Consider the following 58,708-nt stretch of genomic DNA (forward strand, 5'->3'; position numbering starts at 1 on the left):
TAGCAGTGGTGAGAGTGGACATCCCTGTCTTGTTCCTGATCTTAGGGGAAAGGCTCGCAGTGCTTCCCCATTGAGAATGATATTTGCTGTGGGTTTTTCGTAGATGGCTTTTAAGATGCTGAGGAATGTTCCCTCTATCCCTACACTCTGAAGAGTTTTGATCAGGAATGGATGCTGTATTTTGTCAAATACTTTCTCTGCATCTATTCAGAGGATCATATGGTTCTTGGTTTAACTCTTGCTGATACGATGAATCACATTGATTGTTCTACAAGTGTTGAACCAGCCTTGTGTCCCAGGAATAAATCCTACTTGGTCATGGTGAATAATTTTCTTAATGTACTGTTGTATCCTATTGGCTAGTAACTTGTTGAGAATTTTTGCATCCATGTTCATCAGGGATATTGGTCTATAATTCTCCTTTTTGGTGGGGTCTTTGTCTGGTTTTGGAATTAAGGTGATGCTGGCCTCTTAGAACAAATTTGGAAGTACTCCATCTCTTTCTATCTTTCCAAACAGCTTTAGTAGGATAGGTATTGTTTCTTCTTTAAACGTTTGATAGAATTGCCCAGAGAAGCCATCTGGCCCTGGACTTTTGTGTCTTGGCAGGTTTTTGATGACTGCTTCAATTTCCTCCCTGGTTATTGGCCTGCTCAGGTTTTCTATTTGCACCCCGATGTTTATAACAGCAATGTCCACAATAGCCAAACTGTGGAAGGAGCCTCGGTGTCCATCGAAAGATGAATGGATAAAGGAGATGTGGTTTATGTATACAATGGCATATTACTCAGCCATTAGAAATGACAAATACAAAAAAAAGAAAGAAAGAAAGAAATGACAAATACCCACCATTTGCTTCAACGTGGATGGAACTGGAGGGTATTATGCTGAGTGAAATAAGTCAATCGGAGAAGGACAAACGTTATATGTTCTCATTCATTTGGGGAATATAAATAATAGTGAAAGGGAATAGAAGGGAAGGGAGTAGAAATGGGTAGGAAATATCAGAAAGGGAGACAGAACATGAAGACTCCTAACTCTGGGAAATGAACTAGGGGTAGTGGAAGGGGAGGAAAGTGGGGGGATGGTGAATGGGTGACGTGCACTGAGGGGGGCACTTGACAGGATGAGCACTGGGTGTTATTCTGTATGTTGGCAAATTGAACACCAATAAAAAATAAATTTATTATTAAAAAAAAGAAATAGGAGGGGAGCGAGGAGGGTATGAAGACCACACTAATAATAAAACAACTGGGTGACAACACAGGCTCGGTTGGCTGTAATATGACTAGGTAGCAAGCACGTCTGCATTAATTTCATCTAAAGCCAGGTATCATTATGGAGTTCCAAGCTCTGTCTCTTTGGTTTCTACAAACACAGAGCAGACTAGCTGGGTTGCAGATGATTCTTGCTGCCATTTCCTGGTCTGAAGCCAGGTTCATGGTGTGACTCATTCCCTCATTTATGGGAGGGATTAAGGTGGTGACCAGGAGAATAAAGGGAGGACTCCTAGGTCCTCCCATCCAACGTGAGTTCCTTCGTCCCTGTCAGACGAGCCAGCAAGAGCTGACTTCAACCATGAAGCTGCTGAGAGTCCTCGTGCTGGTTGCCCTCCCCCTTTACTGCCTTGCAGGTGAGTTCTGGGTGGGGAGGACAGGCTTTGGCCTGAAGATCTGTCAGTGCTTTCTGGAAGATCTTCTGTTCCCCAAACTCCAGTGTAGAGATCTCATTTCTCTGGTGTCTTCCTACTTCATGGTTACTAGTGTCTAGCTTCTCTGGACTATGAGGGAATGTGAGAGGGATCGGTGAGGAGGGGGCACACATGTTCGCGGGTAAAGGAAATTCTATGCTAGAATCGAGAACTCAAGACCATTCACCCTAATCTTCCTGAATGTATGTGTCCAATGGAATGTAAGCAGAAGACCACCATCTTAGAGACTCCCTAAACGACTTCATCTCTACATAACTGAGACCACTTTTGCATGTTTTCTTCCAGGTTCTGGATGCTTATTCCTAGAACAAGTGGTTAACAAAACAATCGATTCTGAAGTGAGCATAGATGAATACCAAAACTTCCTTCAACCTTTCACATATGGCCTTGAAACTAACGAAGCCATAGCAGAGCTGAAGCAATGTTTTCTCCAGCAGTCGGATGAAACTCTGAGCAATTTTGCATTGATGATGGTAACTATGGTTTCTCCTGATGTGCTTTCAAACCAGTGGACAGGGACGAGCAGGCTCTAGGCTTGTCACTCATTATTCCATAGCAAGTGTTACACAGGCTTTATTTTATTTCAGTGAAATTAATTGCGGGTGCATGTGAATATTTTGAATCCAGAAAGCCAGCCAAGGTCCCAGTGCTGATTTGCCTCTTCACCGTGTGAATCTTTAGAAAATGATAAATGAAAAAGGCCAAAGAGAGAACACAACACACACACACACACACACACACACACAACATTTTCTATCACAATAAAAGACATCTGATTCTCAAGAAGTCCCTACTTGTAGCAGTGATCAGCAAAAACAATCCCCTTCTTCATAGAAACAAAGAGGAAAATGTTCATAAGAATTTTTGAGTAGGGGATCCCTGGGTGGCTCAGCGGTTTAGCGCCTGCCTTCAGCCCAGGGCGTGATCCTGGAGTCCCGGGATCAAGTCCCACGTCGGGTTACCGGCATGGACCCTGCTTCTCCCTCTGCCTGTGTCTCTGCCTCTCTCTCTCTCTTTATATCATAAATAAGTTTTAAAAAATCTTTTTTAAAAAAGAATTTTTGAGTAGATTCCAGAAGAACACATTTGAAGAAGATTCTGTACATCCTACTAAAAGAATTGAAAGCACTTGCAAGCAATCACAATGTGTTTGTATAAATGACTGGATTCCTTGACCATGAATTAAAGAGCCCATGAATGACAAGTAGAAATTATGGGTATGGACCTGTTGTGAGGGATGGAAAGTGTAAGACATCAGTAGTGGTTTTGTTCTCTCCATCTTATTCCCTACCTTAAATGCCACTGAAAACATTCCAGGGTAGACGATTTAGAAATATTGCTAAAGGAACAGTTGGAAGTGACCTTCACTAACAAGGGGGCTGACACAAGGCACAACATGGATGAACCTTGAGGACTCTATGATGAAAGACAAATGCTGCGTGAGTTCATTCAGAGCCGTTTTCTAGAGTAGCCAATTTCCTAGAAACAGAAGGTATAATCATGCTCTCTAGAGGTTGAGTGGTATGGGAAATGAGGATTGTTCTGTGGGTATAGAGTTTCACCATAGCAAGATAAAAATGTTCTGGAGAATGGCTGCATCACAACGTGAATATACTCAACACTGTTGAACTGTATCCTTAAAATGATGAAAATGGTCAGTTTTATGTTATGTGTACTTACCAAACTAAACATTTTAAAGACTGAAAAAAAAAAAAAACGCTACAGGCAAGGATAATGGAATTTTTTCTTAGAAATCTGGATTGGAGTGATCACTTGGAGGGCATATCTCAAAAATTTTGTAGGTCTCAAAAATAATGGTTTTGGTTTCAACACTGTTTTTAATATTTCTAACATGTAAGGCCACACCAGAGCTCAAAAACTTCACATCTCTTTATCTTTGAGCTGAGACTTAAAAATTCTTTGTGAAAACTGATCATACACACAGCATATTTACGGGATCTGATATTTCGTGGAACAGGAAACGTGGAGGAAAAATTATCTCCAGATCTCTGACGGTGAAAACCCTAGCACCACTCTGGCATCCATAAAGTCTCCTGACCCTTAGAATAAGATCTTAATTCAAACACCGACTTTCTTGGATACCAGATGTATGTGGACAAACCCAGGAAGCCAAGGAGAAGACATGTTTGTCTTTCAAGATTTTCCTTTGTCACAGAGAGCTGAAAATCTGAGCGATGTCTCTGCTTTTATTTTCTAGAACGAAATATATAATAGTTATTGGTGTGCTCTGTTTTAACCTTCCACGTGACCTGGGGCTCTGAGGACTGCAGAGAATGGTTGGACGCCGACTGCTGATTAATACAAACCACAACTTTCTTCTCCTTTTTGTCTTTTGATCTACCAACTGCAAGATAAGTGTTGAAACCTTGAGTACATTTTCATTTCAATAAAGTATCTGCAAATGGAAGTTCGTTTTTCTTATGTTATCTGATCAAACTGGAGGCTTTAGAGGGGCTCTTCTATCACCGGTGCATGTGCCCGTGTGCACGCACACACACACACACACACACGCATAGTTTCTCATTGGAGAACACCTGCGTGAAGGAGTGGGGAGTCTGAAAAGCACTTTGTTCCGCCCCATGTGTAGCCCAACATGGTCCTCTCTCCGTCAATGTGCTCTTCCACCCTCCTGACCCCCATTTCCTCGGACTATCTGGGAAGTCCTCAAGACTTAGGTTCTGGTGTTTGTGAGGCTGGCAGTTCCTGGGCCACCGCAGTCTTTGCCTGTGCTGCGAGCCAAGCTCCTGCGGCGGGGCCCCTCTCCACTCTCTGCCCCGGACCCAAGAGTGCGGGGCCAGGACCAGAGCCAGGGAGAGACGAGACTCATACAAAGCAGTAGTGACTCCTGTCTTGATGTTAAACTTTAATTAATGTGGCATTCATTTTGCTTTTTGAAATATCTTTAAAATCTGATGTGCCCTCATTCCTGAGGTTGGGCAGGGCCCTTTGAAATTGTGTGAGTGCCCGACTCCCGTCCCCGCAAGTGGCAATGTGGCCCAGTCTCTTCACCATGATGCCCTACAAAGGCACGTAGGTTGAGGGAAATATGTGTGTTCTTTAGGAATGAGGCAAAGCCAGCAGTTTTTATACTGAACCATAGCTACCCTTGCTTTTCCCTGTCCCCTCATTCTGGTCACCAGGGATAGTTTAATGCCATCCCTCTGCTCACAAATCACAGAACCTCTCTTCCTTCACAGGCTATCCTGTCACCCCAGAAGCCCCTTGACTTTTCCTCAGGACTGTTTCTCAGTTTCCACCAGGGCTGACCTTCTCCAGGCATAACCCATCCAGAGAATTAGACACATGATACTCAGGATTCCACATGAATGCTATACTCTCCTTGAAAACATAACCAATGGACACCTGGGTGGCTCAACGGCTGAGCGTCTGCTTTGGCTCAGGTCGCGACCCCAGGGTCAGGGGATGGAGTCCTGGATCAGGCTCCCTGCCAGGAGAATGCTTCTCCCTCTGCTGTGTCTCTGCCCCCCTCTCCCTCTCTCTGTGTCTCTCATGAAGAAATAAATAAAATCCTTAAAAAATATATTAACCAAAACTGACTGAAGTAATAATGAATATATACCAACGTACCAGTGTGGGGTATATTCTTCTTTATTCTAATGCAGTTGTAAGATATCATATTTATTGTGCTTTTCATGGAAACTGGCCCAAAATAAATAAGACTCAGAAAAGTCATAATGAGTCTCACCTTTCTTTTTTCTCCCAAACACCTCAGGGCCTGTAGTGCTATTAGACTTGGGCAAAAGGACCCTTGCCCAGAACCCACATTTTAAGAGATCCCCGCTATTACACACACACACAACGTACCAGTGTGGGGTACGTTGTATGTGGGGTACACATACACACCAGTGTGGGGTACGTTGTATGTGGGGTACACATACACATACACACACACACCAAACCATTTATTAAGAACGCATGGACCATACTCAGTTCTGAGTGTTCTGGGTGCACCCTCACTGGCGACTGTGGGGGGAACCATCTTTATCTGCCTCTCACATACGGGGATCTCAATCCACCCTCTCTCCCTCTTGGACCATAACAGGAGAGGAACAGGAAGAGATTCAGCTGTAGGAAATGGAGAGGACACAGAGCCATGCAGAACTTCATATCTGTTGAGATGAGCCCGGTCCATCTGATGAAGGTGTCTACATGTTAAACAGAGCAAATTTCATGCAAGAATTGGTAATAGAGGGTATTGCAGGATGGGAGCAGTAAAAAGGGAAGATGCAGGACATGCAAAGACGGATCATTTGGAAGGACACTACTGTCTCTAGAACTGGAAATAAAAGGAGATTGTATAATAAAGTAAATATAGTGGCACATCAGCAAAAGTGCCTATGAATAAAGGTATAGGGGTGTTCTTCTCCTGCACCTAGGACTGCGTCATTCTGTACCCTTGTAGGAGTGCTTTTTGGTTTTTGTTTCCAACCAAGATTTCAAAATGGTTAATTTAGCGTGTGGTATTGCTGTCAGGATTAGAACTTAGGGATTCATCCCTTCATATAATACCCAGTGCTCATCACAAATGCCCTCCTTAATGCCCACCACCCACTTAGCCCATTCTCTACCCGCCTCCCTCCCCTCCAGCAGCCCTCACTTTGTTCTCTGTAGTTAAGAGTCTCTTATGGCTTGCATCCCTTTCTGTTTTTATCTTATTTCATTTTTCCTTCTCTTCCTCTATGTTCATCTGTTTTGTTTCTTAAATTCCACATATGGTGAAATCATATGGAAATTGTCTTTCTCTGATGGACTTATTTCGCTAAGCATAATACACCTTAGTTCCATCCTTTTCTGTGACTTTGTTTTTAATTATTATTTTTTATTGGAGTTCAATTGGCCAACATAGAGCATAACACCCAGTGCTCATCCTGCCAAATGCCCCCCTCAGTGCCCAGACCCAGTCACCCCAACTCCCTGCCCACCTCCCCCTTCCAATACCCCTGGTTCATTTCCCAGAGTTAGGTGTCTCTCATGTTCTGTCACCCTCACTGATATTTTCACTCATTTTCTCTCCTTTCCCTTTATTCCCTTTCACTAATTTTTATATTCCCCAAATGAATGAGACCATATAATGTTTGTCCTTTTCCGATTGACATATTTCACTCAACATCATACCCTCCAGGTCCCACCACATCGAAGCAATTGGTGGGTATTTGATATTTCTAATGGATGAGTAACATTCCATTGTATACATAAACCACATCTTCTTGATCCATTCATCTTTCGATGGACACCGAGGCTCCTTCCACAGTCTGGCTACTGTGGACATTGCTGCTAGAAACATCGGGGTGCAGGTGTCCCGGCGATTCACTGCTTCTGTCTCTTTGGGGTAAATCCACAACAGCGCAATTGCTGGATCGTAGGGCAGGTCTATTTTTAACTCTTTGAGGAACCTCCACACAGTTTTCCAGAGTGGCTGCACCAGTTCACATTCCCACCAACAATGCAAGAGGGTTCCCCTTTCTCCACATCCTCTCCAACATTTGAGGTTTCCTGTCTTGTTAATTTTCCCCATTCTCATGGGGTGAGGTGGTATCTCATTGTGGGTTTGATTTGTATTTCCCTGATGGCCAGTGATGCGGAGCATTTGCTCATGTGCTTGTTGGCCATGTCTATGTCTTCCTCTGTAGGATTTCTGTTCATGTTTTTGCCCATTTCATGATTGGATTGTTTGTTCCTTTGCTGTTGAGTTTAATAAGTTCTTTATAGATCTTAGATACTAGCCCATTATTTGATACGTCATTTGCCAATATCTTCTCCCATTCTGTAGGTTGTCTTTTAGTTTTGTTGACTGTTTCTTTGGCTGTGCAGAAGCTTCTTATCTTGATGAAGTCCCAATAGTTCATTTGTGCTTTGTTTCACTTGCCTTCATGGATGTATCTTGCAAGAAGTTGCTGTGGCCAAGTTCAAAAAGGGTGTTACCTATGTTCTCCTCCAGGATTTTGATGGAATCCTGTCTCACATTTAGATCTTTCATCATTTTGAGTTTATCTTTGTGTATGGTGAATGAGAGTGGTCTAGTTTCATTCTTCTGCATGTGGATGTCCAATTTTCCCAGCACCATGTATTGAAGAGACTGTCGTTTTTCCAGTGGATAATCATTCCTGCTTTGTCCAATATTAGTTGACCATAGACCTGAGGGCCCATTTCTGGATTCTCTATTCTGTTCCATTGATCTATTTGTCTGTTTTTGTGCCAGTACCACACTGTCTTGATGACCACAGCTTTGTAGTACAACCTGAAATCTGGCATTGTGATGCCCCGGCTCTGGTTTTCTTTATCAATATTCCTCTGTCTATTCAGGGTCTTTTCTGATTCCACACAAATCTTAAGATGATTTGTTCCAACTCTCTGAGGAAAGTCCATGGTATTTTGATAGGGATTGCGTTAAATGTGTAAATTGCCCTGGGTAGCATTGACATTTTCACCATATTAAATCTTCCAATCCATGAGCATGGAAAATGTTTCCATCTCTTTGTGTCTTCCTCAATTACTTTCAGAAGTGTTCTATAGTTTTTAGGGTATAGATCCTTTACCTCTTTGATTAGGTTTATTCCGAGGTATCTTATGCTTTTGAGTGCAAGTGTAAATGGGATTGACTCCTTAATTTCTCTTTCTTCAGTCTCTTCGTTGGTGTATAGAAATGCCACTGACTTCTGGGCATTGATTTTGTATCCTGCCACACTGCCGAATTGCTGTATGAGTTCTAGAAATCTTGGGGTGGAGTCTTTTAGGTTTTCTATGTACAGTATCATGTCGTTGGCGAAGAGGGAGAGTTTGACTTCTTCTTTGCCAATTCGAATGCCTTTAATGTTTTTTTGTTGTCTGATTGCTGAGGCTAGGACTTCCAGTACTATGTTGAATAGCAGTGGTGAGAGTGGACACCCCTGTCTTGTTCCTGATCTTAGGGGAAAGGCTCCCAGTGTTTCCATATTGAGAATGATATTTGCTGTGGGCTTTCCGTAGATGGCTTTTAAGATGCTGAGGAATGTTCCCTCTATCCCTACACTCTGAAGAGTTTTGATCAGCAATGGATGCTGTATTTTGTCAAATGCTTTCTCTGCATCTATTCAGAGGATCATATGGTTCTTGTTTTTTCTCTTGCTGCTATGACCTGTCACTTTGATTGCTTCACGAGTGTTGAACCAGCCTTGCATCCCGGGGATAAATCCCACTTGGTCATGGTGAATAGTCTTCTTAATGTATTGTTGGATCCTATTGGCTAGTATCTTGTTGAGAATTTTTGCATGTGTGTTCATCAGGGATATTGGTCTATAATTCTCCCTTTTGGTCTTGTTTTGGAATTAAGGTAATGCTGACCTCGTAGAAAGAATTTGGAAGTATCCATCCCTTTCTATCCTTTGGAACAGCTTAGGTAGATAGGTATTGTTTCTTCTTTAAACGTTTGATAGAATTCCCCTGGGAAGCCATCTGGCCCTGGACTTTTGTGTCTTGGGAGGTTTTTGATGACTGCTTCATTTTCCTCCCTGGTTATCGGCCTGTTCAGGTTTTCTGTTTCTTCCTGTTCCACTTTTGGTAGTTTGTGGTTTTCCAGAAATGCGTCCTTTTCTTCTAGATTGCCTAATTTATTGGTGTATAGCTGCTCATCATATGTTTTTAAAATCGTTTGTATTGCCTTGGTATTGGTTGTGATCTTTCCTTTTTCATTTGTGATATTATTAATTAGAGCCTTTTCTCTTTTGTTTTTAATAAGGCTGGCTAATGGTTTCTCGATCTTATTAATTCTTTCAAAGAACCAACTCCTCGTTTTGTTGATCTGCTCTACAGTTCTTCTGGTGTCGTGCTCGCTTCGGCAGCACATATGCAGTTCTTCTGGTATCTATTTCATTGAGTTGTGTTCAAATCTTTATTAATTCTCTTCTTCTGCTTGGTGTAGGTTGTATTTGCTGTTCTTTCTCCAGTTCCTTAAGTGCAAGGTTAGCTTCTGTATTTGAGTTTTCCCAATTTTTTGAGAGATGCTTGTATTGCGATATATTTCCCCCTCAGGACTGCTTTTGCTGTATCCCACAGATTTTGTTTTTTTTTTTTAATTTTTATTTATTTATGATAGTCACAGAGACAGAGAGAGAGAGGCAGAGACACAGGCAGGGGGAGAGCAGGCTCCATGCACTGGGAGCCCGACGTGGGATTTGATCCCGGGTCTCCAGGATCGCGCCCTGGGCCAAAGGCAGGCGCCAAACCGCTGCGCCTCCCAGGAAACTCATGTATCCCACAGATTTTGAATGGTTGTATCTTCATTCTCATTAGTTTCCATGAATCTTTTTAATTCTTCTCTAATTTCCTGGCTGGCCCTTTCATCTTTTAGCAGGATGCTCTTTAAACTCCACGTGTTTGAAATCCTTCCAAATTTCTTCTTGTGATTGAGTTCAAGTGTCAAAGCCTTATGGTATGAAAATATGCAGGGGACGATCCCAGTCTTTTGGAATCAGTGAAAACCTGATTTGAGACCCAGTATGTGGTCTATTCTGGAGAAAGTTCCATGTACACTTGAGAAGAATGTGTATTCAGTTGCGTTTGGATGTAAAGTTCTGTAAATATCTGTGAAATCCATCTGGTCCAGCGTATCATTTAAAGCTCTTCTCTCTTTGGAGATGTTGTGCTTAGAATATCTGTCATTTGCAGAAAGCGACGTGTTGAAGTCTCCCAGTATTAGCGTATTATTATCTAAGTATGTCTTAACTTTGGTTATTAATTAATTGATATATTTGGCAGCTCCCACATTCGGGGCATAAATATTCATGATTGTTAGTCCTCTTGCTGGATGGATCCTTTAAGTATGATAAAATGTCCTTCTTCATCTCTTACTACAGTCTTTGGGATAAACTTTAATTTATCTGATATGAGGATGGCTACCCCTACTTTCTTCTGAGGACCATTTGAATGGTACGTGGTTCTCCAACCTTTTATTTTCAGGCTGTAAGTGTCCTTATGTCTAAAATGAGACTCTTGTAGACAGCAAATAGATGGGCCTTGCTTCTTTATCCAGTCTGAAACCCTGCGCCTTTTGATGGGGTCATTAAGCCCATTCACGTTCAGAGTTACTATCGAAAGATATGAATTTAGTGTCATCATGATACCTATTCAGTCCCTGCTTTTGTGGATTATTTCTTGGGCATCCTCTTTCTTTTACAGAGTCCCCCTTAATATTTCTTGCAGAGCTGGTTTGGTGGTCACATATTCTTTCAGTGTCTGCCTATCTTGGAAGCTCTTTATCTCTCCTTCTATTCTGAATGAGAGCCTTGCTGGATCACGTATTCTTGGCTGCATGTTCTTCTCATTTAGGACCCTGAATATATCCTGCCAGCTGCTTCTGTCTTGCCCGGTCTCTGTGGAGAGGTCTGCTGTTAATCTAATGTTTCTCCCCATATAAGTTAGGGATCTCTTGTCTCTTGCTGCTTTAAGGATTTTCTCTTTATCTTTGGGATTTATAAGTTTCACTATTAAATGTCAAGGTGTCAAACCGTTTTTATTGATTTTAGGGGGGACCTCTCTATCTCCTGGGTCTGAAGTCTGAATGCCTGTTTCCCTCCCCAAGTTAGGGAAGTTCTCAGCTATGGTTTGTTCGAATATGTTTTCTTGTCCTCTGTCCCTGTCGGTGCCCTCTGGAACCCCAATTAAATGTAGATTTTTCCTTCTGAGGCTGTCATTTATTTCCCTTAACCTTTCCTCATGGTCTTTTAATTGTTTTTCTCTTTCTTCCTCAGTTTGTTTCCCTGCCATTAACGCGTCTTCTGTGTCACTCACTCGTTCTTCTACTTCATTAACCCTCGTCATTAGGACCTCCAGTTCGGATTGCATCTCATTTAATTGATTCTTAATTTCGGCCTGATTAGATCTGAATTCTGCAGTCATGAAGTCTCTTGAATCCTTTACGCTTTTTTTCCAGAGCCACCAGCAGCTTTATAATTGTGCTTCTGAATTGGCTCTCTGACATCAAATTGTAATCCAAATTCTGTCACTCTGTGGAAGAGAGGACTGTTTCTGATTCTTTCTTTTGTGGTGAGTTCTCTTTTCTAGTCATTTTGCTCTGTGCAGAGTGGCTGAAAACGAGTTGTACTGGAAAAACGGAAGGCAGAAGAAAAGAGGGGTATCATCTGGTTCTACGTACTGTAAATCCCTCGACTTCCCCTGGAGTTGTCCAGCGCTGCTCAGTCAAGAACTTGCTCTTCCCCTGTCCTTCAGCTGGTCTTCTGGGGGAGGGGCCTGCTGTGCTGATTCTCAGGTGTGTGCACCTGGGGGAGCTGCCCTGCGCCCCCCGCCCCCTGCCCGGTGCCGGGCTCAGTGGGAGCTGTTTACCCCGTGAGGCCCCTGTTCCCTGGCGGCCCCGCTCCATCCCAGGCACAGGGTGACACCAGGAGGAACAACCACACTGGCGGCAGCCGGCCTTCCAGCTCTGGAGTCAGCTCCCGCAGTCACTGCCGCCGCAGTCTCCCAGTCTGCACTGGCCTGGATGCTCCGGGGGCGGGGTGCTGATCTGCACGGCTCGGAGGCGCCCGGCGGCAGGAGGGTCCTCGCTGCCCTGTGTCCTCCCTCCTGTGCCTCCGCCTGCCCGGGGGTGAGCATAGGATCCTGGGCTGTGTCTGCTCGAGCCCTGGGATCCGGGGCCTGCGCTGCTGGAATCGCGCTCCCGGCCGCAAGGCTCCCGAAGGCAGCAGGGCGCAGCCCCCTCCGCCCTGAGCCGCCGCCTGAGCTGCTCCCGGGGCCCCGCCGGGCGCGCGCTCCAGCCCTTTACCGCGCTCGGCCCAGTGTGTGGGGCGCTCCCCCGGGGTGCACTTCCTCTGTTAGTGATCCCGGGAGACTGGAGGCTCCCCTGCCCCTCCTGCGGTTCTGCCCAGTTTCCCTGCTAAGCGCCCTTCCCTCCAGGAAGAATCCGGTCTGCATTTTTAGGTTCCTGCTCCTCCGGGACTGGGCTTCCTGTCCCCGGGGGCTTTACCGCGGGCCTTAGCTGGGGTCCTCGGGGCCCCTCCCCACCTTTTTCCCCCCACCTTCTACCTTGTTAGAAGCGCAGACTCCTCTCTGTAGTGTTCCAGCTGTTCTCTCTTTAAATCTCAGGGCGAATTTGTTGGTTTTTAAGGATGATTTGAAAGTTATCTAGGAAAGTTGGTGGGGACAGGTGACAGGGGACCCTAAACCTCTGCCATCTTGCCAGTGAGTCCTTTCCTGTCCACCCTAATTAAAATCATGACTCTCTTTTTCTCCATGGCACTTACCACCTTCTAATAAACCATGTATTTTGCCTCTTCGTTTGATTTATTACTTCTCTTCCCTTGATAAAATATAAACTTCGTGACAGCACAGATTTTTGCCTGTTTTCCTTACTGATGTGTCTCCAGTGCCAAGAACAGTGCTTGACATGAAATTGAAATGAAGGAAAACTTATCCCTCTACTCTTCAAGGTCTTCTGCTGGACTGGTAATTAAATTTACTTAAAATAGATTAACAGGAGAAAAAACATAGTTTTATTATTTATGAGCCATAAATAGAGCCTATCAAAAAAATTGATACCTAAAGGAATAATGAAGGCAGGCAGATTTTTACTTTTTAAACAAAGAGACAATGAATGAGTGAGGAATTGACAGGACAAAAGAAATTTAACTTTGGGAGCTACAATTGGTAGGGAATTCTAAACAAAATTGGGCTGGGGTAGTAAACTAGTAAAAAGTAATAAGGAGTCTTCAGGGCTCTACACTTTATATCTCTGGTGATATAAGGATGTCCACATCCTGGTAGAGGAAAAGTGCCTTACGCAGGAAGATTTATTTCCTCAATCACGGCAGCAGAGGATGATCTGAATGTCCTTATGCACAGATTGCCTCTTAAGTAACTTTTATTGAAACTAATCAATATGCCAAAGTGGTACATTAGGGGCAGCCTGCACTTGGCCCCTACAGAAGGTGCATTCGACAAGATGTTTGTGGATGAATGACCCTGATGAAAAATTCAGCCAGTGGGAGGACCCAGTCAAGCAACAATCAATGAGAGACACGAGTTCCCGGGCAAGTCCAGGTCGGAGATTCTAAGAAAATGACAGCGGAATTGAAGAAAAGACCATTCCAGATGATAGTACAAAGTCAAGAACCACCAGCAAAGAATTGGGAGCTCCAGCATGATCTGACTTGCATTACATCATGTACTTTCTGGGGTCCTGGAGATGACTGTAAAATATGGGGTGGTGTGGCAGCTAGAAGCACTGAGTCTGGAGCATGTAAATGATTCCCTTCAGTGGGGCAGCAAGCCCTCTCTATGAGGGGACCTAACAACCCCACTGAACCTGAGGCTGTAAGCAATATCACTCCTAGAAGAACTTGGGTCCCACTGGGGATGGACATTCCCTGTGGCTTTTGAAAAAGGAGGGAATTATGGAATCTCACTTAAAAGGCAGCATGGGTGGAGATGTGATAGATGTGGGGGTGTCAAAGGGATAAACAGACGCTTATGAGTCCTGGTCATCAGATTGCACATCAATGAGCATACTTAGGGGAACACAGACAAGTGAACGTTTTCCTCAAGTTTAGGGTTAATGGGCAGATGTGGATGCTCAGCTCTCCAGGAATAGGTGTGATTCCTAGAGAGGACCACAAGATGTCACCCTTCCGGCGCTAATGACCCAGGCTCCACATCCCTGTTGTGGGTAACTGTGCCTCCACCTTGATGACCTGGACGACTCCTGTTGATCCTTCACATCTCAATCAATCACCTGATAGCTTGTTTAGGAATCAAGATTGACCTTCCTGCAAACCTGAGTACACTCACGCTCTCTTGCCTCCAAGTCGCTCTCCTGGCTGATACCTGGTGTTTACTAGAGAATGTGACAGGTGGAGGAGGAGGCAGACACAATTTTGGTATCAAAGCATTCAAGAAATAAAGCAATGGGAGGTGAAGTGGTGACAGTTATGATTTCTCTCAGTGTTTACTCTAGCCCTCAGGGTCCATGGGAGAGGGCCCAAGCTGTGCAAAGAGACATTGAACAGATCAAAGAAAACACCTAAATCATCCTACATTTGAACCTCAGCAAAGCATTGGTTGAACACTCTCTCCCATTCCAAATGTGTTTGCCCAGATGAGAGGGAAATGTTTTACTAGAGGCCCTGTCACCCCTCTCTTCCAAACAAATGACTTAGTGCTGGTTTAAATTTCATTTATGTTACTAAAATGGATCTAATTATCAGAAGCTCCTCTCTCTTTGTCTCTTTAAATCATCCCACTCTGCACATCCTGAGCAGAAGACACTTAATATTTTCATTACCTTTATTTGCCCTGAAAGCACAGAGCATGTGCTCAATCATGATAAATTAATAGCATCAATTTGCAGAATCAGTTCTGGGGGTAGAAACTGGGGAGTTGCATTCTCCAACTGGGAATAGTTTGTCTCTCTCACTGACTACTCATTGTTCCCACACATTCAATAAATACTGGGACTCTGACCCATGCCTCTCCTACCCAGGGAATGAGCAAAAGAGGAATGGAATTTTAAAAAATCCCCAAAGGCAATTTGAGATCACTTACAGAGAGGATTCCTGTTCGGGGGTTACAAGAACCCAGGTGTTGGGATGGGAGGAACTGGTCCAGAGCATCTACAAATCGCTTCAGCCATTCCAGGTTTCACCTGGTTGCAGTTTCACCTCCTGGGCCAGAAGTCCATGGTGTTCATGTTGTTCAGTTCCCAGCATGCAGTGAGATCGGGTCTTCCTCTGTTTTGACCCTATGCAGCATTGTTGAAGGTTGACTGTTACTCTAGCATAAGTACTTTCTTTATATTCATGTCACAACCCCCAAGAAGCCCTCCTCAATGTCCTCTGGTTAGGTGGTCATTTTCCATGCTCCCATAACTCATAAAGCACTGTCCTTTTGGGTTTCTGTGTGTCCTGGAGACACTACTTCTACAACCTCTGTAAGAGGTGATGTCAAAAACTGAGAAAACATGACTTCTGTCTTCTTCCCACCTTTAAACTCCCATCAGTGCCTTCCACTGGAGAGCCACACAAGACAGCACTGGCAAGGGTCCGGGATATGTAATTCACAGGCTTTCAGTTCTAGTGATAGAGACGTGAGTAGGACAAGCAACTCTAGAACTGAGAAGACACAGAGCCTATCTGGTACACAGAGATTTAACCTACAGAGCCTGAGTGCTATTTTTCAGCGTGATGGAGACCACTTGTCTGACCTATGGAAAAGTTAATAGCTGGTGTGCTCATTGCCTACAACAAAATAAGCATGACTTATTGGCATAATATATATATATACATATATATCAACTGACGCACCCATAAACTTTATCGGTCAATACTGTGTACTAGGTAATGCTGGGATAAGAAAAATCCCGTGAGGTCTACGTCTTATGTCTCAAACCCAGAGTGGCAGATCTACAATCAGAGATTTGGATAAGTTGCTAAAGCTACGTGTACATAAATATTAAAGCATAATGGAATTCAACAGGATCAATACCCAAAAGGCACAAATTATTCTTATTGTCTACTTCACTACAAGAGATTATTCAAGAAGTAAGTACTTTGTGGTAAACAAAGTATAAAGGTCAGCAAAGCAAATAGTCTTGAAACTCCTATGGTGAATATTAGTTCATCAATTTCCTGGTACAACTCACAACTCCTGAGGTTATTTGACCTCCATCTTCAGGCAGAGCTTCCAAAATTTAAAAACAACTTTACTCAACTTATTATTGATGCCACAGGCTAACTGCTTTCCTTCTGAGGCTAAAAGATGGAGAAAATCTGCTTATTTTCATCAACCTACATGGCATCCGAGTGCCATTTACTTAAGCGTTCACAGAGGATTCCAACTCCCCCTGTTTGGAATGTACCTCTGATGAGGCCATGACTTGCTGTCCTCAAGGTTCTTCCCATAGGGGCCAACTTACAATGAGCAGCATGTACCTCAGGGATGACCTAGCACATCTGCCTACTGAGGGGATGGTCAACAAGAGTTGTTAGCACCTGGCCTTGAGCACCACAAGGCAGCCTCTCTGGGATTGCTCTCTGTAACATCTATTCCTCAGACAGAGCTCATATATTGTTACAGAGTCTCACCTTGGTCTGGCGGCTCTGACTCCACCTTAAAAGGAGCTTGGGATGAGAAGAGAGTCCTTGACCTTCAAGTGTCTTCTCATGGCAGAACAAAATTGCTAGGAGTTCCACCTGGAAATCTCTGGGGCCATGATAATTTCATATGTGCAGTTGATTGCAGCCCATTTTAATGCAACCTGTATGTTTATTGTATCATTGAGAGGACTTTAGGTCACTGTAGGCTTGTTATTTATGATTTATTTAGTCTGTAATTTGTCACTAATTTAGATATGACCTTTCTAGAGATCTGGGATTCTGGTGTTGGGGTATGATATGTGGTTGTAATTTGATGTTTAAAACGTTGCAAATCGGGGATCCCTGGGTGGCTCAGTGGTTTAGCGCCTGCCTTTGGTCCAGGGTGTGATCCTGGAGTCCCGGGATCAAGTCCCGCGTCGGGCTCCCTGCATGGAGGCTGCTTCTCCCTTTGCCTGTGTCTCTGCCTCTCTCTCTCTCTCTCTCTCTCTCTGCCTCTCATGAATAAATAAATAAAGTATTTTTTTAAAAAGTTGGAAATCTGCGGGAAATTTCTTCTCATAAATGAGGCTCTTCTTCTATTTCTGAACAGAATTCCCAAAGAGAGGCTATATATGGGAGCAAAGGGAGTAACTCACCAATAGTAGGTGGATCCTGGTTAATGTGAACATATGTTCTTCTAGGGAACATAACATTGCATAATTTCTTTAAGTGTCAGGTTATTTTCATATACAGAGTTAACTATTATATTTCTTAGGCCAAATGGGAGGAACAAACATCTGACTTCCCCGTAAGAAAGGGTCAGACCATCTGAGGAGAGTACCTGATACAGCTGGGCCATGGGAAGATCCCAGTGATGGGTGATGGTGGATGAAGTCAATGTGCAATGGGATGAAGTGTCCTCAAACTCCAGGTTGTATCTGAAATGGCACCTGGACTGGATTCCCAGCATTGTAAAATGCCCAAGTAGGGCAGTGTACACAATGAGAAACTGCTAAGGCAAATTTTGGAGCAAACCAAGCATTTCTAATTTTTTTCCTTGAATCCTACTCTATGTTTGACACAGAAAGAAGATTTAGACACCTAGAACCATTGAGTTATGGCAACAATGGCAAACTGGTGAAGGAAATAATCTCTGATGTGCAGTGGTCTTTACCACATCATGGGCTTCTTTTTGCAGCCCACAGCTTAGAGCAAGTGACTGAGCATGTACTAGGGGTATGAGAGTTGAGGCAATGATCCACGGAAGTAGTAGATGGCTTGGTCAGCTCACACATTTCCCTGATGAACCTCAGGGCAAAAATCTCACGGGCTCAATGGTGATAATGACAAGAGAAGAAGTAATAGAATGGTTTTGCGGAGCTTATAAAATAAGGCACGCTGATGATTTGCAGGGACACCTGGGTGGCTCAGTGGTTGAGCATCTATCTGCCTTTGGCTCAGGTCATGATCCCGGGGTCCTGGGATCGAGTCCCCCATCAGGCTCCTGCAGGGAGCCTGCCTCTCCCTCTGCCTGTGTCTCTGCCTCTCTCTGTGAGTCTCTTATGAATAAATGAATAAAATCTTTTAAGAAAAAGATATTTGCAGCTTTGGATGAAGACATATATATTTCAAATTTGATACTTCTTACATCCATGATATAAAATGTTGTTGACAAACACATCTCTTAAAGAGCCGAAAGAGATGCTTTTAAGTTTTGTATGTCCATGAATATCATGTATTGCTAAAATGAGGCAGGTTTATTCATTTTTTCATCTGTATAGATGTAAACCCCGAAAAGACTCCTCACATGAATGTGCAAATGGGAAGAGAGGTGATTGAATTCCCCTAGGTACCAGCTAAAAATGACATTGTGATCTGTTATTCCAAATACCATTTGGGACCTTATGATCCCGGTGTGATATCTTAAAACTTTGCATGCCCCATGTCTATGTTAACCACTTAAAGACTTCAACCCTAGAATCCCTGGGGTTTAAACCACAAGCAAACAGACACGTGTTCCCAGTGCCTCCTGATGTGAACAGGAGCCCAGAGACCCTTTGTGCCTTGAGGATAACTAATATGGCCACCCACCACTCCCCTATACCTTTAGTTCCAGTACTAGGTGATTAGGAATTTAAAATCACAACAGCCATTTCAATGTGATCATAAAACAAGAAACCGACTGAGAAGTAACATGGAAGGAATTTTAACTGAGAGGAACCCCACTTTAATGTGAGAGAAATGCCAAAGGAACCGAAGACAAATTCCGAGGTACACGTTGTTCACATTAAGGATAAATAAACATTCCTCATTGGCGAAGTCGGTTAGATTCAGTTTGAGATTTCATTTGGAAGTGAGTTGATTTACTATGCTTCACATTTTACTTGTATGTTTTCCTTTTCATTATATAAACATTGTAGGTGACATTTACTGTCAGATACTGTGCTGAGGATTATTCCTGTATTAATTCATTTATCCAAAGATAAATCCCATGAGGCGGGCACTATTGTTATCACATTATTTTGCAGATGAGGCACTAGGCTAAGAGGGTCAGCATCTTGCTGATGTGCCCACATTTAGAAAGTGCAAGAGCTGAGCTTGAACCCAGTAGTCTGGCTCTACCGTTGGGCCCTTACACACTATTCGCACAACTCAATACATGAACACATTCTACTCTGAAAGATCCAGCACTTCAAAATTCAACACAAACTGTAAAGCTGGATAATGGGGATTCTGATGTGAGCTGGATTGGATTCGTAAAATAATTTGAGAATAGGAGACTTCCTTCGCTGTTCTAGTTCCCTCAGAAACAGTGTGTCCATCTACTTGTTGAGATTCTTTTTTATATCTATAAGTAATGTTTCGTGATTTGATCCTTAAAATTTTGCATTTTTCACTTCAGTATATTTCAGAATAATTTTATTGCTGCTATTGTTCTGTTGCCGATGGCATCTTTTTTTCCTTGATGTCATGAATGCTAATAGCAGGTTGATAGGAAAGTAACTGTGGTTTACATGCTGGTCTTATATTAAGTTACACAATAAACTTTATCAATTTTAACACTTTTTTTCAGTAGATTATCTGGGATTTTCTTGGTTTGATCAACTATCTATAGATGGTGACAATTCCATTGATTCATTTTTTTCTGATGGTGTTCTTACTGAAAGAGAATGTTTCAACAAGATATTTCCCTTTTCTTTTCTTTTTTTTTTTTTTTAAGATTTTATATACTTATTCATGAGAGACACAGAAGGGGTCAGGCAGAGACACAGGCAGAGGGAGAAGCAGGCTCCACGCAGGGAGCTAGACGCGGGACTCGATCCCAAGCCCCCAGGATAGGCCCTGAGCCGAAGGCAGCGATATATCACTGAGCCACTTGGGCTTCCCATTTCCCTTTTTCTTTTTTTTTTTTAATTTTTTTATTCCCCTTTTTCTTAATAGCCTTTATTGTTTTAGAGAAGTGTTAGGTTCACAGAAAAATCAAGCAGAGCACACGGAGTCCCGATGTGCCCCTCACTTCCACATGTGCACAACCTCCCTCACCATCAACACGCCACACCTGATGGTACATTTGTCACAATTGGTGAACTTATACTGCCGCATCCTTATCACTCAAGGTCAGTAATTTATATTACATTTCACTCAGATTGTACATTTGATGGGTTTTGACAGATACACAATGATAGATATCTGGCATCATCATCTCATACAGAGTAGTGTCCCAGCCTGCAAATCCTCTGCACTCTGCATATTCATCCCTCTTTCCTCCCCAGCCCACAGACACTACGGATCTTTTACAGTCGCCATAATTTTGCCTTTCCAGGATGTCATAGAGCTGTAACCATATACTATGCAGCTCTTCAGGTTGGCTTCTCTTATTTGGTAATATGTATGTAAGGTTCTGTGCTTTCTCACACCATAAAGCTCATCCTTAAGAGAGACAGAACCTTAGAAATATATCCTGTTGTCTGAAGGCACCACAGTTTCTTCCTCCACTGACCTACTGAAGGACATCTTGATTGCTTCCAGATTTTGGCAAATATGAATGAAAGTGCCATAAATATCATGTGCGAGTTTCAAGTAGACATATCTTTAACTCCTTTGCATAAATACCAAGAAATGCAATTGCTGGATCATATGGTAAGACTATGTGTACTTTTAAAAGAAATTACAGGGCACCTGGATGGCTCAGTGGTTTGAGCGTCTGCCTTTGGCTTGGGTCATGGTCCTGGGGACCTGGGATCAAGGCCCGCACCGGGCTCCCCGTGGAGAGCCTGCTTTTCCCTCTGCCTATGTATCTGTGTCTCTCCTAGATCAACAAATAAAATCTTTAAAAAAAAAAAAGAAAGAAAGAAATTTCAAACTTTCCTTCAGTGTAGCCATACCCTTTTGCATTCCCACAGGCAACGAATGAGAGCTTCTATTGCTCTACATCCCCATCCGCATTTGGCATTGTCAGTAAACTATCTTTTTAAAAGTAAAAGAAGCAATTGTGCCTCGGTGGCTCAGTCGGTTAAGAGGCCAACTCTTGGTTTCACCTCACGTCATGATACTGGGGTCATGAGATCAGCCTTGGGTCAGATTATGCTTTCATCCGGGAGACTACTGGAGAGTCTCTCTCCCTCTGTCTTTGCTCCTCTCCCCTAAAATAAATGGATGATTCTTTAAAAAACAAAAGTAAAAGAAGAAGTGAATTGGAGAGAGAGATGAAGAAACTAGCTTGAGGATCATCACCCAGAGGAATCCAACTGAGGCAGAAACTGAAATGCAAGCAGAGAACTTCACTATCATCACCTCTCTTCCATCTGACATGTCACCACCTCCAGCTACTCCGACTGAAAGTACCATTTTGTTACTTTACAATTCACATATCGTCATGCCTAAGCTAGACCTACTGGCTTCCAAACTGAACAAGTTTGAGCAAGTTCCTACTCTCTTCTGCTAGTTAGTTGACTTAACTGTTAAAATAGGAAACATGGAACACCTGGGTGGCTCAGTGGTTGAGCATCTGCCTTTGGCTCAGGTCGTGGTCCTGGGGTCCTGGGATCAAGTCCCACATCGGGCTCCACGCAGGGAGCCTGCTTCTCTCTCTGCCTATGTCTCTGCCTCTTTCTCTGTCTCTCGTGAATAAATAAATAAAATCTTTTTAGAAATAATAATAATAATAATAATAATAATAATAATATAAAATAGGAACTGTAACGGCTTGTAGATGTGTAGCAATGATTGTAGATGCGCAATTGTCTGGCCATATGTTTGCGCATTGTCTGGCCATAGCTAGTAAGCACAAATTAGTGCTACTCTTTTTATTACCGCAATTAGCATTGTCTACAGGTTTTCACCATAAGGACCAGTTGTAGAGGATTACAGTGGCATGTTTCCAGGTATAATCAGCTCACTGTTTTTGTGAGGACACATTGTTTTGAACAGATAATTTACCTGCCCCAGCCCCTGGCAACCACCATTCTACTCTCTATTTCTATGAATTTGACTACTATAGGAACCCCCTCTTAACGGAATCACACAGCATTTGTCTTTTTTAACTGGCTTATTTCCCTTAGTGTACTGTCCTCAAGCTTCACCCATTTGTAGCACGTGACTGGTTTCCTTGCTTTATAAGTCTGAATGTAAATAATATTACATTATATGCATGTACTGCATACCCTGTATCTATTCAGGTACATGAACCCTGGGTTCTTCCTACCTCTTGGCTACTATGGATAATGCTGCTATAAACATGGATATGCAAATATGTTTGACCTCCTACTTTAAAATCTTTTGCACAGGTACTGAGAGGTGAACTCAATTGATCGTATTAACTCTCCTTGTAATTTCCGGAGTGACCTTCAGGCTCTTTTCCTCAGAGGCTGCACCATTTTACATTCCCCACCAAATGCACAAGGGTTCCTTAAAGCTCCACATCCCTTGCCAATACTTGTTCTTGCTTTTTCTTTCTTCCTTTCTCCTTCCTTCCTTCCTTCCTTCCTTCCTTCCTTCCTTCCTTCCTTCCTTCCTTCCTCCCTCCCTCCCTCCCTCCCTCCCTCCCTTCCTTCTTTCCTGTTACCATGCAAGAGCCTTCATAATGGGTGTGATAAGCCCATGTGATTTTGACTAGATCTGAAATCCAGCAGGAAAGCACTAGTGCAAATAAACCTAGGTGTGTCTCGTCCCACCCACCATTCTGCCCTGACATCCCACAGAGTACAATGGAAACTCTCCTTGATTTGGCCCATCGTGTCTCTCCAGTTGCAAAGCCTTCCCTTGGCCACCATGCACTGTTGTATGTATTACATGTTCCAGGGTAACCTACTTACCTGATGTGCACAAGGAACGTGGTTTATGCCCTCTCATCTCCCCTCATGCTGTTCTTTCAGGGTCCCTCCTCCAGTCATCTCTTCAAGTCAGAATACTCTATACCTTTGAATGGCTCTCCTATATGCTCCTCTGGATAACCAGACTGACCTCCCAATGCCTTTTGTAAGAATTTTCCACACCTCCTCTGTGTTTCCATACAACACGCTGCTCATGCCTGGGAAGAGACAGAGGGAGAGCTCCGGTAGGGGCGCTCTATGCCCAGACCATGATGACTGAGGTGTGACCCTTCTAGTTGGCAACTAATACTAATGAGGAACCTCCACACAGTTTTCCAGAGTGGTTGCACCATTTCACATTCCCACCAACAGTGCAGGAGGGTTCCCTTTTCTCCGCATCCTCTCCAACATTTGTGGTTTCCAGCCTTGTTAATTTTCCCCATTCTCACTGGTGCACCCCGATGTTTATAGCGGCGCTGTCTACAATAGCCAAACTGTGGAAAAGCCTCGGTGTCCATCGAAAGATGAATGGATAAAGAAGATGTGGTTTATGTATACAATGGAATATTACTCAGCCATTAGAAATGACAAATACAAAAAAGAAAAGAAAAAAGAAAAAAGAGAGAAATGACAAATACCCACCATTTGCTTCAACGTGGATGGAACTGGAGGGTATTATGCTGAGTGAAATAAGTCAATCAGAGAAGGACAAACATTATATGGTCTCGTTCATTTGGGGAATATATATAATAGTGAAAGGGAATAGAAGGGAAGGGAGAAGAAATGAGTAGGAAATATCAGAAAGGGAGACAGAACATGAAGACTCCTCACTCTGGGAAACGAAGTAGGGGTGGTGGAAGGGGAGGAGGGCGGGGGGGTGGGGGTGAATGGGTGACGGGCACTGAGGGGGGCACTTGACGGGATGAGCACTGGGTGTTATTCTGTATGTTGGCAAATTGAACACCAATAAAAAATAAGTTTATTATTAAAAAAAATAAAATAAAACTAATAAGGAGCTTCTCTGTCTCCATTAGAGCCTGATTTGATTTCAGATGTCTTTGATATTTTTAAAAATATTAGATTAGAATAGGAGATTAGTATTGAAGAGGTAGTCTTCCTCTTGGCATTGCCTTTTCTTGGGACTCTAAAACCACTCAATCCTTTCACTATGGTCACCATGCTAACCTTTCTCCCTCACCTGCTCAAGGGGAAACTTGGCATAGCAGGCATCATTTCATACTGAAGATACACCCTAATCAATTTAGTGCTTTGTTGATTCATATCCATTCATTCTTCCAAGGGTATTTACTTTTCCACTCCTGTATGCCAGGCACTATGCTACGTAAGACTGAGCAAAACCAGAGGCTTCCTGTACAGTTTGTGAGCTACTGTCCAGGGGAGGGGGCCTGCATCTACTAATTGACTACACATTTGTAAAACTACAACCTCAGTGTTTGCTACAAAGGAGAGGTGCCTGCTGCTAGCAATGCCTATGAATAGGAACTTTCATATTGGAAATGGATGGATGGATGGTGGATGGCATGAGCCCTGAGAGAGGAACGGAGGGCTGGAAGCCAGGCCCATGACCTGACCACATGTTTATTTGGGCAACACCAGAGAGGCTCTCTAGCTATAAGTAGCCCTGGGCTCCCCAGGCTGCTTTGTTCAGCTGCTAATTGCTCAGCATTCACTAAAGCTGAAAACTCAAAGCAAAATAAACCATGAGGCTGTCCCTGAGTGTCCTGCTGGTCACTCTGGCTCTTTGCTGCTATGAGGGTGAGTATCACTACTCATCAGACAGGCACCAGCCCTGGTGAGTACCCTTCTCTGAGCTAGGTGAACCTAAGTGGCTTTTCTCTTGTTTCCTCTGCTTGTACACTAGCCCTCCACCCCACTCCCAACCTCAGCGCTCATTTTATCAGTTCCCAACACCTTGGAAGTTCCATAACAAAACGTTGCAGGCAATTTTCAAGAGCTTCCACTGAAACTTTTCTCCTTATCTGTGAGCTGTGTTTCAGAAGCAGAGGACTTAAGATTTAGGTCAGAATCATGGCTCTCATTTGCCAGTGCTTTGAACTTGAACAAAATGCTTGATGTCTCCAAGTCTCTCCTCGTCGTTGGGTCTGACAGATACCACAAGAATAGCTACAGCAATGGATGAGATTAAGTCTATCAAGGGTCTAACTTTGGCCATCAAGCTGATATCTACTGTTCCCAGACGTTCCCCTTTCCAGAGTTTTCCAGGTGCCAGTGTAGTCCACAGCTTTTAAACTCAGGGATTCAGGCTCATAAAATGTTACAACTGGAAGGGCTTGGGGAGAGTTCTCACTTTCAGAAGAGCCTGTGTTGTCTTAGTCTCTGATAATAAATCTTCAAGGGGGCTCTGGGAGTAAGAGGTACTCACTACATCTAGTCCTGAGTAGATCTCACTGTATCCACCAATCTTCCTGGTTTTCTAGGAGTGCTGCCAGTATTTTGTGATAGAACAAGTACGCTCAGAGGGTTGGGATTTCTGTTTATATAGATGAATTCCGGCCACCCATTCCACAATATTTTTGCATATCTTCTTACCCAGGATACTAACCCAGTCTTCTTTGTCCTTCTACTTCATATGACTTCCTAAACATCCTCTTCCCTTCCTCTTTCCCTCTGTTGAGCAGACAGGAGGGTCTTGGAAAGGAGGGGACACGCTTTAAGAAGAATAAAAACTGAATTGGGGATCAGTAAGCCTGTATTCCAGTCCTGGCTCTGATGCTCACTCCAAGATATAAGGAAGTCACAGTTCTACTGTCTCACATTGTCACTGGCACTCTTATGGAATGAGATCCTAGAACCTCTTGGGTTCCCGTCTAGTTCTGACCTCGGGGATCCACGGGAAAATGTGATTTTCCTTACATTGATTGTATTTCTTTTTCTTCACCAGCCAATGCGATCATATGTCCATCCCTTGGAAAGGAAATGATTGCCTTCCTCTTTGAACATGAAGCTTTATACAAGCCTCACCTTCAGCTTGCATATTCCCACCTGAAGCAGCCCGAATGCCAAGTTGCAAGTGAAGAGCTGCACAGATAAGATGCCCATTGTGCAAAGAAAGCTAATTGCAGGCGTATTGGTAATTCATTCTTTCTCTGTTCATAGAGACTTCTGCTCAGCTGAGCAGCCAGGAAGGCAGTCAAGGTGCTGCTCTGTGGGAGCACAAGAGGCGGGGGTACCTGTTTCCCTGCTGGCCCCTGACAGGGTGAGAGCTGGCCACAGGGTGGATGACATTACACCCGAGGAGCTATACTTAGGCTGCACAGAACATCTGGGCACCTTCCTTCGTCTCAGGTCACTTTCCTGGGGGCTAGGTTACCCAGAGTGAACTGGGGAGGAGGAATACTAGGGCCCCAAGCAGTGATGTTGAAGGTTAAATAAACTAATAAATGAATAAATAAGGTTTAAATGCTAAATTTTCTCTTCTGTATATTTTATCAAGCACACATACACACATGCACACACACATACACACAAACGCAGACTCCTTAGGCTACAGCTCTCTGTGGCAAGGGGAAAAATAACTAAATGGGAGCATGGCCTGTAGTTCAGTCTCTACTGGACATACTCCTCCAGAGTTGTCAACAACTCAAAATCAAATTACATCTGGTGTCAACTCATTTTTGATTTGCCTCCTAGATTTTTCTTTGTTGACATATGCCTAATTTTCTAGAAACTCCAGCTCAAACTCACAACTGTGTTCAACCAGTCACAAAGGATGAGGTGTATGCAGAGTCTTTTGAATTTGTCTTCCGGGTCTCTAATTGTTCCCCTGGACACAGATTAACTCTCTCTGCCCAGGGACTTCTCCTCCAATGGCTTCTCTCTCCATCCATGTTACTCCTTATGAAAAGTCAACACTCTGAACACAAAGCTTGGCTTTTCTCATGGCTTATTTCAAGCGAACCTTCAAAGGCTCCTCATTTCCTAGGATATGAAGTCCAATGTCTCCACTCTGAAGTCAGTATATTCAGGCCTGTTATAACGAGCAAAACCTCACATTGCTTCAACATTGAGACCTCCTTTCTTTCACTCCTTTGCTACTACTATTCCTCTTCTACCTACTAACCATAAATTCACACTGAGTTGGGGCCTAAAATGAGGTGAGAGAAGAGATAAGAAAGTTCTTAACTGACTCATATTCCTTTACAGTTAGTGTGGATTCTGGGCCCGGCAGCTCTTTCTCATGTGGATCCTTTCATGGGTCTTCAAAAAGCCCCGATTACCAAGATCTCTTTATCTCCTCATAGCTTTAAAACATTCAAAGTAAAACAAACGGCTCCGGAAAAATTAAAAATATGACTGCTGGAAACACGAGTTGGAATACAAAGCAAAATCATGGAACAAAAGTGGCATATGTGCATTGGAAAGGATAAAGAACACATTTATGAGAGAGAACAAAAGCATGTTAAAGCATCAATCCATTACCCACGTAATAGTAAGATTCCAGAATCAGACAGACCATGGTGGGAAGAAAGTCATCAAAGAAATACCTCAAGAAAATGTCCTAGAAATGAAGAATATGATATTGCATATCCTCCTCACTCCTCACACCTGAAAGCTGAAAACTTTGAACATCGCTAGAAGAAAGGTGTTTCTTTCAGAAGGAAACACTAGGTCATAACCAAGATGGAGAATAAAAATTGAGTCAACACAAGACTAAAAGACACGAAAGTTAGATTAAAAATTCAGAGGCTTCAACCTCTAGTTACATATGAATAGAATTCTATATGAAGTCAACTATCATGAAGATAAATGGGGATTTTGGTAGTGCAAATCTTCAAAAGCTTTACCTCCAGTGAACTCATCCTCAGAAGGTTTGGGATGATGGGCTTTACCAAAAAAAAAAAAAAACCAGTAATAGAGGAGGAACGATAAGGTGATGGAATCCAGTCAATGCAGGATATAACACAGGTTTTTATGAATGAATCAGTGGAGAACAGTTTTAAACAATATTGAGATCACAACAAAACCAGGAGACACAGCGAAAGAAGCAATAGAATACTATGAAGCAATTCGGTGGAGTAAGAATTGACACAGCTTCAGTGTTTCACATTGGAAACAGTATTTATTACTTTCCTTTTTCAGCAATGCATCTATATCACTATTTTAAAATGAAAAATTTAAGGGGTGCCTGGCTGTCTTAGTCAGAAGAGTATTAGCGACACTAGATCTCGAGATCCAGAGGTCGAGCCCTGCGTGGGGGTATAGAGATTACTAAAAATAATGAAACTTAACAAAAATTAAGTGAAATGAAAATTTTTGAAAAGTACAAGAAGTTGTTAGAAACGAAAAGGAAGGACTAGATAGAAGAAAAGGGGCAAGAACAAATGGTCAGGGAAACATTTGGCCAAAATTATGTTAGGAGGTGGCAAAGTATCTCAGGACAACTTGGAATCTATACTGCACCAAACTTAGGAGCAACCTATGTATTTATTGGAAGAAGTAATGATTTTCCTTAAGGAATTAATTATCATGTCAAATGACAGGACATAAGAGACATGAAAAAGACATCAATATACCCCTGAGAATGAGATTCTACCCCGGAATTCAAAAGCCAAAAGACATTCAATCAAGAACAAAGCCGTATGAGCTGGACATTCTCTCTGAAGTAAAACTACGGGAGGAGGAGATGACCGAATTGGATTTTGAAGGACAAAGAGGATGGGGATGACACGATGGAGAGGCCACGGCCCTCCGTGAGCGAGAACAAGATGAGCTCTGTGCACCAAATGACTCAGATGCCCACATCTTGCCAACATCTATCTGCACAGCGAGTGGGGCTCCACTCACACTGTCCAGTTAGTGGGAGGCTACCTGGAACTACCAATCTTTTGCCACAAGGGCCAATGTATTTACTTATTTCTCCAGCAGTGGGGTTCTCAACCAAGGCTTTATTGACATTTGACAAAGAATAAGTCCTTTTTGAGGAAATATCATGAGCATGGGAGACTGTTTAGGAGCAGCCCTGGTCTCTATCCACTTGATACCGTTAGCATGCCAACCATTCTGTGAGGACACCCAAAACATCTCCATCATTGACGAGTCCCCGCAGGTATGGGTGGAAGGAGAGAGTCATGAACTTCAGTAGAAAATCACTGTTCTCACAGTGCAGATACTTTATTATATCAGTTCTCCCAATTAGCCTTCGAAATGTCCCCTGTGAACCCCCTGTGAGGTTCACAACTGTGCATGCCTACGGGTAGCAAGAAAAGCTGGGCACGAACTGGAGGGAAAATTACTAACTCAACACAGAAGATAATGGTGTAGATATCTAATGACCCATATGAAATGTCACATGTCAATGGGGATTAAATACCTAAACACATATTTCTTGGCAATGTCACACGTTGTGTAAAGTTCAGGGTTTTGGTGAATGAGCCAAGGAGAATTCACTGGAGATGACCTTGATCCTGGCTTGGCTTCCAAATCCGACTTGCAGCCCCAAGTCATCAGATGGATCCAGGATAGATTAGATCAAAGTTACATTGGCCCAAGGTCATGGTCATTTCTGTGGAACAGGGAGACTGAGGTGGCCTGTCCATGCATGGCACAGGCTCCCACTTCCTCCTGTCCTCACCAGCCCTCTCCCTATTCTGACACCAAAGTCTTCATCCAGGAACAGAAACAAGGTTTTGTTAGCACCATAATGACAGGCTGGGGACTGCTTCCAGTTTGGTTTTGATCCCTGACCTCACGAAAGATTCAAATTTAAATGTGTTTCTCTTACTAATAGACCCAATAATAAAACGTGTAATATAATCAGTGAAATCTCTGGACAAATACAAAATCTGTCCTGAAGAGTAGTTTCACAGCAATTAATTAAAAACCCACTGTATCCCTGTCATCAATACAAAGACCAGAGATACACACACACTACAGACAGACACTACCTTATAGGAGCATAACAGGGAGGAAGGACCATGGGATCTGAATCCTGGAGATGTCAGGAGAGAGCTGCACCCAGTGTCTTGAAAGAGACATCCATGGATTCTCTGGTCAGGAAAAGGCGCGAGAAGAGGGCTGTATGTCATGTGCCACTGGGAAAGGATAAGGAGTTTCACCTCAGTGCGATTGAGGCAAGGCCCAGGCATATGGAATCCACAGGGAGCAAAAGCCTCAGCAGAACACTCAGGGGCCTCCATAGTGATCACCCTGGAGTTCACATAGGGCAGTGTGAGTCCAGATCACGAGAATCCATTTGAGCCATAAGGTGGAAGTCCATAGGGGTCATCTAAGGAGGTCAATAGTGTTGAGAGCTGTTTCTCAGCCAGAACACCAGGCTCCTTGCCCTGGCTGCCACCCATAAGGGTGGGCTGTTGATCCACCCGCTTGACTTCTTTTGTGCCATTGTCTGCATCTGGAGAGAAATGATATGCTCACCTTACGGGCAGGTGTTGGGGAAGAGGACGTGACCTCCAGGTGAACCATGAGCTGGACCCAGGCAATGGGAGGCTCCTCACCCACCACCCCTGTCCTTGGAATGTAGTGCTCCACTCCCAGAAGCTGTCCCAAGACAATGTCTTGAGATAGTGATGTGGTGTTGAGACCACTTGAATTGGGTATGTGATCAAACTCACTTAAGGCTCCTCTGGGAACCTTCTGATTCTGGCAGGTGGGTTTAGAAATCTACTCCTCCGTGGCTACCCAGGGCAACGCTCTAATGTAACTTTACTTGCTCGTTAAACCTGCCACATACCAACCCAGAGTGGCCTGTCTTTCTTCAGTCTCTCCCTACCCTCTGTGGACAGGGGTGCCTTCAGATTATACCTGGGAAGTTGCAGAGGAGGTTCCCAACTAAGGGGGGGTGCCCACATATCGCAGTTTTCTCAGGAGAATCCTGCTTTCTGCTGCTCTCCTGGCCTGCCATCCATTTTGTGACCACTTTCACACTCTAGACTACTTACTTTGGAATAAGAGATACGATCATCATCCTATGCTTTGGGTTTTCTTTTTTTTTCTTTTTTTTTTTTTTTGCATCAAATTAAAGGAGGTTTGCTTCAGTGCTGTGGGTCCAGTGAGTGCATTATTCTTGTTTGGCAATTGTGTTTTATTGAATTTCGAAAACAGGTAAACACTCATTGCTTGGGAGCTTTGAAAAGATTAAAAAGCCAACAGTATGAGGAATATGTTTGACGGAGAGTTTCTATGTAAATTAAATCTCAATAAACCTCTTGCAAAAAGAAGTCAGAGCAATATCAAGTAAGCATGGATCCAAATTCAGCGCTTCATATTCAAACATGGGACTTTTACCTCAGGTGTGAACATGGCCTTCTCTAGATTTTTCACAAAATATAATGTTGAAGCAAATTTCCAGTGGTCTCTGATGGTCCAGTAGTCCTTCTGGGTTTAGCATAAGACCTTCTCAGTTTTATAATATTATTCACTAGCAGGTGACACGCACACAGTGCCGGCTATGTGCCAACACTGTACCGAGGACTTATGACAATCCCAGGGTACAAGGGGACGCAGCTGTGAAATCTCCACAGCAGGCTTGGCCCATGGCAACTAGAGAGCCTGGTCTAGGAACACTCTAGATACTGTGAACAACCATCTCACTGCCTTCAACATGTCTTCAAAGCCAGAGTCTCTCCTAAGCTTGCTGGCCTGGGTAAGTCCCTCTGTCCCCAAGACCTAGACTTTGGCAGGATCTTAATGAGGAAGAGGTTCACTTTGATAGAACATGCCTGAGGTTAATGTCCCAACAGCTCTGCAGGTGAGGGCAGAACTGGTTTTAAACAATGAGTGAAAAAACATGTGGGATATCTTGTCCCTCAATACTGCAAAGTTGATCCATATTAGTAACTTACAATTTAAAAGCACTTAAAAATCATCTAAATTTCAAAAGAACTCCTTCATAGGCTTTTGTACCAACGCATGAATCACTGAGAAAAGATGGCGCTCACTGATGGTTTTTACTTATAGGCAGTATGGCAAGGCCTCAAATGGCCATAATATCAGTGTGAGTAGATCTCAGGTTTTGCGTAGGACTGAGGACAGGCCAAATATAACTCCCTCTTGCCGAATACTTTGTCTCTCTCCCATGACACAGGGTATTCAGGGTAAAATATGTACCTGTACAAACTCACCTGTACATCATGGTTTGCAATGATAGGGGAACAGTAATGTTCTACCAACACGGAAACTGAGGCCTCCATTCCCCTAGTTTCTTAGCATCGTTGGGAACCTGACTTAAAGCTCCTTTTGGGAGGAGGAAACATCAGGCTAGCTGCACATGCAATCTAAACTTTTGGTTTCTTCTATTTCTCCTGGTCGACACTGGCTTGCCAATGAGTCCTTTGTGAGCTGAGTTCACTGTGTTCGTTCAGCGGGAATGATCATCATCTTCAGCGGAGAAAACGTGAGGGAAAAAAAATATACTCTTTATTGTGGACACCATGTACATGACGTGAGGTATTATTTTATTGTGTTTTGTTTTGCTTTATTTCTTTTTTATTTTACTTTATTTTATTTGTGTTCTGACACAGGGAACTGTGTCCCAGCAGGTAACACAGCAAGTCCAAATCACCCAGGGTGACTGCCCATTAAGACTTAGCCAAGAAGTCTCTCCTTTCATCACTGAAGACCTTCATTTGACTTTGGAATGGATATTGGCAGCAATGATCAACCCGGGGAACGTACGCACATAGGAACATCAACCTTCCTTGCTATTTCTAGCCTCTCCCTAAATTAGCATTGTTCTTGGCAACTTAGGCTCCAGCTGAATAATGGGAGGAAATAATCCAATATTCAAATAATCCAAACACAAATACTGTATTCACGAGTAATTAACTCATCTCTCTGGCTCTCTCATCAATTTCCCTTTCTTTGTGTTACCTTGAGCCAACTTTCTTTCTCATGTTCCTATTGCCCTCAGGCTGTCCCCGCTTCAACTGATGTGGTTTTTCTATTTCTACAGTATGAGGCCGTCCTGTGTCTCTCTTGACACCACGAGACACACTGTGTTTGCTTTCCTTATCTTGCCAAATACCAAGTGCTCCAGAGCCTCTGTGTGTGCTGTTCTCTCTTCCTAGAACACTCTTTCCCAGATCTTCCTCTTGATCTCATTGTCCACTCATCCAGACTTAAAGTCCCCCTTCCCGTAACCAGACTGGACCTCTGTCCTGGACACTGCCCCTCAGTGTTGTTCTGTACAGCCATCACTTTCTGTGTCTCATTCACTTATGGGCTTGTTTGTTGCTTCCCTCGTAGATGTAAGCTCCACAGGGCCAAGTCCTGGCTGAACCACTGAATCTGGGCCACAGAGCACAGGCCCCCGTGATGGGGAAAGCCCATGGTTTTTTGTTTTGTTTTGTTTTGTTTGCCCATGGTTACCTTTTGTCAGTCTGTCATGGATGGATGGATGCATGGATGCATGGATGGACGGATGAACCTTCCATTTATTCGTGATTACCTTTTTGAAGCCCTAGATAAGCTCTTTACAGAATGTCTGTCAACTTGCAAAATCAGGCCTGATATTATTCCTGCTCATTTTAGAAATGAGGAAAGGGAAGCTTGAAATGAAACGACCAGCAGTTTCACTTGCCCAAGGACACTTCGTGATTAGGTGTTCCATCCAAGGTTTAAATCCTTATCTGCTTGACCACACTCTTCACCGGCCCACCACTCAGCACTGCCTCTGCTGAGCAACCAACCTCTTGCTCTACTGCTGCACATCGTCCTTTGAATCTGTGGCGGAAAAATCCTCAAAAGCTAAAAAATATTTATAGATTTGTAATAGTCTGAATTTATGAAATCGATTTAATTAAGTGAGATATTCTTGTCAAAAGAGGCTTTCACCAAAAATGAGACCTAGTAGTTCCCAAATGACAAGTCCTTACTAAAGTGACTGAGGGGGAGGGAAGTCTGACCTCCAGAGGATGTTTGTGGTATTGCATTGAGCCCAGAGGTTGGTAAGCCAGCAGGAGCAGAAACAGGGGATGGGAAGCTTTATGGACCTTGAAGAAGGAGGAGGGTAACATTGACATTTTCACAATATTAATTCTGCCAATCCATGAGCATGGAATATTTTTCCATCTCTTTGTGTCTTCCTCAATTTCTTTCAGAAGTGTTCTGTAGTTTTTAGGGTATAGATCCTTTACCTCTTTGGTTAGGTTTATTCCGAGGTATCTTATGCTTCTGGGTGCAATTGTAAATGGGATTGACTCCTTAATTTCTCTTTCTTCAGTCTCCTTGTTAGTGTATAGAAATGCCACTGACTTCTGGGCATTGATTTTGTATCCTGCCACACTGCCAAATTGCTATATGAGTTCTAGCAATCTTGGGGTGGAGTGTTTTGGGTTTTCTATGTACAGTATCATGTCATTGGCGAAGAGGGAGAGTTTGACTTCTTCTTTGCCAATTGGAATGCCTTTAATGCCTTTTTGTTGTCTGATTGCTGAGGCTAGGACTTGCAGTACTATGTTGAATAGCAGTGGTGAGAGTGGACATCCCTGTCTTGTTCCTGATCTTAGGGGAAAGGCTCGCAGTGCTTCCCCATTGAGAATGATATTTGCTGTGGGTTTTTCGTAGATGGCTTTTAAGATGCTGAGGAATGTTTCCTCTATCCATACACTCTGAAGAGTTTTGATCAGGAATGGATGCTGTATTTTGTCAAATACTTTCTCTGCATCTATTCAGAGGATCATATGGTTCTTGGTTTTTCTCTTGCTGATACAATGGATCACATTCATTGTTCTACGAGTGTTGAACCAGCCTTGTGTCCCAGGAATAAATCCTACTTGGTCATGGTGAATAATTTTCTTAATGTACTGTTGTATCCTATTGGCTAGTATCTTGTTGAGAATTTTTGCATCCACGTTCATCAGGGATATTGGTCTATAATTCTCCTTTTTGGTGGGGTCTTTGTCTGGTTTTGGAATTAAGGTGATGCTGGCCTCTTAGAACAAATTTGGAAGTACTCCATCTCTTTCTATCTTTCCAAACAGCTTTAGTAGGATAGGTATGGTTTCTTCTTTAAACGTTTGATAGAATTGCCCAGGGAAGCCATCTGGCCCTGAACTTTTGTGTCTTGGGAGGTTTTTGATGACTGCTTCAATTTCCTCCCTGGTTATTGGCCTGCTCAGGTTTTCTATTTGCACCCCGATGTTTATAACAGCAATGTCCACAATAGCCAAACTGTGGAAGGAGCCTCGGTGTCCATCGAAAGATGAATGGATAATGGAGATGTGGTTTATGTATATAATGGCATATTACTCAGCCATTAGAAATGACAAATACAAAAAAAAAAAAGAAAGAAAGAAAGAAATGACAAATACCCACCATTTGCTTCAACGTGGATGGAACTGGAGGCTATTATGCTGAGTGAAATAAGTCAATTGGAGAAGGACAAACGTTATATGGTCTCATTCATTTGGGGAATATAAATAATAGTGAAAGGGAATAGAAGGGAAGGGAGAAGAAATGGGTAGGAAATATCAGAAAGGGGGATCCCTGGGTGGCGCAGCGGTTTAGCGCCTGCCTTTGGCCCAGGGCACGATCCTGGAGACCCGGGATCGAATCCCACATCAGGCTCCCGGTGCATGGGCCTGCTTCTCCCTCTGCCTGTGTCTCTGTCTCTCTCTCTCTCTCTCTGTGTGACTATCATAAATAAATGAAAAAAAAATTAAAAAAAAAAGAAATATCAGAAAGGGAGACAGAACATGAAGACTCCTAACTCTGGGAAATGAACTAGGGGTAGTGGAAGGGGAGGAAAGTGGGGGGGGTGAATGGGTGACGTGCACTGAGGGGGGCACTTGACAGGATGAGCACTGGGTGTTATTTGTATGTTGGCAAATTGAACACCAATAAAAAATAAATTTATTATTAAAAAAAAGAAATAGGAGGGGAGCGAGGAGGGTATGAAGACCACACTAATAATAAAACAACTGGGTGACAACACAGGTTCAGTTGGCTGTAATATGACTAGGTAGCAAGCACGTCTGCATTAATTTCATCTAAAGTCATGTATCATTATGGAGTTCCAAGCTCTGTCTCTTTGGTTTCTACAAACACAGAGAGGACTAGCTGGGTTGCAGATGATTCTTGCTGCCATTTCCTGGTCTGAAGCCAGGTTCATAGTGTGACTCATTCCCTCATTTATGGGAGGGATTAAGGTGGTGACCAGGAGAATAAAGGGAGGACTCCTAGGTCCTCCCATCCAACGTGAGTTCCTTCCTCCCTGTCAGACAAGCCAGCAAGAGCTGACTTCAACCATGAAGCTGCTGAGAGTCCTCGTGCTGGTTGCCCTCCCCCTTTACTGCCTTGCAGGTGAGTTCTGGGTGGGGAGGACAGGCTTTGGCCTGAAGATCTGTCAGTGCTTTCTGGAAGATCTCCTGTTCCCCAAACTCCAGTGTAGAGATCTCATTTCTCTGGTGTCTTCCTACTTCATGGTTACTAGTGTCTAGCTTCTCTGGACTATGAGGGAATGTGAGAGGGATCGGTGAGGAGGGGGCATACATGTTCGCGGGCTTAAAGGAAATTCTATGCTAGAATCGAGAACTCAAGACCATTCACCCTAATCTTCCTGAATGTATGTGTCCACTGGAATGTAAGCAGATGACCACCATCTTAGAGACTCCCGAAAAGGCTTCATCCCTACATAACTGAGACCACTTTTGCATGTTTTCTTTCAGGTTCTGGATGCTTACTCTTAGAAGAAGCGATTAACAAAGCAATCGATTCTCAAGTGAGCATAGATGAATACCAAAACTTCCTTCAACCTTTCACATATGGTCTTGAAACTAACGAAGCCATAGCAGAGCTGAAGCAATGTTTTCTCCAGCAGTCGGATGAAACTCTGAGAAATTTTGCATTGATGACGGTAACTATGGTTTTTCCTGATGTGCTTTCAAACCAGTGGACAGGGACGAGCAGGCTCTAAGCTTGTCACTCATTATGCCACATTATTCTGACCTTAAATCAAACACCGACTTTCTTGGATACCAGATGTATGTGGACAAACCCAGGAAGCCAAGGAGAAGACATGTTTGTCTTTCAAGATTTTCCTTTGTCACAGAGAGCTGAAAATCTGAGCGATGTCTCTGCTTTTATTTTCTAGGACATAATTATTAATAGTCTTTCGTGTGCTCTGTTTTAACCTTCCACGTGATCTGGGGCTCTGAGGACTGCAGAGAATGGTTGGACGCCGACTGCTGATTAATACAAACCACAACATTCTTCTCCTTTTTGTCTTTTGATCTATCAACTGCAAGATAAGTGTTGAAACCTTGAGTACATTTTCATTTCAATAAAGTATCTGCAAATGGAAGTTCGTTTTTCTTATGTTATCTGATCAAACTGGAGGCTTTAGAGGGGCTCTTCTATCACCGGTGCATGTGCCCGTGTGCGCACACACACACACACACACACACGCACGCATAGTTTCTCATTGGAGAACACCTGCGTGAAGGAGTGGGGAGTCTGAAAAGCCCTTTGTTCCGCCCCATGTGTAGCCCAACATGGTCCTCTCTCCGTCAATGTGCTCTTCCACCCTCCTGACCCCCATTTCCCTCGGACTATCTGGGAAGTCCTCAAGACTTAGGTTCTGGTGTTTGTGAGGCTGGCAGTTCCTGGGCCACCGCAATCTTTGCCTGTGCTGCGAGCCAAGCTCCTGCGGCGGGGCCCCTCTCCACTCTCTGCCCCGGACCCAAGAGTGCGGGGCCAGGACCAGAGCCAGGGAGAGACGAGACTCATACAAAGCAGTAGTGACTCCTGTCTTGATGTTAAACTTTAATTAATGTGGCATTCATTTTGCTTTTTGAAATATCTTTAAAATCTGATGTGCCCTCATTCCTGAGGTTGGGCAGGGCCCTTTGAAATAGTGTGAGTGCCCGACTCCCGTCCCCTCAAGTGGCAATGTGGCCCAGTCTCTTCACCATGATGCCCTACAAAGGCACGTAGGTTGAGGGAAATATGTGTGTTCTTTAGGAATGAGGCAAAGCCAGCAGTTTTTATACTGAACCATAGCTACCCTTGCTTTTCCCTGTCCCCTCATTCCGGTCACCAGGGATAGTTTAATGCCACCCCTCTGCTCACAACTCACAGAACCTCTCTTCCTTCACAGGCTATCCTGTCACCCCAGAAGCCCCTTGACTTTTCCTCAGGACTGTTTCTCAGTTTCCACCAGGGCTGACCTTCTCCAGGCATAACCCATCCAGAGAATTAGACACATGATACTCAGGATTCCACATGAATGCTATACTCTCCTTGAAAACATAACCAATGGACACCTGGGTGGCTCAACGGCTGAGCGTCTGCTTTGGCTCAGGTCGCGACCCCAGGGTCAGGGGATGGAGTCCTGGATCAGGCTCCCTGCCAGGAGCCTGCTTCTCCCTCTGCCTGTGTCTCTGCCCCCCTCTCTCTCTCTGTGTGTCTCTCATGAAGAAATAAATAAAATCCTTTAAAAATATATTAGGGATCCCTGGGTGGCGCAGCGGTTTAGCGCCTGCATTTGGCCCAGGGCGCGATCCTGGAGACCCGGGACGAGTCCCGCGTCGGGCTCCTGGTGCATGGAGCCTGCATGGAGCCTGCATGGAGCCTGCTTCTCCTTCTGCCTATGTCTCTGCCTCTCTCTTTCTCTGTGTGACTATCATAAATAAATTTAAAAAATTTTTTTAAATATATTAACCAAAAGTGACTGAAGTAATAATGAATATATACCAACGTACCAGTGTGGGGTATATTCTTCTTTATTCTAATGCAGTTGTAAGATATCATATTTATTGTGCTTTCATGGAAATTGGCCCAAAATAAATAAGACTCAGAAAAGTCATAATGAGTCTCACCGTTCTCCCAAACACCTCAGGGCCCGTAGTGCTATTAGACTTGGGCAAAAGGACCCTTGCCCAGAACCCACATTTTAAAAGATCCCCGCTATTACACACAACACATACACACACACACATACACACACCAAACCATTTATTTATTAAGAACGCATGGACCATACTCAGTTCTGAGTGTTCTGGGTGCACCCTCAGTGGCGAGTGGGGGGCACCATCTCTATCTGCCTCTCACATACGGGGATCTCCATCCACCCTCTCTCCCTCTTGGACCATAACAGGAGAGGAACAGGAAGAGATTCAGCTGCAGGAATTGGAGAGGACAAGGAGCCATGCAGAACTTCATATCTGTTGAGATGAGCCCGGTCCATCTGATGAAGGTGTCTACATGTTAAACAGAGCAAATTTCATGCAACAATTGGTAATAGAGGGTATTGCAGGATGGGAGCAGTAAAAAGGGAAGATGAAGGACGTGCAAAGACGGATCATTTGGAAGGACACTACTGTCTCTAGAACTGGAAATAAAAGGAGATTGTATAATAAAGTAAATATAGTGGCACATCAGCAAAAGTGCCTATGAATAAAGGTATAGGGGTGTTCTTCTCCTGCACCTAGGACTGCGTCATTCTGTACCCTTGTAGGAGTGCTTTTTGGTTTTTGTTTCCAACCAAGATTTCACCTGAATTCAAAATGGTTAATTAAGAGTGTGGTATTGCTGTCAGGGTAGAATTTAGGGATTGGGGGCATTGCAGGATGGTGGAGTAGGGTCCCCAAGTCACCTGTCCCCACCAACTTTCCTAGATAACTTTCAAATCATCCTTAAAAACCAACAAATTCGCCCTGAGATTTAAAGAGAGAACAGCTGGAACGCTACAGAGAGGAGTCTGCGCTTCTAACAAGGTAGAAGGCGGGGGGGGGGGGGGGGGAGAGAATCCAGTGGGGAGGGCCCCCGAGGAGCCGAGCTAAGGTCCGCGGTGAAAGCCCCTGGGGACAGGAAGCGCAGTCCCGGAGGAACAGGAACCTAAAAATCCAGACCGGATTCGTTTTGTTTTTTTTTTTTAATTTTTAAATTTTATTTATTTATGATAGTCACACAGAGGGAAAGAGAGAGAGAGAGAGGCAGACACAGGCAGAGAGAGAAGCAGGCTCCATGCACTGGTAGCCCAACGTGGGATTTTATCCCAGGTCTCCAGGACCGCGCCCTGGGCCAAAGGCAGGCGCTGAACTGCTGCCCCACCCAGGGATCCCCAGACCGGATTCTTCCTGGAGGGAAGGGCGCTTAGCAGGGAAACTGGGCAGAACCGCAGGAGGGGCAGGGGAGCCTCCAGTCTCCCGGGATCACTAACAGAGGAAGTGCACCCCGGGGGGGAGCGCCCCACACACCCGGCCGAGCGCGGTAAAGGGCTGGAGCGCGCGCCCGGTGGGGCCCCGGGAGCAGCTCAGGCGGCGGCTCAGGGCGGAGGGGGCTGCGCCCTGCTGCCTTCGGGAGCCTTGCGCCCGGGAGCGCGATTCCAGCAGCGCAGGCCCCGGATCCCAGGGCTCGAGCAGACACAGCCCAGGATCCTATGCTCACCTCTGGGGCCGCTGAGGCGCAGGAGGGAGGACACAGGGCAGCGAGGACCCTCCTGCCGCCGGGCCCCCCCGAGCCGTGCAGATCAGCACCCGCCCCCGGAGCATCCAGGCCAGTGCAGACTGGGAGACTGCGGCGGCAGTGACTGCGGGAGCTGACTCCAGAGCTGGAAGGCCGGCTGCCGCCAGTGTGGTTGTTCCTCCTGGTGTCACCCTGTGCCTGGGATGGAGCGGGGCCGCCAGGGAACAGGGGCCTCACGGGGTAAACAGCTCCCACTGAGCCCGGCACCTGGCAGGGGGGCGGGGGGCGCAGGGCAGCTCCCCCAGGTGCACACACCTGAGAATCAGCACAGCAGGCCCCTCCCCCAGAAGACCAGCTGAAGGACAGGGGAAGAGCAAGTTCTTGACTGAGCAGCGCTGGACAACTCCAGGGGAAGTCGAGGGATTTACAGTACATAGAACCAGATGATACCCCTCTTTTCTTCTGCCTTCCTTTTTTCCAGTACAACTCATTTTCAGCCACTCTGCACTGAGCAAAATTACTAGAAAAGAGAACTCACCACAAAAGAAAGAATCAGAAACAGTCCTCTCTCCCACAGAGTGACAGAATTTGGATTACAATTTGATGTCAGAGAGCCAATTCAGAAGCACAATTATAAAGCTGCTGGTGGCTCTGGAAAAAAAGCATAAGGGATTCAAGAGACTTCATGACTGCAGAATTTAGATCTAATCAGGCCGAAATTAAGAATCAATTAAATGGGATGCAATCCGAACTGGAGGTCCTAATGACGAGGGTTAATGAAGTAGAAGAACGAGTGAGTGACACAGAAGACGGGTTGATGGCAGGGAAACAAACTGAGGAAGAAAGAGAAGACCATGAGGAAAGGTTAAGGGAAATAAATGACAGCCTCAGAAGGAAAAATCTACATTTAATTGGGGTTCCAGAGGGCATCGACAGGGACAGAGGACAAGAAAACATATTTGAACAAACCATAGCTGAGAACTTCCCTAACTTGGGGAGGGAAACAGGCATTCAGACCCAGGAGATAGAGAGGTCCCCCCTAAAGTCAATAAAAACGGTTTGACACCTTGACATTTAATAGTGAAACTTATAAATCCCAAAGATAAAGAGAAAATCCTTAAAGCAGCACGAGACAAGAGATCCCTAACTTATATGGGGAGAAACATTAGATTAACAGCAGACCTCTCCACAGAGACCTGGCAAGACAGAAGCGGCTGGCAGGATATATTCAGGGTCCTAAATGAGAAGAACATGCAGCCAAGAATACGTGATCCAGCAAGGCTCTCATTCAGAATAGAAGGAGAGATAAAGAGCTTCCAAGATAGGCAGACACTGAAAGAATATGTGACCACCAAACCAGCTCTGCAAGAAATATTAAGGGGGACTCTGTAAAAGAAAGAGGATGCCCAAGAAATAATCCACAAAAGCAGGGACTGAATAGGTATCATGATGACACTAAATTCATATCTTTCGATAGTAACTCTGAACGTGAATGGGCTTAATGACCTTATCAAAAGGCGCAGGGTTTCAGACTGGATAAAGAAGCAAGGCCCATCTATTTGCTGTCTACAAGAGTCTCATTTTAGACATAAGGACACTTACAGCCTGAAAATAAAAGGTTGGAGAACCATGTACCATTCAAATGGTCCTCAGAAGAAAGCAGGGGTAGCCATCCTCATATCAGATAAATTAAAGTTTATCACAAAGACTGTAGTAAGAGATGAAGAGGGACATTTTATCATACTTAAAGGATCCATCCAGCAAGAGGACTAACAATCATGAATATTTATGCCCCGAATGTGGGAGCTGCCAAATATATCAATCAATTAATAACAAAAGTTAAGACATACTTAGATAATAATACGCTAATACTGGGAGACTTCAACACTTCGCTTTCTGCAAATGACAGATCTTCTAAGCACAACATCTCCAAAGAGAGAAGAGCTTTAAATGATACGCTGGACCAGATGGATTTCACAGATATTTACAGAACTTTACATCCAAGCGCAACTGAATACACATTCTTCTCAAGTGCACATGGACCTTCTCCAGAATAGACCACATACTGGGTCTCAAATCAGGTTTTCACTGATTCCAAAAGACTGGGATCGTCCCCTGCATATTTTCAGGCCATAAGGCCTTGACACTTGAACTCAATCACAAGAAGAAATTTGGAAGGATTTCAAACACATGGAGTTTAAAGAGCATCCTGCTAAAAGATGAAAGGGCCAGCCAGGAAATTAGAGAAGAATTAAAAAGATTCATGGAAACTAATGAGAATGAAGATACAACCATTCAAAATCTGTGGGATACAGCAAAAGCAGTCCTGAGGGGGAAATATATCGCAATACAAGCATCTCTCAAAAAATTGGAAAAACTCAAATACAAAAGCTAACCTTGCACCTAAAGGAACTGGAGAAAGAACAGCAAATACAACCTACACCAAGCAGAAGAAGAGAGTTAATAAAGATTCGAACACAACTCCATGAAATAGAGACCAGAAGAACTGTGGAACAGATTAACAAAACCAGAAGTTGGTTCTTTGAAAGAATTGATAAGATCGAGAAACCCCTAGCCAGCCTTATTAAAAACAAAAGAGAAAAGACTCTATTTACTAAAATCACAAATGAAAAAGGAGAGATCACAACCAATACCAAGGAAATAGAAATGATTTTTAAAACATATTATGAGCAGCTATACACCAATAAATTAGGCAATCTAGAAGAAATGGATGCATTTCTGGAAAACCACAAACTACCAAAACTGGAACAGGAAGAAATAGAAAACCTGAGCAGGCCAATAACCAAGGAGGAAATTGAAGCAGTCATCAAAAACCTCCCAAGACACAAAAGTCCAAGACCAGATGACTTCCCAGGGGAATTCTATCAAACGTTTAAAGAAGAAACAATACCTATTCTACTAAAGCTGTTCCAAAAGATAGAAAGGGGGGCAGCCCCGGTGGCGCAGCAGTTTGGCACTGCCTGCAGCCCAGGGCGTGATCCTGGAGACCCTGGATTGAGTCCCACGTCAGGCTTCATGCATGGAGCCTGCTTCTCCCTCTGCCTGTGTCTCTGCGTCTCGTTCTCTCTCTCTGTGTCTCTATAAATAAATAAAATCTTAGAAAAAAAGAATCCTTAAAAAAAAAAAGGTAGAAAGGAATGAAATACTTCCAAACTCATTTTATGAGGCCACCATCACCTTAATTCCAAAACCAGACAAAGACCCCACCAAAAAGGAGAATTGTAAACCAATATCCCTGATGAACACAGATGCAAAAATTCTCAACAAGATACTAGCCAATATTCAAACTGGCAAAGAAGTCAAACTCTCCCTCTTTGCAGATGACATGATACTGTACATAGAAAACCCAAAAGACTCCACCCCCAAGATTGCAAGAACTCATACAGCAATTAGGCAGTGTGGCAGGATACAAAATCAATGCCCAGAAATCAGTGGCATTTCTATACACCAACGATGAGACTGAAGAAAGAGAAATTAAGGAGTCAAATCCCATTTACAATTGCACCCAAAAACATAAGATACCTCGGAATAAACCTAATCAAAGAGGTAAAGGATCTATACCCTAAAAACTACAGAACACTTCTGAAAGAAATTGAGGAAGACACAAAGAGATGGAAATATATTCCATGCTCATGGATTGGCAGAATTAATATTGTGAAAATGTCAATGCTACCCAGGGCAATCTACACATTCAATGCAATCCCTATCAAAATACTATGGACTTTCTTCAGAGAGTTGGAACAAATCATCTTAAGATTTGCGTGGAATCAGGGCAGCCTGGGTGGCTCAGTGGTTTAGCACCGCCTTTGGCCCAGGGCGTGATCCTGGTGACCCAGGATGGAGTCCCGCATCGGGCTCCCTGCATGGAGCCTGCTTCTCCCTCTGCCTGTGTCTCTGCCTCTCTCTGTGTGTGTCTCTCGTGGATAAATAAATAAAATCTTTAAAAAAAAAGATTTCTGTGGAATTAGAAAAGACCCTGAATAGCCAAGGAAATATTGAAAAAGAAAACCGTAGCTGGCGGCATCACAATGCCAGATTTCAGGTTGTACTACAAAGCTGTGATCATCAAGACAGTGTGGTACTGGCACAAAAACAGACACATAGATCAATGGAACAGAATAGAGAACCCAGAAATGGGCCCTCAGCTCTATGGTCAACTAATATTCGACAAAGCAGAAAAGACTATCCATTGGAAAAAGGACAGTCTCTTCAATAAATGGTGCTGGGAAAATTGGACAGCCACGTGCAAAAGAATGAAACTAGACCACCCTCTTGCACCATACACAAAGATAAACTCAAAATGGATGAAAGATCTAAATGTGAGACAAGATTCCATCAAAATCCTAGAAGAGAACACAGGCAACATCCTTTTGTTTTCTTTTTGGTTTTGTTTTTTTTTTGTTTTTGTTTTTGTTTTTTTTTTTTTTTTTGCAACATCCTTTTGAACTTGGCCCCAGCAACTTCTTGCAAGATACATCTATGAAGGCAAGGGAGACAAAAGCAAAATGAATTATTGGGACTTCATCAAGATAAAAAAAAAAAAAAAACTTCTGCACAGCAAAAGAAACAGTCAACCAAACTAAAAGACAACCTACAGAATGGGAGAAAATATTTGCAAATGACGTATCAGATAAAGGGCTAGTATCCAAGATCTATAAAGAGCTTATTAAACTCAACTGCAAAGAAACAAACAATCCAATCATGAAATGGGCAAAAGACATGAACAGAAATCTCACAGAGGAAGACATAGACATGGCCAACAAGCACATGAGAAAATGCTCCGCTTCACTGGCCATCAGGGAAATACAAATCAAAACCACAATGAGATACCAACTCACCCCAGTGAGAATGGGCAAATTAACAAGACAGGAAACAACAGATGTTGGAGAGGATGTGGAGAAAGGGGGACCCTCCTGCACAATGTGACCTGGTGCAGCCCCTCTAGAAAATTGTGTGGAGGTTCCTCAAAGAGTTAAAAATAGATCTGCCTTACGACCAGCAGTTGCACTGCTGGGAATTTACCCCAAAGATAGAGATGCAGTGAAATGGCAGGACACCTGCACCCCGATGTTTCTAGCAGCAATGTCCACAATAGCCAGACTGTGGAAGGAGCCTCGGTATCCATCGAAAGATGAATGGATCAAGAAGATGTGGTTTATGTATACAATGGAATATTACTCAGCCATTAGAAATGACAAATACCCACCATTTGCTTCAACATGGGTGGATTTGGAGGGTAGTATGGTGAGTGAAGTAAGTCAATCAGAGAAGAACAAACATTATATGGTCTCATTCATTTGGGGAATATAAAAAATAGTGAAAGGCAATAAAGGGAAAAGGAGAGAAAATGAGTGAAAATATCAGTGAGGGTGACAGAACATGAGACACACCTAACTCTGGGAAATGTTCAAGGGGTGGTGCAAAGGGAGGTGGGCAGGGATTGGGATGACTGGACGATGGGCGCTGAGGGGGGCACTTGACCGGATGAGCACCAGGTGTTATGCTATATGTTATGTTATATGTTGGCAAATCAAACTCCAATAAAAAAATATATACAAAAAAAAAGAATTTAGGGATTCATCCCTTCATATAATACCCTGTGCTCATCACAAATGCCCTCCTTAATGCCCATTTCTACCCACCTCCCCTCCAGCAGCCCTCACTTTGTTATCCGTAGTTAATTAAGAGTCTCTTATGGCTTGCCGCCCTTTCTGTTTTTATCTTATTTTATTTTTCCTTCTCTTCCTCTATGTTCATCTGTTTTGTTTCTTAAATTCCACATATGATGAAGCCTCCCTCAATGTCCCCTGGTTCGGTGGTCATTTTCCATGCTCCCATAATTCATAAAGTACTGTCCAAAAGGACAGCCCCAAAAGGGCTTCTGTGGATCCTGGAGACACTATTTCTACAACCCCTATAAGAGATGATGTCAAAAACTGAGAAAACATGACTTCTGTCTTCTTCCCACCTTTAAACTCCCATCAGTGCCTTCCACTGGAAAACCACACAAGGCAGCACTGGCAAGAGAGTCTGGGATATGTAACTCACAGGCCTTCAGTTCTAGTGATAGAGATGTGAGTAAGATAAGTAACTCTAGAACTGAGAAGACACAGAGCCTATCTGGTACACAGAGATTTAATCTACAGAGCCTGGGTATTATTTTCCAACGTGATGGAGACCTCTTGTGTGACCTATAGAAATGTTAATAGCTGGTGTGTTCGTTGCCTACAACATAATAAACATGACTTACTGGCATAATAAATATATCAACTGACACAACCATATTTTATGGGTCAATACCTGTTGTACTAGGTAATACTGGGATAAGAAAAGTCCTTGAGGTCTTATGTCTTATTCTCAAACCCAGAATGGCAGAGCTACAATCTGAGATTTGGGGAAGATGCTAAAGCTACATGTACATAGATATTAGAGTACAGTGGAGATTAAAGAGGATCAGTACCCTCAAGGCACAAATGAGTTTTATTGTCCACTTCACCTCAAAGGACTTTTCAAGGAGAAAGGTTTTCTGGTAAGCAAAGTAGAAAGGTCAGCAAGTAAACAGTCTTGTAATCCTACAGTAAATTCATCGGTTCCTTGGCAACCTCACAACTCCTGAGGTTATTTGGCCTCTTCTTTATGCAGTTCTTCCAAAATTTAGAAACAATTTTGCCTAGCCTATTGTTGATGCCACAGGGTCACTGCTTTCCTGCCCAGGCTAACAATGTTGAAAATCTAAGTGGCATCTGAGTGAGATTTACTTAAGTGATTGTACAGGACTCCAACTCCCCCTGTTTGGAAGGTACCTTTCTTTGATGAGGCTGTGACTTGCTGTCCTCAAGGTTCTTCCCACATGGGGCCGACTTACAATAAGCAGCATGGACCTCAGGATGAACCAGCACATCTGCCTACTGTGGGGATGGTCAACAAGAGTTGTTAGCACCTGGCCTTGAGCACCACAAGGCAGCCTCTCTGGAATTGCTCTCTGTAACATCTATTCCTCAGACAGAGCTCATATATTGTTACAGAGTCTCACCTTGGTCTGGCGGCCCTGATTCCACCTTAAAAGGACCTTGGGATGAGAAGAGAGTCCTTGACCTTCAAGTGTCTTCTCATGGCAGAACAAAATTGCTAGGAGTTCCACCTGGAAATCTCTGGGGCCATGATAATTTCATATGCGCAGTTGATTGTAGCCCATTTTAATGCAACCTGTATATTTATTGTATTATTGAGAGGACTTTAGTTCACTGTAGGCTTGTTATTTGTGACTTATTTAGTCCACAATTTGTCACTAACTTAGATATGACCTTTCTAGAGATCTGAGATTCTGGTGTTGGGGTATGATATGTGGTTGTAATTTGATGTTTAAAACATTGGGATGTGTGGGAAACTTTGTTTCAAAACTTGAGACTCTTTCTATTTTTGAGCAGAATTCCCACAAAGAGTCTACATGAAGCAAATGGAGTAACTCGTCAATAATAGGTGGATCTGGGTAAATGCAAACAATGTTCTTCTAGGGTACATAACATTGCATAATTCCCAAAAGCCTCTAGTTCTTTTCTCTAAAAAGAAATTAAAAAAAAATATTTTATGTATTAATTCATGAGAGAAAAGGAAGAGAGGCAGAGACATAGGCAGAGAGAGAAGCTGGCTCCCTACAGGGAGCCTGATGCGGGACTCAATTCCAGGACCCTGGGGTCACGACCTGAGCCAAAGGTAGATCAATGCTCAACCACTGAGCCACCCAGGTGCCCCTCTAGCTATTTTCAAATACAAAGTTAACAATTGTATTGCTCCGGGAAAATGAGATGAACAAAATTCTGTCTTCCCAAGAAGGAAGGGTCAGACCATCCGAGGAGAGTACCTGATACAGTCGGGCCACAGGAGGATCCCAGTGATGGGTGATGGTGCATTAAGTCAACGTGCAGTTGGATGAAAGATTCTCAAACTCCAGGTTGTGTCTGAAAAGGCACCTGGACTGCATTCCCAGCATTATTAAATGCAAGAATGGGACAAGGCACACAATGAGGACCTGTTATGAAAAATTCTGAAGCAACCAAGCATTTCTGACTTTTTTCTTCATTCTTTTCCCTATGTATGACCCAGAAAAAAGATTTAGACACCTTAGGATCATTGTTTTATGGCAACAGTTGGCAAACACGTGTCAGAAACAATCTCTGATGCCCAAGGACAATTTCCACATCATGGGCTTCTTTCTGCAGCTCACAGCTTGTAGCAAGAAGTTTGAGCACGCATAGGGTGTGAGGTTCGCTGCAGATGATGTGTGGGAGTAGTAGATGGCTCGGTCGGCTCACACATTTCCCTAAGGAACCTCATGGCAAAAATCTCAGGGTAGAGGCTCAGTAGTACAGAATGACAAGGGAAGAAACAATAAAATGGCTACATATGGAGTGAGTACGATGAGACACACTGGTGATTTGGATGTCATCAAAGATGCTGGGTGGCGCAGCGGTTTGGCGCCTGCCTTTGGCCCAGGGCGCGATCCTGGAGACCTGGGATTGAGTCCCACATCGGGCTCCCGGTGCATGGAGCCTGCTTCTCCCTCTGCCTATGTCTCTGCCTCTCTCTCTCTCTCTCTCTCTCTCTCTCTCTCTCTGTGTGACTATCATAAATAAATAAAAATTGAAAAAAAATTAAAAAAAAAAAGATGCTTGTAGCTTTGGCTAAGGACATATATATGTTTCAATTTTTGATACTTCTTAAATGCGTGATGCAAAATATTATTGATACATTTCATAAAGAGCTGAATGAGACGCTTTTTAGTTTTGTGTGTCCATAAATATCATGTATTGCTAAAAGTGTGACAGGTTTATTCATGTTTTTCATCTTTAGAGATGTAAATCCTGAAAAGACTCCTCACATGAATGTGAAGATGGGAAAAGAGTGAATCTATGGCAGTGATGTCACTCCATCCTTTGACTTCCCCTAGATACCAGCTAAAAATGACATTGTGATCTGTCATTCTGAATTACTTTTAATGATTTATCATCCCCTGCTAAATCAGGTCCTTTGATGTGATCTAAGCAAGGAATCAAAAACCACTTCCTATAGAAAAAAATTATGTAATACAAAGTATTACTTTTAGTTATTTTTTTTTAGTTTAGAGATTTGTACACACAGAGTCAATGCTGTGTAAGATCTGATGGGTGACATGCATGCTTCTGTCTTTAAAAACTGGAGCAAGAATATTTGTTGCAGGGAAAATGTGACATGACAACCAGTGTCACCACAGGATATATCTGTTATAACACCATTTGTGGACCTTATGATCCAGAAGTAAAATCTTAAATCTTTGCATGCCCCATGTCTATGTTAAGCACTTAAAGACTTAAGCCCTAGAGAATCCCTGGGGTTTCAACCACAACCAAACAGACACGTGTTCCCAGTGCCTCCTGATGTGAACAGGACCCCAGAGACTCTTTGTGCCTTGGGGATAACTAATATCTATAGCCACCCACCAATCTCCTATAACTTTAATTCCAGTACTCAGTGATTAGGAATTTAAAATCACAACAGTCATTTCAATGTGATCAGCAAAATAAAAAAAAATTAAATGACTGAAATGTAATGTGGGAGAAATTTTAACTGAGGAAAATTCCATTTTAACTTGAGAGAAATCTCAAAAAATCAAAGACAAATTCTGAAGCATATGTTATTCACATAAACATTCCTTGTTGGTGGAGTCAGATTCAGTTTGAGATTTGATTTGAGAGTGAGCAAATTTATTTTGTGTGACATTTTACTGGTGTAATTTCCTTTTTGTTACCTGGGTGATAGCTGACATTACTACCAGAAACTCTGCTGAGCGTGTTTCCTGTATTAATTCATTTATGCTCACATAGATTGTATGAGGTAAACATTGTTATCACCTTCTTTTACAGATGAGGCACCAGGCTAAGAAGGTCAACATCTTGCTGATGTGCCCACAAGTAGAAAGTGTGAGAGCTGAGCTTGAGCAACCCAGAGTCTGGCCCTACAGTTGGACCCTTATACACTGGTCTCACTACTCAAGGAATGAATATATTCTACTTTGAAAGATCCAGCACTTCAGAATTCAAAACAAAGTGTAAAACTGTTCAGTAAAGATTCTGATGTGAGCTGGGTTGGATTTGCAAAATAATTTGAGAAGAGTGGATGTCCTGAATGTTCTTCTATTTCCATCAGGAGCAAAATGTGTCCCTCTATTTTTTCAGATTCCTTCATCAGTAAGTAAAGTAAGTAAAAGTACTTTTTACTTACTTTTACTTACTTACTTTTATCAGTAAGTAAAACTTCATGATTTTATCCTTAAAGTTTTATGTATTTCCATTTATATATATCCCAACATAATTTTGTTGCTGCTATTGTTCAGTGGCCAATGGCATCTTTCCTTCCGTGTTGTAGCAGGTAATAGCAGGTTGATAGGAAAGTGATTGATGTTTACATGTTTTCAGCTACACAGGAAACTTTTATCACCTGTAATACTTTTTTTTAGTAGATTATTTTAAGTTTTCCTGACAGTTGATCAACTATCTATACGTAGTGATAATTCCATTGATTCAGGGTTTTTTTTATTGTTTTCTTGCTGATAGAGAATATGTGTTTTGCTTGTTTGTTTAACTATTTTATTTACTTATTTGACAAGAGAGAGAGTGGGGGAGACAGAGAACAAGCAGGGGGAACAGCAGGCAGAGGGAGAGAGAGAAGCAGGCTCCCCAGTGAGCAGGGAGCCAGACATGGGGCTCCATCCTGGGACCCTTGGATCATGACCCAAGCCAAAGGCAGAGACTCAGCTAACTAACTGATCCCCAAGCACCCAAAAGAGAATGTTTTTTTAACAGGAAGTTTCCTTCTTTCCTAATAGCTTTTATTGGGATACAGAAGTGTTAGGTTCACAGAAAAATTAAGCAGAGCACACAGAGTCCCAATGTGCCCCTCACCTCCACACGTGCACAATCTTCCTCACGCCACACCTGATGGTACATTTGTCACAATTGGTGAACTTATACTGCCACATCCTTATCAGTCAGTCAGTAATTTAAATCACATTTCACTCAGGTTTCTACATTTGATGGGTTTTGACAGATACATGGTGACAGGTATCTGGCGTCATCATCTCATACAGAGTAGTGTCCCAGCCTGCAAATCCTCTGCACTCTGCATATTCATCCTTCTTTCCTCCCCAACTTACAGAAACCATGGATCTTTTACAGTCGCCGTAATTTTGCCTTTCCAGGATGTCATAGAGTTGTAACCATACACTATGCAGCTCTTCAGATTGGCGACTCTTATTTGGTAATATGTGTGTAAGGTTCTTTCGTGCTTTCTCATGCCCTACAGCTCATCTATAAGAGCTCAATTCCATAGAATTTTACAACTGTATTTCACTGTCTGAAGGTACCACAGTTTCTCCATCCATCGACCTATTGAAGGACATCTTAATTGCTTACACAATTTGGAAATTATGATTAAGAATGCCATAAACATCATGTGCAGGTTTCATATAGACATGGATATAGCTCCTTTGCATAAATACCAAGGACACAATTGCTGGATAATATGGTAAGACTTTGTTTACTTTTATGAGAATTTCCACAATGGCTGTACCATTGTGCATTCCCACCAGCAATGAATGAGTGCTCCCACTGCTCCACATCACCTGCATTTGGTGTTGTCAATAAATTATATTTTTTCAAAAGCAAGAAAAGAAGAAGAGAACGGGAGAGAGAGAGATGAAGAAACTAGTTTGAGGATCATCATCCAGAAGAATTCAATTGAGTCAGAAACTGAGATGCAAGCAGAGAACTTCATTGTCATCAGCCCTCTTCCACCTGACTTGGCACCACCTCTAGCCATCTTGACTGAAAGTACCACTTTGTTACTGTACAATTCATACACTATCATGCCTGAGCTAGACCTACTGGCTTCCAACCCGAACAAGTTTGAGCAAGTTTCTTACTTTCTGCAAGTTAGCTGACTCAACTTTTAAAATAGGAAATAGAATTGTTCGTAGATTTGTAGCAATGATTGAAGATGATAAATTATGTTTGCACATTGTCTGGCCATAGCTAGCAAGCAAAAATTAGTGCTACTCTTTTTATTGCACAATTATTATTGGCTACGTGAGGTTTTGAAACCCAAAGGAACTGTACAGAGGATTATAACGGTATGTTGCCGGATATAATCAGCCCACTGTTCCTGCGATTACATGATTTTTATTGAACATGATATTTCACCTGCCCCAGCCTCTGGCAACCAGCATTTGCTCTCTATGTCTATGAAACTGACTACTCTAGGAACCTTATATTGGTGGAATCATGTCGTGTTTTTTTCTTTTTACTGGCTTATTTCCTTTAGTGTACTATCCTCAAGGTTCCCCCATGTTGTAGCATGTGACAGGTTTTCCTTGATTTATAAGGCTGAATGTGAATAGTACTACGTTATATATATGTACCACATTTTCTTTATCTATCCATCTGCCCATGAACACTGTATTCTTTCCACCTCTTGGTTATTGTGGATAATGATGCTATGAACATCAGTATGCAAATACGTGTTTCACACCCTGCTTCAATTCTTTAGCACAGGTACTCAGAGGTGACTCGATTGATCATATTAACTTTCCTTTTAATTTTTGGAGGGATATCCAGGCTCTTTTCCTCACAGGCTGCACCATTTTACACTCCCACCAAAAAAAGCACAAGAATTCCTATTACTCCAAATCCCTGCCTACACTTGTTCTCTCCTGTTATTTTTTTTTACAATAGTTATCATAATGGGTGTGAAAAGCCCATGTGATTTTGACTAGATCCCAGCAGGAAAGCACTAGTGCAAATAAACCTACATGTGTCTCATCCCACCCACCATTCTGCCCCCACATCCCACGGAGTACAGTGGAAACTCTCCTTGATTTGGCCAGTCCAGTATCTCCAGTCACACAACTTTCCCTCTGCCACTATGTACTATTATATATTAAACATTAGCTTAAATTAGTAAGTTATTATTGGGGATATAGCCTTCCTCTTGACATTGTCTTCTTTTGGGATACCGTAAACCACTCATTCCTCTCACTGGGGTCACCAGGCTACTAACCTTTCTCCCTCACCTGCCCAAAGGGAAACTTGGCATAGCAGGCATCATTTCATACTGAAGATACACCCTAAGTTTAGGGGTTTGTTGACTCATAGTCACTCATTTATTCTAAGAATATTTGCTATTCCTCTCCTGTGTGCCAGACACTATGCTAAATAAACATGAGCAAAACCAGAGGTTGCCCCTGCACTTCAGGAGCTAACATCCAGGGGGGGCCTGCATCAATTAATTGACTACACATTTGTGAAAGCACATCCTCAGTGTTTGCTACAAAGGAGAGGTGCATGGTGCCAGCAACGACCATGAACAGGAACTCTGACCCTGCCATTGGGGTCTGTGACATCAATTGATGACATGAGAGAGGAACAGAGGGCTGGAAGCCAACCCCTTAACCTGACCACATATTTATTTGGGCAGCACCAGAGAGGCTCTCTAGCTATAAGTAGCCCTGGGCTCCCTGGGCTCCTGAGTTCAGCTCCTAAATTGCTCACCATTCACTAAGCTGAAAACTCAAAGCAAAATAAACCATGAGGCTGTCCCTGAGTGTCCTGCTGGTCACTCTGGCTCTTTGCTGCTATGAGGGTGAGTATCATTACTCATCAGACAGGCACCAGCCCTGGTGAGTACCCTTCTCTGAGCTAGGTGAACCTAAGTGGCTTTTCTCTTTTTCTTCTACTTGTGAACTAGTCCCCAACCCCTTCTCCCAACCTCAGGGCTTGTTTTATCAGTTCCCAACACTCTAGAGTTTTACAAGAAATTGTTGCAGGCAAATTTTAAGAGTTTTCCATGGGAGCCTCCTCCTTATTTGTGATCTGTGTTTCAGAAGCAAGAGGAGAAAGATTTAGGTTTGATACATGGCTCTGCCACTTACCAGTGTTTTGAGCTTGAGCAAGATGCTTAATATCTTCTCATCCTTGGATTTGGCAGATACCACAAGAGTAGCTACAGCAATGGATGAGATTAAGTCTGTTAAGGGTCTAACTTTTGTCTACTAGTTCCCAGACATTCCCCTTCCCAGAGTTTTTCAGGTGCCAGTGTAGTCCACAGCTTTTTAACTCACAGATTCAGACTCATAAAATGTTACAGCTGGAAGGGTTTGGGAGAGTTCTCACTTCCAGAAGAGCCTGTGTTCTCTTAGTCTCTGATCATAAATCTTCAAGGAGGCTCTGATAACAAGCAGCAATCACTACATCTACTAATGAGTAGATCTCACTGTATCTACCAGTCCTCCTGGTTTTCTAAGAGTGCTACCAGTATTTTGTAATACACCAAGTACACTTGGAGGGGTAGGATTTCTGTTTATCTAGATGAACTGTGGCCATCCATTCACAATATTTTGGCCTGTCTTCTTACCCTTGATATTGACCCAAGTCTTCTTCAGTCTTTCATCTGATTAAATGTCCTGGTCTTTCCCTCTGCTGACTGTGGTATGAACCTCTCAAATTCCTTGCATAGTTTCACATCCAATCAGGGGTCAGATCAGAACCTAACTACAGTGCGGTTACAAAAACTTGGGGAGATAGAGAATCCACACTAGGAAAAGTGGTCACTTCAGGCCTCCACACAGTTTCATGGGATCAGGAAAGAGCCCCATTCCCTGCCTCTCACCCTCTCTAAGATATTCTGCACATCACTGAACAAATAAGAGAGCCTATCATAGTTTTGTAGATAAGCTTCAAACGTGTTCAAACTGATTACCTAGGAGGTTGTGTTTGTATGCATGTGGTTAGCTTTTTGACCTGTCGGTGTCCAATGACATAATATTATTCTTTAGTCTGAAAGTGGCATATTCCAACATATAAATAATGTGACCTGCTCTTCTCCAGATTACTCTCTTCTCTGCTCTCTGGAAAGATCTGGTTCTACCATTCACTTAAAAAAATGATTACCAAAATCTCCTCTTCTCTGATATCCAAGACAAAAATAAGGCATCACTCTGTTCAGGCAGACTTAATTGTTTGAAATAAAAAGAAAGTAAACTTCTGCACCAGGAAATCTTGTAAAGGAGGGAATGTGCCTTAAAAAGGACAAAAACTGAACTAGGGATCACTAAGTCTATAGTCTAGTCCTGGCTCTGCTGTTTGCTCCCTGCCTGATGTGAGGAAGTCACAGCTTCCAGGGTCAGGCATCGTCATTGGCACTATTATGGCATGAGATCCTAAAACCTCTTGGGTTCCTGTCTAGTTCTGACTTCAGGGAGCCATGGGAAAATGTGATTTTCCTTACATAGGTTGTATATCTTTTTTTTCCCCAGGCAATGCAATCACCTGTCCAGGCTTTGCACTTGAATTGAAGAGCTTCCTCGTTCTAGACACAGCTAGCTACAAGACTATACTTCGGATACTATGTGACCCACCTCAAGAAGTCATTCAGGCCAAGTTGAAAGTGAAGAACTGCACAGATGATATATCCCTTGAGAACAGAATGCTAATTGCAAGGACAATGGTAATTCCTTTCTTCTTTGTGCATAGAGACTTCTGCTCAGCTGAGCAGCCAGGAAGGCAGTCAGGGTGCTGCTCCACTGGGGACACAGGTGGTGGAGGTACCTGTCTCCCTTCGCTGTGATAGGCTTAAAGATGGCCACAGGGCAGATGACATTATACCTGGGGAGCTACACTGAGGCTGCAAGGAGCTCTGGGCACATTCCTCCTTCTTAGGCCACTTCCCTGGGCTCTAGGTTCCCCAAAGTGTCCTGAGGAGGACAAGCAGTGATGTCGAAGGGCCAAAGCCTGGCGGCCTTCTTATCAGGGAGCTCTACTGTGGGCGAGCTCCCCCCTCAGATTGGACACAGTCACAGGGGAATCCCATGGAGGTCTTGGGGTTGAACAGAGAGACAGCTGGAAGAGAGGAAACCCAGCCCTCTGTCAGCGTGAAGAGCAGCCGGCTGGGCATTCTGTCAGCTGCTGCAGAGCCAAGGCCTACCCTCCATACCTCAGCCCACTTCACCACTCCCTGCCTACTATTCTCTCCCTTATTATGCCCATGTCCAGAGACCCTCCTTCCTCTGTCTCCTATAGCCACCTGTGAGGGTGAAAAACACTTCAATTACATCTTTGTCGAGAAATCAGATATTTAACAGTGCCTCTCAGCCCATCAGGTGCTGGCTTTGGGTCATGAGATTCAGTCACAAATGTCACAGGGGCTGAGTTGAATTTCCACACCATGACCCTGGGACTCTCCTGAAAGCCATATTCCCCAAATCCCCTCCCACCCTTTTTCTAGTCTCTCACTCTCATATCCCCACTGCAATGAAAATTTAGAGTCCTCTGCCTTGAGATAGTAGAGAAAAAACTCCCAGGCTGCTCCTCCTTGCATTAGAAACCTGGGTCTTACTCTTGGCTCATCTCGGGATTTATTTGCCAGACTATGGAAATAGATTGTTCCTGAACTGCATGGCTTGTTGTAATTGTGTCAGATGTATTTAGCTTACCATCCTCTCTGGTTTCCTGTCTTGTGCCCATTCTACTTGCCTTTTGTTGGTCAAAACTTCACTGACAAGTTTTTGTGAGTGACAGTCTGTGTTAAGATGTCCTCCCCAGGAGCAGCATGACTGATCTCTCTTTCTTTATCTATTTCGGGTGAGAATCATGGAGTCCTGTATATAACAAATCTTACGTACTAGTATCCCTGTCTCCCAATGGTCACCTGATCTTGTAGAAAATGTAAAGGTTTCAACATCTTGCTTCAATAAATCACTCTCCCTGCACTACTCTATTTGTCCTCTTATTACTCCACAGTCTCCAGCCTTGAGTTGGGGTGGTCTTTGTCATGAAGTGCCCATTGGGTGCTGTCAACAGTAAATTTCAGAGACCTAATGTCCAGTTACTCATGGCAGCCTGAAGAGCAGGACCACAAGAGGGAATATTTGCTCAGGAATAATCCTGCACCACTTTATAGATTTCCCACTCACATGGCCATGATCGTAAATGAGGTTTCAGAATGATGCACAATTAAAATGTTACTGCTGTAGTTTTGTATGAGGGATACCCACAGCTTGTCTGGTCAGTCACACGGTTCTCAACCAGGAGCATCTCTACTATTGTGTCCTTATCACAACCACAACCAACCTGCTTGGTCCTCACAACTTCACTCTGATTTCAATCCTATGATTCTCTGGTACAATTTGTTTTCCGTCTCCTTCTCAGTTTTTAGTGCATCTCCAGGGTTCACCCTTTAGTTAACTCTTTTTGACTCTGCACATGCACATTGCTCTGTGACCTCTAGACCACTCATCAACACCTCAGGCTAATGCTTTTTCCCTCATATTTTCTTGAGAGAGCTCCAGAAACAGCATCCAGCTGCCATCTGGACAACTTCATTCAAGACTCCACAGTTTCTTCAGGATAAATGTATGAAGTTGTATATACTGCCTTGCTACCTGCTCTTCCTTCCACAAGCCCCGCGTTCTACTTAAGGCCCCAAGACATGAGGCACCTGATGCGGAAAATCTGGATTAATTTCCAGTGACTGCTGCAAAACACTACCACACACTTGGTGGTTTACACCAATTATTTTCTCAAGTTGGGATGACAGCGGCCCAAAATCTGTAACACTTTGCAGAAATCATTGTGTCGGAAGGGCCACACTCCTGGAAGGTTGAGGTGAAAATCTATTTATGGCTACTTACAGTTTTAATGGCTGGAAATCATCATTCCTTGTCTTGTGTCCCCTCACTCTGATCTCTGCTCTATGAGATCACACTGCCTTCTCTTTTCCATGCCTGTCAATCTTCCTCTGTCTCCCTTATATAAAATATATGGGTTTTCATGGCACCTGGGTGGCTCAGATAGTTAAGTATCTGCCTTCAGCTCAGGTAGTGGTCTTGGAGTCCTGGAATCAAGCCCAGTTTCAGGCTCCCTGCACAGCAGGGGTTCTGCTTCTCCCTCTCCTTCACCCATCCTCCTACTCATGCTCTCAGTCATTCTCTCTCTCTCATAAATAAATTCTTCTTTTTTAAAGATTTATTTTTATTTATTTATGATAGACATGGAGAGAGAGAGAGAGAGAGAGGCAGAGACACAGGCAGAGGGAGAAGCAGGCTCCACGCTGGGAGCCCGATGTGGGACTCGATC

The 58,708-nt window shown here is 43.4% G+C and overlaps 1 protein-coding gene across 5 annotated transcripts; it reads left to right on the forward strand.

Moving 5' to 3' along the window:
* The first annotated feature begins 1,502 nt into the window (after positions 1-1,502).
* On the forward strand, positions 1,503-37,422 carry LOC144293191 (mammaglobin-B-like). Of its 5 annotated transcripts, none has more exons than XM_077864307.1 (3): positions 1,503-1,633; positions 1,997-2,184; positions 3,930-4,115. In XM_077864307.1, exons 1-3 carry the CDS (start codon positions 1,579-1,581, stop codon positions 3,966-3,968), a joined length of 282 nt encoding a protein of 93 aa, XP_077720433.1. In that variant the 5' UTR covers positions 1,503-1,578; the 3' UTR covers positions 3,969-4,115. The 5 variants fall into 5 exon arrangements, with proteins under 5 accessions (XP_077720433.1, XP_077720431.1, XP_077720434.1 ...); XM_077864308.1 differs by lacking the exons at positions 1,997-2,184; positions 3,930-4,115 and adding exons at positions 36,788-36,975; positions 37,213-37,422 and having other exon boundaries at positions 1,543-1,633; XM_077864306.1 differs by lacking the exons at positions 1,503-1,633; positions 1,997-2,184; positions 3,930-4,115 and adding exons at positions 36,295-36,422; positions 36,788-36,975; positions 37,213-37,422.
* The last annotated feature ends 21,286 nt before the right edge of the window (positions 37,423-58,708 follow it).

Source organism: Canis aureus, chromosome 21, assembly GCF_053574225.1.
Source record: "Canis aureus isolate CA01 chromosome 21, VMU_Caureus_v.1.0, whole genome shotgun sequence".
NCBI lineage: Eukaryota > Metazoa > Chordata > Mammalia > Carnivora > Canidae > Canis > Canis aureus.

Excerpts from the sequence above, each read along its gene's own strand:
- LOC144293191 (XM_077864305.1), top strand. The coding sequence starts at position 1,579 with ATGAAGCTGCTGAGAGTCCTCGTGCTGGTTGCCCTCCCCCTTTACTGC. Across the intron at positions 1,634-1,996 it reads CCCCCTTTACTGCCTTGCAG|GTTCTGGATGCTTATTCCTA; the intron begins GTGAGTTCTGGG and ends GTTTTCTTCCAG.